At 36.9% G+C, this 62,135-nt stretch overlaps 1 protein-coding gene across 2 annotated transcripts; it reads right to left on the bottom strand.

Annotated features, from left to right (window-relative positions):
• Positions 1 to 35,121: 35,121 nt before the first annotated feature.
• Positions 35,122 to 60,784, bottom strand: LOC149840781 (zinc finger CCCH domain-containing protein 12-like). Of its 2 annotated transcripts, XR_016431403.1 has the most exons (7): positions 60,061 to 60,784; positions 59,578 to 59,631; positions 56,821 to 56,940; positions 56,417 to 56,716; positions 35,884 to 36,171; positions 35,453 to 35,757; positions 35,122 to 35,353 (listed from the first exon to the last, which is right to left on the bottom strand). XR_016431403.1 is itself a non-coding variant. In XM_090003328.1 (6 exons), the coding sequence occupies exons 1-6, from the start codon at positions 60,562 to 60,564 to the stop codon at positions 35,521 to 35,523; spliced, it is 1,503 nt and encodes a 500-aa protein (XP_089859454.1). In that variant the 5' UTR covers positions 60,565 to 60,784; the 3' UTR covers positions 35,122 to 35,520. The 2 variants fall into 2 exon arrangements, 1 of the variants encoding a protein (XP_089859454.1); XM_090003328.1 differs by having other exon boundaries at positions 35,122 to 35,757.
• Between the last annotated feature and the right edge of the window lie 1,351 nt (positions 60,785 to 62,135).

Below are 62,135 nucleotides of genomic sequence, written 5' to 3'. Positions count from 1 at the left end.
GGCATGTTTTTCGAAATGTAAAAAATGACAGCTCATAATGCATTCAAAACTTTACAATACAAAGCATTATGGGTTGTTGATTTTTAGTACTTTCAAAAATGCATCTAAACATTGAAAAATCATAATCTAAAACATGTTTCTTACTAAATGAATGATAAAAATCTAATATATAAATAAAGTGTGATCGATGAAAAACTCAAACGTTAGAGAAGGAACGTCATCGATTATCATCAGTGTTAGATTTTAGACCTTTCTTTGGTTGAACAGTCCCTCTTTTGTGTGTGTGTGTGTGTGTGTGTGTATGGGGGATGATCCATCCTTTGTCCTCTCTTTCAAAATCTACATGTTACAAATCTGACCATATGGATGTGATCTTCATGGTTGAAAACATATGAATAGATTTTTAGATCAAAGTTTTTTTATGTTTATATAAGATTTTATAATATAAAAAATTTCATAAATTTTAAAACCATTAATTTTTGGATCTATATAAAAATTTTCCTACATATCAAAAAAATTGATACAAGAGCCTATTTATGTGTTTTCAATCATAAAGATCACATCCATATAATCAGATTTGCCAAAAAACATGCCTAACACACTGATTTTGAAGGAGATGACAAGGGGTGGACCATCCCTCTTCTCATATATATATATATATATATATATATATATATATATATATATATATATATATATATATATTAGGGCGTAACGTCGAACATGTGCATTGTTGATCACATGTGTTGTCACATGCCTTTACGCAAAAAAGGACTTTTATCGATGGTCAAAACATGGAGGATGTGGGTAACCATAAGTTTCTGATTAGCAAATACATAGATTTTAAGTTTTTTCATGACAAACCACTTCTACCCCAAGTTGATGAACTAGAATTACTTGCTCACCAACTTAAGGTAGAGGGCATGAACCTTGTTAAGTTCTTCCAAGTGGTTGTGATAATTGAGAAATTATCAAATTCATGAAAGAACTATTGTAATATGTTAAAATATAAGAATGGAGATTTCACCTTTGAGCAACTTCTTTCTTATCTTCACATTGAAGAAGAAGCTTGTTATAAAGATAAAAAAGATGAACTTAAAGAAGTTGACACTTAAGGTGAATATGATAGATCATAAGCCAAGGTTCAAGCATTGTTTGAAGTCCAAAAATAAGAAACCTAAATATTTTAAGAAATCCAAACATGAGATTATTATTTTTTGTGTGTGGCAAATTGGAACATTATATAAGAGAGTGTCTAACGTTATGCCCTTTTATATTATATATATGGTTAGATTTGCTAAAAAACATGTCTAACACACTGATTTTGAAGGGACAAGGGGTGGACCATCCCCCTTCTCATACATAAATAAATAAAATGGTGCCATTACGTACAAACAAGTTTGGATCTCCTATGAGCAAGTTGTTTTGATCTAAATAGACCTCATGGATCTATTCAACATGTTCAAAATAGTGGTAATTGGCTTTTGGATCATGTTTATTCGATGAAAAAAAGATGAATTTATAACTTGAGAAAGTATCACATTGTAGGCCATTGATTTTTGAAACCTTATAAAATCTTACCTATGTATCATAATCGGACGATTCAAAAGCAGGTCCCCATTAAATGAAACATGAAAATCATATATGTATAGTTGGTTTTATGAAAAAATAATAAAAATAAATAAAAGAATAAAAAAATGAGACATTTGTTGGTCATGGTGCACAAAGAGAAGGATGCATGTTTGGGACCAAACTTTGGCAAGAAGAAAGAAGAAGCAAAATTCATTCCCAAGGTTAAAGAAGGGATGAAGTTCCACTATTTAGACAAATCACCATTAATATGAGACCAACAATTGAAGGAGGTTGCTTCCCATGGAACGAAAGTGCAAGCTAATAAACTTCTACAACAAGGCAACAACCTCTTGTGGACATAAGTGGTAATGAGAGATCAAAGAAACTTAGTCGGGGTGAGCCAACTTAAATCTCTATCATCCTCGACCCAAGGTAGTCATCCCAGTGAAGAAATATGAGAAACTCTTAGCCCCCATGCACTGGACGATTCTAGTTGGATTCCTAGCAACAATCATGATAAAAAAATTATAGTATGATTTCATGTTCAAAGCCTTGAAATAGTTATGGCCTCCTATGCAAGGGTTCTCCTCCATTTTTAATGATGGATTGCTCTTGGTCACTAGCTTAATTGAGGAGCACGTGAGAACTATGATGTATAGGGGCGCATGGCATGTCACAAGATGAATTTTGGTCACAAACCACTATCACCTTGGTATGCCATTGCACCTAGAGGTTTGTTCTACAACCCTCATTTGGATTCACCTACCCTCCCTATCTCAGAAACTATGGTCTATGGAGGTTTTCAAGAGCTCTTCTGAGTTTGACTTTCTCCAAGATCCCTTCCATTCTCTTGACAATGATTTTGGTAACACATTATAAATAAAGTTGAAAAGATTGATCGAGCGATAATGGTTTAGACGAATATCCCCCTCATTCTTTGGAATGAGAATGATATTAGTAAAGTTGATTCTTTGCAAGTTTTTGATTGACTCGAAGAATTATTTTGACTGCTTTATAAATGTCTTTCATAATCTCCCAAAATGATTGGAAAAAAGCTCCCATGAACTCATCGAGGCCTTGCACACTCTTTGTATCAAGCTCAAAAATGGTACCATTGATTTTTTCTTTTGTCCCTCCCTTCGAAGCGCTTAATTATCTTTAGTTTAGACTTTAGAGAGAGAGAGAGAGATGCCTCTTCAAAGTCTCCCTGTTATGATGCCCACTGGTGAAGAGCTTTGTGAAATATTCAATAACCTTAACTTTGGTATCTTCCATTCTGTGAATCAATGAGTCATCATCATATATGTAATGACCAGAACTGGGACCTCTCAAGTTTGGGTTCGTGGACATCACTTCTCAGAGTTAAATCACCAAAACAACCTAAAAAATGAGCTATTTTTTTTAACAAGTAATAAGGTATCATCATTGCTTAAATGAAAACTTCACCAAAACAACCTTAAAACTGAGTTCTTTTTTTTAACAAGCAATAAGGTCACATCATTGCTTAAATAAAAGCTCAATGAATAGGTTTATTCTAACAAGAATATCAAACCATCCATGTTTATCAACTGAAAAGTTCAAATACATGTTTATAATAGAAACTGCATATATTAAATGAATTAATCCACAATATTTCAGGTCACCAGCAATCAAGTTTGAGTCCACGAGTCATGTCCGCTTCACCGCAGTGCTTCTCGATACTATAGTTAGAACCAAGCGAAGGTGAGTCTAAAACTCAATAAGATTCAATTTACAAATATAAGACACGACTGTTACAACTGTAATGAACTCTATGCTCCTAGTATGAGTTTAGTTTTCTAACTAGCACACATGTTATTTACATATTTTATCTCTCTTCTTACTTTTTTCATATCTTTCCTGAAACCATCCCTTATTTCTCGAATAGGCATTTCTCAATGTCATCCTCCAAGCTAATCAGTTATTTTAAAAATAACATCTTGGAGTGTAGCAACCCAAGTAGACAACTCCAGAGCTACAGTGTTTGCCAAACATATGAACCACTCCACAAACAACATAGTCCAAATCGATTCAGAGTATAGACTTTCAATTGTTGCAGCTTTACTTATCGGTTGCAAGCCAAAAAGCCTAATATACTCATCGATGGCTAGTCAAAGAACCCAAAGGGCTATACCTGACTTAAGGTGTCTAAGGAGTTATGCTTTCCCCCAAGGTTTATGGTTCATGCTACTTTCTACAGGTGTCTAAATAGGCAATGTTTCCACCCATAAGGGTGACGTAAGAATTCCTCAAGTTCTCAGACACAAGCAAGGTACCCACACCTCTAACAAAGCCCTAGACTATGTCCTCCCTAGTAGAGTTCTTTTATCTCTCTTTGTGTTGTTACCCTAAGTACATTATTCATTTTTTCAGTATTAGTGTATTATATAATTTTAAATGTATGTTGACTAACTAATGTTCAACATATGATCATATAGACATACTAAAATTTTAGGGATAACAATCCATCACAAAGGTACATTATCAATTAATTATGCCATGACACTTATAATACCCCTCCTCAGGTATAAGCATGACATTCTCAAAATAAATCATATTCTGAGAAACCTGAAACTCTACCTCATTTTCTCAAAGTCTAGCATTTCTTTCTATTTTTTGCAACATATTACATGTATCCAACCACTATCCTCATTTTCACAACAAGCACATTTGTGATACAAGTCATATCATGTGATAACATTAAGACGTGATTAAGTATTAAGATAAACAATATAATATGTACCACAATCCACATACATCTTATTCAAAGTATCAGAAATATAGATTCTAAAGCATGCAATTTAGTCGATCTATTCATATACATGAAATAATCAGCATACTTCTAAATCACATAGAATCTCTCATTTATCTAGGAAGTTATTTGCAAATATTTTCTTACCTAGAATGCAAGACTCGATAGATCACTCTACAGTCGAATCCCAGTAGTCATTCTTGACCAACTGAACCATGTTTATCTAACGATTGGGGGATAGTTCCCTGTGAGTGAGAGGTTGGGAGATTAAACCCTAACCCTACCCTCTCACACTCTTTTTTCTTCTTTTTGATAAGCTGGATTCAGTGAACCTAACCCAGACCCAGCTTGGTATGGGTTCAGTTCAAACTAAACCTAACTGTTTTACTCCCTAATAGACTAGATCTAAATCCAATCTATTCTAGTTTGGATCCCAAACTTAACAGATGTTCAATCTCTATTTCATATACTGGATCTAAATCTATTACGATCGATCCAAAATTGATTTATTCTGATTTGGTACCAAATGGATCCAAACCCGATCCAGTTTGGGTTTGGTGTGAACTAGACTAAACCTGATCCATTTTGGGTTTGGTCCAACTACACCCATACCTTATCTATTCTGGGTTTAGTCCAAACTGGATCCAAACCTGATCTATTCTAGGTTTGGTCTAACTAGATCCAAACCTGACCTAATTCATGATAGGAAACTCAAACAACCACTCTCTTAATTTTTTCTATGTATATATATATTATTTTATTTATAACCATACTCTGTCCGAGACTCACCCAGACCGAGTTGATCTGGGTGCGGACCCATTTGATCCGGTGGTCTGTGTTACACCTAGATTGAGGTCTTGGTCGAGTCGATTTGGTCAAAACCAAACTGAGTCGGTCCAAGGTTTCATAAACTTAGTCAGAGAGTGCATCTCTCTATCTTGCCCTATTTATTGACTGAACTCAGTCTAGGTTACACCCAAATCGAGTCAGTTTGTTATGCAGACCGAGACATAGAGCTTGACTCTCTATCTCGCATCTTTATTTGACCAAACTCAGTCTCAGTTTCACCCAGACTAAGTCGGTTTGTTCTGCAAGTTGAGACCATTTTACATGTGATCAGACTCGGTCTGGGTGAACCCAAACCAAGTCGTTCTAAAGTGAGTTGAGACAAGCTCTCTATCTCACTCCTCTCTTGACCTGACTCTGTCTGGGCAATCCCAAACCGAGTTTGTCTGCTTACAAGCTCTCTATCTCGCTTCCCTTTTCTGACCTGACTCAGTGTAGGTGATCCCATATCAAGTTAGTCTGTTTTAGCTCTCTGCCTCACTCCCTTTTCGATCTGACTCAGTCAGGGTGTGCCCAGACCATGTCGGCCTTGTTTGCAGTTGAGACAAAGAGCAAAAAGCTCTATGTCTTGCCTCTAATCTCGACCAAAGCCAATTTGGCAATCCCCCCCCCCCCCCCCCACCACCACCACTTTATTTTTATTATTACCTTCTACCTCATCCTCTCTCCCTCTCGTCCAATGGTTCACCCTTGCATTTGTCAACCCTTCTTTCGTGATGACCGGTGCAAACAACCACCATGGTTGTCAGTGTCGTCTCTCTCCCTCACTTAAATGAAAAACAACAGAAGGGGAGGGGTTTTATCTGTCAATGGCGGCGACCTCCCATTATTCTTTTTTTTGAGAAAGAGAGAGGCTTGAGAGCCTCTTGTATAGAGATTTCAAAGGCACCACTTTTAAAGGTGAGGCCTCTCCCACTTCCCTCACTTCAGAAAGGAAAAGTCCTCTTAATATCTCATAATTATGGGGCTTCTTCCTCTCTCCCACTTTCCACATAAATGAGGAAGGTTGGGAGAGGGAGAGCCTCCCACTACCGTGACCTAGCAAAGCCGGGTGGCTCGAACCCACCTAGCTTGGCTAGATCCAATTTTGGGCCTCCTCCCGTTTGCTCTTGGTTATTTTAATTCTTGATGGAGCTTTCCTTAAAGGTCAATCCATCAACAACAACATTCTTTTGTCCCATGAGATTATCGACTCCCTCAAACATAACAAGAAGAAAAATGTGGTGTTTAAAACTAATTTTGTGAAAGCATATGATAGGGTTGAATGGGACCCTTTGGAAGACACTATTATTTTTTAGTTTCAACAAAGTGTGGGTGGAGAAGAAAATGACTTGTTTGTGTACCCCCCATTTTTTTTAGTCATTAAGGCAGAAGCAGATCTGTTTTGGAGCAAAAAAGAGATTTGACAAGGAGACCCAATGTAGTCATTAATGCAAAAACCTTAAGATCAGTTTTGGAGCAATAGAGAGAATTGACAAGGAGAGCCAGTGTTGGTGACATAGAGGCTTTCTAGAAACCTCAATTGGGCAGAGCAACATGACAGGATCACCTCAGTGTCAACAAGGAGTTTTGCATGGATGCATTCTTTTTATGGAGATGACACTTTTCTTCTTGAAAGACAAGAAGCAATGCATCCAAAATTTCTTATTTATCTTGAGGAATTTTGAAATGGCTTTTGGACTCTCGATAAGTGCTAATAAATTTGTATTTATATCTTTCAATCTAAGCCACCAACACATTAGCCAAATTAGAAGATTCAACGGCTAGCAGCATATGGATCTCTCAATCCCCTACCTAGGTGTACCTTTATTTTATGGCAAACTGTGCAGAAACATGTGTGAGAAACTATTGTCAAAACTCAGAAATAGAATGGAGATATTGAATAGGAAAATGTTGGAGAGGTCGGCCTGAGTGACCCTTATAAGATTAATATTATCTTCTTTTCCTATATACTGGTTTTCATGCTTTCCTCTAGCAAGACTGAAAAAACCAATAACATTTTCATTTGTCTACAAATTGACCGAGGAAGATGGGGTGGGCATAAGAAGTTTATATGAGTTTGATAGAACATGTTTGTCTAAGCTGGCATGGGTCATAGAGACACATGGGTCTGGTTGGTTATAGTAAAATACATTAATAGAGAATCGATGTGGTCCCCCAAAGCCTCTTTGCCCACATCTTTCACTTAAAAAAGGGCTAGAGTGGGAGTGGTTGCCCTTGTGGAAGTAGGGATGGCAATAGACTGGGGGGAAACATGGCCTCATCCCGCCTCACCCCGTTTAGACCAGGGATAGAGGTTAAAACCAAAACCCGTGTAGGGATGGAGGCAGGGGTGAACTTATGCTTTCTCCCACCCCGTCCTATATCCATCCTCATTCCCCACCATGCCCCATCCTCGATCCTTCTTTAGAGATGGTAGTGGATCGAGCAAAAACAGAACCCTGCCCCTCCTTGCCCTGTTTGGATTGGGGATGTAGGACATGAAACAAGGATGGAGGTAGGGATGGAGGTTAAAATCAAAACCCATACGAGTATGAAGGCGAGGATGGAGGGTAGGATTTTGAGACGGGGTGGGGGTGGAGACCTTGTCCCCCGCCCCCACCCCAGTCCACTGCCATCCCTAAGTGGAAGGAGTTTAATGGAAGGTAGGTTATGGCAACATTGTGGAATTTTGGTTTGATCCTTGTTGCATCTCATAAAACACCTATCCATCAACACCCAATTAGTGATGTATGAGTCTCGCCATTTTGTTCAATTATGTGGTCATTGAGACAGACAAAATATTTCTCTAGTTAGAGAGGAATTGAGACTTCTCGAGGATATCCAGAAAGGCATACAAGAATACAGGTGATACCTAGAAGCAGTAGACTCTTTTCATTTGGAAAGAGAGAGTTCAATTATCGATTGGGGGCATATGGAACCTGATTAGAGAGAAAGGAACCCAAGATCCCATCTACAGAATTATTTGAAATTTTTTTGCCACCCTAGAGCTTCTATGATCGTCTTCTTCGCAGTGGAAGAGAAGCTACTAACTCAGAAAAGGTTAAAAAACTTTGGTTTCTCTCTCCCAGGTAGATGATGTCTCTATAAAGTAGATGAAGAAACCTCTCAACACATGTTCCTATCATGCAAATGGACACGGGCTTTGGATGGAAGTTTGCTCTATGTTCAACATTAAATGGAATCCCAAGAGAGATCTAAAACTCATCTTTTTATGGTGGGCGAACATAGGTTTGAAGCCGATTGAAATTAACAAGAGCAGGGTTGATGCCTTCTATATAGTAGTTTGGGAAACTTGGAAAACTAGAAATGAAAATTTTCTTTTATAGTGTGCCCATTTGATTGACAAAAGTTCTTTGCTACTAGCCACTCCACGAGGCCAAGGATAGGGTCGAACTGTCATTCCATGATTTGCAATCGGGAGGGTGTTGTGTGTTCTCCCCTGAAGACACACTATTTGCTACAGTGCGTGTTCGGGGGTCCGAATGAGTGCCACGTATATAAGCACGTGGGGCTCGTATTCCTGTGTGTATCGACATCACTTAGCATCGGAGTTCGGTGTGGTTGCAAAGACTTAAGTACCCTTTCCTGCTATTCTCACCATGAAACGACAGTTTAAAAAAAGGACAAAAAAGTCCTCCATTCAAAAAAAGGAAACGACGGTTCGAGAAAAGGACAAAAATGTCCTGCATCCAGAAAGTCGAGGATGATGTTAACTCTTCAAAGTCCAAACGTTTCATTTCCCCTCTAAGCAGTAAACTTTTGCACCATCTGTTGTAACAGGAGCACCCTTTGACGATGCACCCTTTATCGTCATCTGCTGCCACCAGAGCAGCCTTTGTTGTCATCTCGAGTCTAGGTTCCTGCCTTGTTTTTTAGCTTGTGTTACAACACATTGCCACCTTCTCATTCCTGCCTTGTGTTACAAAACATTCTCGGGTTCGTGATCGACTGGTTCGATCATTGGTGGGCGTCATAAAGGCATTTGTTGGCCATCTCTTTTTACAGTCTTCTCTTCTTTTTCGTTGTCGTTAGGCAGTATGGAAGAAAGCAATGACGCACAAACATTCCAACAAGTGTCATTAAGGCATTGTGAGTACCTTTCCATGTCATCATGCTATTGTTGAAGAACATATGTCGTCGTGAGTGCCATTAAAGTGTTGTTTTGTTTTTGCAAGTGGATCTTGTCCTTTTGATGGTTGGAAACTTAACGATATTTGTAAGATGCTGGGACCTGTTGACAAGAATGTTTGTTTACAAATGCGAGGAAGGGCCTCTACCCCATTCAGTATCGTCTATTCACTCAATATATGCAATGTATCGCAAATCGCGATTGTAGTAACATACTACCGATTTGTGAGATATTGTTTTGTTTGTTAATATCGATTTGAAAGCTATTATGCTGAATTTTTGTATCGATTTATAATATATTTTGTGATATGTATATCCATTTGTAAGATATTATGTGTTTTGTAGTGTCGATTTGTAAGCGATTATGCTGAATTGTCGTATCGATTTGTAATATATTATGCGATATGTATATCGATTTATAAGATAGTATGTGTTTTCTAGTATCGATTTGTAAGATATTTGTAGAAAGAATTTTAAAACGTGTTCATGCGAAAATACATTGTTGTGCCCTTGCGGTGGTGATTTTTGTATTCAAATAGCTGCTCATTTAGCGATTTCTATTGAAATCACTTCACAATGTCGTAGATATAATTAAATCGTTGTCACGTGAATCGCTATCATCAACACACATATACTACAAATCGTTTCTTTTATTGGCATGGTAAATAACAACTCGATGCATAGTATAAGCAAATGACAAATCGTTGTTGTTTTTATACTATGATCCATTCAATCATTTCTTTAACTTACTTAACCTTATCGGTATCCATTGTTATATGCATCTTGAATAAATTGTAGTAAACATATGCGTTGGCTAACGCAAATTGATATCTTTCTTATAACAGTGGTGAGCTTATCATCTGGTTGTAATGAAGATTATCTATCTCAATCATTGAAAAGTTATGGAGAAGTGAACATATGTACTAATGACGCACCTGAAGAATTGAACATGTGCACTAATGATGCACATGATAAGAAGGGTGCAGGCATTGGATTCACTCTTGACTTGAATGTTCTAGCAGAAGAAATGTAATTCGATAATGAGGTAGACGATCATGACACTACACTTGATAAAGGTGCAGGCACTAGGAATGTACATGATAGTACACCTAGCTCTGTTCTCGTAGAAGAAATGCAGTTTAATAATGAGAAAGCTGCATATAAATTTTACAATGATTATGCCTTAAAATTTGGTCAATTTGTTTAATGAATCAATCATTTCATATACCGCCAATTAAATTAAAAAATATCATTTCATATCTCCTTTTACAAAACTAGTCAACGAGATAGGATATATCAATCAAATTGTGATAGCACGTATCATGTCAATTTATTTTTTCATCCTCCTTTTCATCTTTTAGCAGTCATTGTGTAAATTGCGATACAAAAATCGTTAACTTAGACAAAGCTCGTCAAAGCAAATCGCGATAGAACAAATCATTGCAGCGAAATCGATTTACAAATGTGACTTAAATCGGTATCAAGTTGTAAATCGATTTGTATTTAAGAAGTAACCTCGATTTTTACTTTATCTATTCTAAACATCGTCTCATTTTTTTTATTTTAGTTTTCTGCCTTTTATTAATCAGTCATTGTGTAAATTACGATAGAATATATTGTTCACATAGACAAAGCTCGTCAACCTAAACCCTAAACCCCAATCCCTAAACCAAAAACCTATAAACCTAAAACACAAAGCTCGTCAATCACGATATTATATATTGATATTATTCACAAAGACAAACAAAGATATATGGTTGTCGCGATAGCTTCTTAAATATAAATCGATGTTATTTACAACCACATTCATTTACCAAAATTATTATTATAAATACAAATCGATTGTTATCTAAACCCTAAATCCTACAACTTAAACCCTAAGCCCTAAAACGTTAAGCCTAAACCCTTAACCCTAAACCTAAATCCTAAAACCTAACCCTAAACCCTTAACCCTAAACCCTAAACCCTAAACCCTAAACCCTAAACCCTAAACCCTAAACCCTAAACCCCAAACCCTACTACCTAAACCCTAAAACCTAAAACCTAAATCACGTCGATTTGTAGTTATAAAGTTACCGCAACCTCCAACGTCGTGGCCTAATAACAGTGAAATCTACTTGCAACTGTTATTAAACCAGTATCAAGTTGTAAATCGATTTGTAGTTTACTAATAAATATTGTGTCGATTCATTTTTCCTTCCTCTTTTTTATCTTTTATCAGTCATTGTGTAAATCCTGATACAAATCTTTTCCGCTTTATGTCTGTGGTTATACAAATCGTTACAGTGAAATCGATTTGCAATTGTTACTTAAATCAGTATCAAGTTGTAAATTGATTTGTAGTTTACCAATAAACATCGTGACGATTCATTTTTCCTTCCTCTTTTTCGTCTTTTATCAGTCATTGTGTAAATCGCTATATAACATATCGTCGACATAGACAAATCCTGTGAAAGCAAATCATGATAAGACAAAAGTTTTTCAACCTTTTAACAATGTTTGTACAAATCATTTTAGCCTTTTATCAATCATTGTGTAAATCGCGATGGTATAAATCGTTTCACACATAAGAAGAAGAATAAAGAAGTAGGATAAGAAAATAGAATGACATAAGAAAAAGAAGAAGAAGAGGTACATATGCCTAATATAAGAAAAAAGGTACGACATAATGTTTGTGCAAATCACGACGGGAAGACCGTAAAAGCAATCGCTTTGTTCACACCGGTAATTGCTTTTATGATTTTCATTTACAAAGAGTGAACATTACAACGATTTATTAACAATACACAATGCTAATCACTTTTATGATTTTCATTAACGAAAGGCGAACAGTACACTGATTTGTTCACCGTACACATCGTTAATCCTATTTGCTTTTAGGATTTTTATTTGCGAAGGGTGAACATTACAATGATTTGTTCATTGTACACAACGCTAATCGCTTTTAGGATTTTCATTTACGAAGCGCGAACATTACAACGCTTTGTTCATTGTACACAACGGTAATCGATTTTAGGATTTTTATTTACGAAGGGCGAACATTACAATGATTTGTTCATTGTACAAAATGCTAATCACTTTTAGGATTTTCATTTATGAAGGGCGAACATTAAAATGCTTTGTTCACTGTACATAACAATAATTGCTTTTACGATTTTCATTTACGAAGGGTGAACATTACGACGATTTGTTAACAGTAAACAACACTAATCGTTTTTACGATTTTCATCAACGAAGGGCAAACAATACACCGATTTGTTCACATAGACAAAGTTCACAAAAGCAAATCACGATAAAAGAAATACTATTTGCAAAATGATGTATACGTCAAAGACAACAATTTGCCTTTGCTACAAATAAGAGTCCAACTTATTTGCATGTTTAGTAAAATTGAAATTTTATTTCAACTCAGAGAGATTTACATAATTTGTATATAGTCTTACAAAATTTTGTATACAAAATTTGGTATACACAGTCTACAAAATCTGTTAGAAATCTTTGTACATCATATTACTCCTAGGGAGTCGCGTTGTTCGTTGCCTTATAAGTATTCTTGCCGGATGAATTTTTTTCTCTTCCGCAATTAGAAACTCTGTCAATTTTTGGCATAGTTCTGTGCGAAATCTAGGTATATCATTCTGCAACAAAAAGGTAATGTCACACCAATATATAAATTGAGTCATCAATAATAGAGGATAATAAAACATGTTTAAGTGTAGAGCATACATCATCAAAATTAGGTTCTTATCCATTGTATATTGCTTTAATATACTTCATTACAAATACACCACAATCGACGCCATTATTTTATAAAGGAGCATGTTGTGCATAGCATAAGCTTCAATCGCCAATGTCGACACCCAAAATGTCTTTGACGAATCCCTCATGTAGTTAATGCAGAATCAAGTAAATTCTAGGCTACCGTACAAGATATGATACACATAAATTTAACCACATCATTATATGTTACAACCGCCTCTCCAAGTATATAATAATACAAATTATTCCATTCATTAAACAATCACCAACATTACAAATTGGCGCAATATTTGGCTTCATAAGTAAACATCGTTGTAAGATTTAGCAAACTTAAGTACAAATTGAGGTAACTTCATAAATACACATCGCTAGTGCTTTAAATGTATAAATCATTGTTGCTTCAAACTTATAAATTGTTGTATAAATTGCAACCTTCATAAGTACATATCGTTGTAACGTTTGGCTTCATACATAAACATTGTTGTACGATTTATCAAACTTAAGTACAAATCGTGATAGTTTCATTAAATCGTTATTGTTTCAAACATATAAATCGTTGTTGCATCGAACATACAAAATGCTACTGATTTAAATGTATAAATCATTCATGCTTCAATCATACAAATCGTTGTAAAAATTTAGCATTCATAAGTACATATCGTTGAAATGTTTGGCCTTCATAAGAATAAATTATGCTAACTGTTTTTTGACGCCCATAAGGTGGATATGTACAAATCGATTTGTTTCAGTATGAAGACGGCCACCCAGTTGTAAGATTTAGCATTCAGATTTACAAATCGATTTGTTTGCATAATGAAACCTTGGTAATCCGACAGTGGAGAAGAAACACCCAGAAGGTAGATGCAGCTGATGGTGGCAACGATGTTGCCACTGCGCAGACGACGACAAAGGATGCTCCGACGGCAGCAGACGACGACAAAGGGTGCTCCGGCAGCAGTAGACAATGATAAAGGGTGCTCCGGCGGCAGTAGACGATGGCAAAGGGTGCTCTGGCGCAGACGACGACAATGGAGGGTTCGATGGCAGCATATGACGACAATGGAGGGTTCGATGGCAGCATACGACGACAAAGGGTGCGTCGTCAAAGGGAGCTCATGTTACAACAGATGGTGCAAAAGTTTACTGCTTAGGGCAAAAATGAAACGTTTGGACTTTGAAGAGTTAACATCATTCTCGAATTGGCGTTTCACTTTTTTATATGGAGGATCTCGAACCATCGTTTTCTTTTTTTTGAATGGAGGACATTTTTGTCTTTTTCTCAAACCGTAGTTTCATGACAAGAATGGCTCGGATCGACGTTTCACTTTTCAAGATATAGAGGATCTCACACCGTCGTTTCACTTTTCTAGATGGAGGATATTTTTGTCCTTTTCTCAAACCATCGTTTCATGGCAAAAATGGCTGGAAAGGGTACTTAAGTCTTTGCAACTGCACCAGATTCTGATGCTAAGTGATGCCGACACACATGGGGATACGAGCCTCATGAGCTTTTATACGTGGCGCTCATTGGGACCGGTGTGTCTTTGGGGGGGAACATATAACCTGCTTTGTTTGCAATTAGATACATTTTCATTATCTTGCAGGTCTAGCGGTACTTTCTCGGGTAAATCTTCTATCCAAAGCATTATTTTATTGAAAAAACAAAAATGTAGGTTGTGAGCCCTCTTTTTATTGTATAAAAAAACTATTTTTTATTAGAACGAAAGGTTGCTAAAAAGGGACTGGAAGAAGCCACAAGATGCATGCCTCTAGCTAAAACATACTCTGAAATGACCTACCATAATAACAATGAACTGTTTACAAATCTATCTTATATATTCTTCTTCCTTAACCTTTTTTTATAATCTTTTTATTTGAATTATTTCAAACCTTAATTTATACAATCGAAACAAAATAATAGTGAATTGGATGATTCTTACTTGATGATCCAAGGAGTTCTATTTTGTTTTTGTTTTTTAAAGGGGGTTAGGCAGACCCTTACTAAATATCTCTTAAGCCTCATGTGGGAACCTGGGTCTTCAGCTTGGCACAGGACCCCACTTACCCCATGGAATTCTTACTAGATGATCTAAGTTATATGGTAAGTTATTTGTATATAGAAAAGAGGCAGTAGACCCCATCGATTTTTTCGTGCTTCAACCCTGATGGTGAGGCTATAAAGCATAAATAAATAAAATTAGGATTTGTTCAAGAAAAGTTAAACGTGTGGTGGTGGTGGAGGGTGCTAAGCTCATCGGTTAACAAAGCATCGAAATCGATCCAGTGAAAATACGTGCAATAAAAACCAAAATGCCTCCTCCCAGCAGCATTAAGGAGTAATGAAACTTACAGGCACGTTTTGTCCTCAATTTATACTTTTTCATGTACCTTATCCCTAAAGGATGAGACAGGCAACCAAAGAATCACTGCTCACAGTCTGTGATCATATCATGGGTCTTCTACAAAACTCAGTTCACCCTATCACCATAAAATTAATGGAGGTCTTTCTCCTTGTGGGAACCCCCAACAAAGAGTGGCTAAAGAACATTCAAGAAATATTTCAGGGAGCATGGCATATAGGCTATTCTATTCAAGATCATGAAGGCCGTTTTGTCAAGGTCGACTGCTTCTCAACAAGATCCTCGATAGAGGAGGGAGAGTGGTCGGCATGGGGATTAATTCTGCAGGATATTGGTAGGATATCCAAAATTATTATAGAGAATGGAAGACCTAGAAAGAAAAAGTCATGAAGCCCGGGAAGGTAGGGGAAACATGTCAAAGTGCCCAGCTCACATTATTGAGATTTTGTATAGTTTTGATTGGTGCAAATTCAAACTGCACATAAAAAACACTAATTTTTTTGTCAAAACTTTAGCCAAAATGCCCAGATCAAGGATGATGAAGTCATGGAAAGACCATCCCCCTGATTGGCACCCTTTTGTAGGCAAATCTGATTTTTTTGTAAAGATGTTATTGTCACGTGCTTATTTCTTTCTTAGGTCAGTGTGGCCTGACGGTCCTTCTTTATTGTCGCAAGCCTTCCGATCGTTCACTCGCAACTAATTTATCACGGGCATAAAATACTTCACAAACCTACAACGCACCAAGTTGCGAGTGAGCGACCGGAAGGCGTACGATGGTAAGGAAGGAGCATCGCACCATACTGGTCTATTGAAGAAATAGGCCCGTGACAGTTATAGTGTGAAGAATAAACCGATAAGAGTCTGCCAATTCCCAGCTTGCATATCGAAAAGAAAAAGAAAAAAAAAAGGATTAAGAAAAGAAGAAAAATATAAATGTTTAACGGGACATCACAAGTTCGAAACTCATGGGTGAGTGTCGATTCTTCTCCCAATATTACCACACAATCAAGCACAATTTTGTAAATAGATATTGAAACTTGTTCAACATTATTTAATTGAATAGTTGCCTCAGTTCCAAGTTTATGGAAATCCTCCACTTCAATTGATCTTTTTTACATGAAAGACAAACATAAAATAACTAATTAAGTATTTTATTAATAGTGGTCCCAAGTTTAAGTGGATCATGTTTTACGAAAAACATGATCAAACAATTTCCAACATGGTCCTTGTGGGTTAGATCTGTTAAGGAAAGAGAATCAGTTTGTGGTCCAGATCCGGATAATGATCCAGGTAATGAAGATAAATGTAGCAAGAGTCCTACACTTGAGAGGAAATTATATTCAGCTAAAGATAGGAAGGATTGACTTAGCAAATATGATGGTGATAAGGATATGTGTAATAGCTGGAGATTCCTCTAGAGAGTCCCATCGTCTACACCTCTTGTATATATGTTTTCATTGTTTTCATGATGAATGAGAGAGAGAGAGAGAGAGAGAGAGAGAGTTACATGCCGTGGACGTAAGTTTCATCCCGGAACTGAACCACGTTATATTGTTTTGTGTGGTCTGTGCATGAGTGTTTGTTCCTATCATGGTATGAGAGTTATAATAAAATTAACATCTTTGTGCTTTATTCTGGTTCATGATCTCCATTGATCCTTCAGTGTTCAGTCAGATTTGTGAGTGTTCTTCTTCATGGCAACTCAATCAAGTGTGTTTGAATCTGCTTTAGGTTCTCTAATGAGCCAAAGCCCTGTTATACAATGGAACACCTTTTCAAGCTTAATTTTCATTCAGCTTGATAGGAATAATTATCTCCTTTGGCGTTCACAGACTGAATCTGTTATGAACAATCAGGATCTGGTTGATCGATTGTATCCGGTCCCAAAAATGTATCGTGATGATGGAAAGGGTGGATCAACTACAATCAAGACAGAATATCAATCATGGCGACGTGTGGACCAACTCACCTTGAGTTGGATCAAAGTTACAATATCTGAATCAGTGTTAAGTCAGATAATCAGAATCCTATTTGTTCGGGAAGCTTGGAGTCAAACCTGCAATTGTCCAGGGCGAGGTAGTACTTGTGAGAGTTCGGCTTGCGACTTTCTTTAGCAGTTTGATGGATGTTAAATACCATTTGGATGGGTCACCTTCTATTCTCAAAAGTTCGTATGCCTCACAGCCATATTTACCTATCCTTCAGCTTAAAAGATCAACTCAGGAAGGGAGAATTGGGGACAAGTCAGATTAATTAAATAAGGTCAAGCTTTTTTGCGACTCACTGTGGGGACATTGGAGAGGAGGTGAGTGATTGAGACCTTGTTCAATGAACAGTCAATGGTCTGCCCATTGAGTATGAAAGTTTCATCACCACCGTGACTGCTGCCCAAGACCTACCATCATTCGTTAATTTCTTCAATATGCTACTGAATCAAGAATGGAGATTAGCACTGTTAAGACCCAAACAAACTCAACCCGTTGAATCGAATGCCAACGCGTTCTTTGGTGAGCGGGCATGGCTGAAATCAATTTCGAGGACACGGCAAAAACAATCGGGGGCGTAATATATGTCTGCTGATGATTAGAGTATGACAGGAAAATCAGATAATAGCTCATGAGTTGGATCTATCATGGTTGGAAACGGGTTGCATGTTGGGGCGACTAGTTTGGGTAATATTCAGCTTCACACTCCAGATCGTAAATTCATTCTTAAAAATGGTTTGCATGTCCCTGAAATAAATAAAAAATACTATCTATAGAACAATTTACTAAGGATAATGACATTCATTTTTCTCTAATTCAGATTTTATGGTTAAGGATCGTATGACAGAGAAAATCCTCCTAAGCAGACCGATTGAAGATGGTCTTTGTCCCATGATCCCATCAAGTGTGCTGGTAGGAATAATGAGGTGGCTCTCGGTATGCTCGGTGAAGCTCTTAATGGTGTTGGTGTTTGGACATCTTTAGTACAGTGGCATAAGAGATTGGGTCATCCCAACTCCTGCAAGTTTTTAAATTCTAAGAATCAGCTTGATTATTCTGACGTGTTAGCTAGACAAAGTTTGTGAACATTGTTTGATTTCCAAGGCTCAGATATTACCTTTTCAATATAGTACCCTTCAAGTTGTGCATGCTGACCTTTGAGGACCTTCTCCTGTTACATCTCGACAAGGATATAAGTATTATTTTTGTTGATTGATGAATTTAGTCACTTTTCGCAAAAATTTGAAACTTTAGCAACAACAACAACAACAACTACGCCTTCATCCCAAAACAATTGGGGTCAGCGATATGAACCAAAAAGAAATTCATTATGGGTCTTCCACATGAATCCTTTTCCTCCAATCATTTCTATCCAACGCCATGTCCTCGGTGAGGTTCAAAGCATTCATATCCTTTCCTATCATCTCCATCCAAGTCTTCCTAGGCCTACCCCGACCTCTTTTAACTAATATATTTTCCCATTTCTCCAACCTTCTAACTGGAGCATCATTAGGCCTTCGCCGAATATGTCCAAACCACCGTAAACGATTCTCTCGCATCTTAGCATGTTTCAAAAATTTTAAATTGATTATTGAGAAACAACTGGGGTCATCTATAAAGCAATTTCAATGTTACAGTGGTGGTAAATTTACAAAGAATATCTATATTTCTCCTCCCCCTCCACCACACACACACACAACAGCAAAACGATCTTGCAGAACGCACTTTGTTGAGACTGGGTTGAGTTTACTTTCTTGCTGGTTACTTCTAATGCAATACTAGATTCAGTGGGGGATCCAGGATTTTGCTTAAATGGGGCAAACAAATTTTATAATAAAATAAAATATAAAACTAAAATATAAAGGAGGGCAATATAAATTTTTATATTTTGCTTAAAGGGGGCAAAAAAAACTATAATAAAATAAAATATAAAACTAAAATATAAAAGGAGGCAATATAAATTTTTATATTTTGCTTAAAAGGAAGCAAAAAAAAATTATAATAAAATAAAATATAAAACTAAAATTTCAAAATGTGTGAATGACTAAGATACTTGTGCTTAAAAGGGGGCAAAAAATTTTTAAACTATAGGAGGGGCTCGAGCCCCTCCTCGCCCCGACCCTGGGTTGATGCTTTCCATACCTCTGTTTACTTCACCAATCATGTCTCTTCTTTCAACCTCCAAAAGAAATCTCCTTTTGAAATCTTTTTTAAACACCAACCAAATTACTCATTACTTTATCCCCACTTAGTCCCATATAACTTGAACAAATTTGAACCCAAACCAAGGCTTGTATTTTTCTTGGTTACTGTGCTTATCTAAGGGCTACTTGTGCTATTACCCCATCAACTGTCGCACATATATTTCTCGTAATGTTATTTTCAATGAAACAAACTTTATTTACTCTAGATCTATCACACCCCTCATAACCTCTAAGATCACCAAATGGATGCGTGATCATCACTCCACTACCTCTCCCCCTACGTAGCTCCCTCCTCTATCAGCTCTAACTGTGCTGCCTGCGCCGATACCTTATCATGAACCGTCCTCTTCACAAGCCTCAAGTGAAGCTATGAGTCCCATTATGGCTTCCCCCTTTGAATCTGCCTCTTCAATTATGAGTAGTTCAAGTGATTCCTCTTGACCCACAACCTCACATTCCTCCTCCGGTTCAAACCCGAACCCCTCACATGATTACCTGCTTTCAAAATAAAACCCTTAAACCCAAGACTTTCCTTCCAATACCCATTGCCCTATACATTTTGATTTTTCTCAAGGTCAAGAACCTACCTCTTTCACCAAAGCCAATAAGCACCCCGCAATGGCTGTTGGCTATGGCCGATGAATTCAATGCTTTGATTCATAATCTCATGTGGTTGTTGGTTCTTCCTGAATCCTCACCCGTCTCAACACATGATTGATTGTAAATGGATTTTCAAGGTTAAAAGACGTTCAAATGAGATTCTTGAGTAATATAAATCTCTTCTGATTGCCAAAGGGTACAATAAATAGGAAGGGTTAGACTATTTTGACACAATCAAGCGTACCACCATTCAGGTTACTCTTACTCTTGCAGTGAGCCAAGGATGGCCAATTCACTAGTTGGATGTACATAATGTTGTCTTACATGTTAATTTATCATAAGAAGTTTACATTAAGCAACCACTTGGTTTTCGTGACCCAAGGTATCCTTACCATGTTTGTCGATTAAAGAAGGCTTTCTACGGTCTTAACCAAGCACCTTGAGCTTGGTTTCAACGCTTGAATGAGTTTTTGTGCTCTCTTGGTTTTACTGCCTCGAAGATGAATACATCTTTAATTGTGCTCTGTTCTTCAAAATTTATAGTGTTTGTGTTAATTTATGTTAATGATATCATTGTCATCGAAAACTCCACATCTTATATTAGTCATTTGCTTGAATTTTTTGCTCATGAATTTGCTATCAAAAATCTTGGTTTGCTCCATTACTTCTTGAGTCTACAAGTCCTTAATAACCGTAATGTGCTTATACTATCTCAACAGAAGTATATAATTGATCTCCTCCATCGTACTGGCTTGGAAGTTTGCAAAACTGTTTCAACCCCTATGGTAGTTGATACAAATTTGACTGCCACTATTGGCCAGTTATTTTCTGATCCTACCATGTATTAGAGTGTTGTAGGTGCCCTCTAATACATTACCATGACTCAACCTAACATTGCTTTTGTTGTGAACAAGGTCTGCCAATATATGCATGCACCCACCGAGGAGCGTTAGGTTGTGGTCAAGTGTACTTAATTTTTACTATTTAAAGGCCACTATTGAATATGGCCTTAAATTTCAAAAATCAAATCCTTTTGTTCTTTTTGGTTTCACTGACTTGGCCGGCTGATCAGATGATCTTAAGTCAATCAATCGGTTGCTATGCCATTTACCTTGGTAACAACCTGGTTTCATAGGGCTCTCACATGCAACAAGTTGTAGCTAGATCCAATACCGAGATCAGATACAGGTCTTATGCCAATGGGGCAGCTGAACTATTATGCATCTGCTTTTTTCTCACTAAAATGGGTGTCACTTTTGTTGAGGTGCCTACTTTATGGTGTGATAATATTGGAGCCACCTGCTTAGCTGCACACCCTCTTTTTTTACAATTGAGCAAACACATTGAAGTCGATATCCATTTTATCATAGATAAAATTGCCCAGCATGAACTTCTTGTTTGATATGTGCCATCTCCCAAGCAAACTGCCGATATCTTGACTAAACCACTCACCTCTGCTAGATTCTCCTTGCTTCGTGTCTAGCTCAACATGCACTTTGCCCCTTCTGAGCTTGAGAGAGCCGGTTAAGGAAAGAGAATTGGTCTGTGGTCCAGATCCAGCTAATTCGAAAAAAAATTATATCCAGTAAGCTAATGATAGGAAGAATTTCCTTAGCAAATATGATGGTAATAAGGATACGTGTAACAACTAGAGACACTTCTAACACTACAAGAAAAATGCATATTAGCAACAAACGCTATCTGTCGCTAAGCTGCCGCTAATCCATCGCTAAACACATTAGCGACGGATAGCGTCTGTCACATAACTCTGATCGCTAAACTGCGATAGAATTTATCTGTTGTCAATCCCTCGCTAAGTAGCGACGGATTAGTGGTGGATCATGTCCGTCAGTAATCTGTAGCTAAATAGAGACTGATTTGGTTATGCAACATAATTTAATCTGTCGCTAATCTTTAACGAGGGATATGTATCTGTCACTAATGTTCGTCACCAATTTGGCTACGACCATTAGCAATAGCTTAAATTCCGTCGCAAACCAATGACTGCTTTAAATTGGCGACGGAGTAGCAACATATAATATATGCCGCTAAATTTAAAAAAAAATAAATTTTTTTTTAATTCTGAAACTCGAGAAAAAATTCTCGTTATACAATTCATATAACCTGCTTATAAAAAATAAAGTACACATAAAAAATACATATACAGGTGAAATACATTTAACACAAGTTCTAAGTTAAACAAACTTTAACAACCAAATATAGTCCTTGCCAAATTATAATTAGTTACAAGTACGTCAAACAAATAAAACAAATGAATCTAATCCTCGCCAAGATTCTTGACATCATTCTCTTCATTTTGTCGATCTGCCCCTCCCTCCATGCTTCCATCAACTATTCTACGCTGATCATCTTCAGCATCCTACAAGAGAACCAAAATGTTAGTATTTATAAACAAAATATAATGAAACAAATTATATGCAATGCATCTAATCTAATGCAACAAAGTAAATGGTTGAATGACACATAGACTAGCAATAAACTAAAGGACATTAATAGAATTCAAATATGTGTTCAAAGACTGAAAAAAAAATTATGAATAATCATGCAGATATGTGTTCTAAGGTTGTCAAAGAATGTCACAGTGATTCACGCATGCATATATGGTTTATAAGGTTGTCAAATAAATGTGTTATGTATCACAATCATGCATATATGTAAAAAAATTCCATAGTGATGAAATCATGCTTATATGTGTTCTAATGTTGTCAAAAAACTTTCATAGTGATTCAATCATGCTCATATGTGTTCTAAAGCAGTCAAAAAACTTTCATATTGATTCAATCATGCATAAATGTGTTCTAAGGAAAATTTTATAGTAATTCAATCATGCATATGTGTGTTCTAAGGCAGTGAAACAATTTCATAGTGATGAAAACATGTTTGCATGTGTTCTAAGGTTGTCAAAAAACTTTTATAGTGATTAAATCATGCATACATGTGTTCTAAGGTTGTCAAAAAACTTTCATATTGATTCAATCATGCATATATGTGTTCTAAGGTTGTCAAACAACTTTCATATTGATTCAATCATGCATATATGTGTTATGTATCATGCATATATGTGTTACAAGGCAGTAAAAAAACTTTCATAGTGATGAAATCATGCTTATATGTGTTCTAATGTTGTCAAAAAACTTTCATAGTGATTCAATCATGCTCATATGTGTTCTAAAGTAGTCAAAAAACTTTCATACTGATTCAATCATGCATAAATGTGTTCTAAGGAAAATTTTATAGTAATTCAATCATGCATATGTGTGTTCTAAGGCAGTAAAACGATTTCATAGTGATGAAAGCATGCTTGTATGTGTTCTAAGGTTTTCAAAAAACTTTCATAGTTATTCAATCATGCATATATATGTTTTAAGGTTGTCAAAAAACTTTCATATTGATTCAATCATGCATATATGTGTTCTAAGGTTGTCAAACAACTTTCATATTGATTCAATCATGCATATATGTGTTCTAAGGTTGTCAAACAACTTTTATATTGATTCAATCATACATATATGTGTTATAAGGCAGTAAAAAGGCTTTCATATATGTTAATATCATGCACATATGTGTTATAAGGCAGCCAAAAAACTTTCATAGTGATTCAATCATGCTCATATGTGTTCTAAGGCAGTCGAAAAACTTTATATGTGATTCAATCATGTGTATCATGTTCTAAGGCAGTCAATTTTTTTATAGTGATTCAATCATGCATATATATGTTATAAGGCTTTAAAAAACTTTCATATATGCTAATATCAGGCTCATATGTGTTCTAAAGTTGTCATAGTGATGAAAGCATGCTTGTATGTGTTCTAAGGTTGTCAAAAAACTTTAATAGTGATTAAATCATGCATATATGTGTTATAAGACACTAAGAAAATTTTGTAGTGATGAAATCATGCATATATGTGTTGTAAGGTTGTAAAAAAAAATTCATAGTGATCCAATCATGCGTATATGTGTTATAAGGGTGTCATAAAAAATGTATAGTGAATCAGTCATGCATATATGTGTTATAAGGTGTCAAAAAAAATCATAGTGAGGCAATCATGCATATATGTATTTAATCATGCATATACTAGCTTGAAATCTAACGACATGAAACAAATGACATGAATCTTTATACCTGACAGGCATCAGAGCTCATGTTGAATGCAGACGAAGTTTTCCTGTTCTGAAAAAAGTTGCATAACTCATTACGGACAATGTTGGGAATGACTTCATTTAAAAAGTACTGCATTTTATCCTCAAGACGCTGACAGATACCATCCCAAGACATAGCAGGGTCAATCGGACGTTGGGAGTTTATGCTGACGGGAGAACTCTGAGAGCCATGACTGCAGAAGGCAACGACTGTTGTGGTATTCATATTACTCTCAAACTCGAACACACGACCGTTTTTGGGTTCATCGGTTGCAGTCACCCATACTGCAGGATCAAAAGGCAGATGCTGAGTGGAGTCATCGTTATATCGTTATATCATTTGTTGCTCGTATGACTCCTACAAAGTAATTATTACAATATGAATTAATAATTAAGAATTACAATGTTTATAATAACATAATTCATAGTAACTTGTATATTATAATGTTTATTAATACAATAAATACATACTAATGCCGCTCTCGCCTTCTCTGATACAAAATCTTCTGTGCTCTTATGTTTATGTGTTTCAACAAATACATCCTTATAAGGCACAATGTCTCTTTTTCTGCTTTCTGTAATGTTAAATGATAAAAAAAATTGATTAATAAGTATGTAGAAATACTTACAAATTTGACTATATATATATATATATATATATATATATATTGATGAGTTACCATTTTCTTCTGGTGGCTCCCAAAAGTCCTATATTTACCTGTGTGTAGATGAGCATCGGGCATCTTCGCTCGGTTTTGTGTAGTCATTGCTAAGCGGTTTCGAAATTCATTGCCCGCCCACTTATCGCACATGCCCTTCCAATAATCTCTCTTGATAGTAGAAGGCCCATGGTCGTTCCACTGCAGCACCAGCTATTTTTTTCGTTGCAGTCTTCATATTATGTAGCATGTCGGCAAATCGATTGGCAGCCACCTTCTGCCACACTACCCTCACGTATTTCTTCTTGTTCGCAGTCGCAAAACGATGGAAAGCCTACAAATACTTTTAGAAAGTTAGCACATATTAGTATAACAAAAAATTAAATATGAAACACATTAGTTATGATAAATGATTGCATACCATGAATGAGGACATTAATCTGTCCAACACCACCGTCGGGTACTCTTTTCATTGTGCGACCGGTTCTGAAAGATGCTGCAGTAGTGACTTTCTATTTTCTCGTATTACTTCTTGTTGCTCGAACCTCACACTGCACATGAATTGATATACATTAACAATGGATTATCGATATACACTATTTATAAGATAAATATTAGACAAGTAACAATGAAATACTTACGGTCGACTATCGATATACATTATTTGAATGAGTCATTGCGTGTCACACTGAGAAGACCCTGCATTTGGTGTTGTCTCGTGATGTGTATGAGTAGCTGGTGTAGGTGGGTCATGTGTAGGTGAAACATCACCTACAGAACAATGAGTTAAAAATTCATAACTAATCAAGTATATAATTATTTAAATAATATACCTATCTAAGCATTGCATGAAAATGAAGGCTGAGTCTAATTATCACTAAGTTGGGATCCTATAAAGACGATTAACAAATAACAATGTTTATATTAATATATAAGCAAAAACATAATGAATGCCTATATTTAAATATAACACAAAGACATTTACCTAATAATGTCACACGGCCTCCACTTGGTCCTCAACCAGTGTGACCTCCACGAACCATATTCTAACAAATAAAAATGTTATTTAGATCAGTTACATGATATGCAATTTCATGAATACATATTCAAATCGAAAATAAATTTATGCAAGCATGGATACAGTCACATCAAATGTGACAATACATTCAAATCATTCATAGCATATCAATGTCAAACATCTACCTACAGCAAACACACTCCAATATTTCACTAACTACTACCACATCAAACATAGCAATACATTCAAATCCTTCATAGCACTCAAACATGTATTTCACTAGATCGAGTATGCTTCCTCATCACTTGTTTCACTTTCATATCATTCTTCTTCCTCCTCTTCTTCGTCTTTTTCGTCTTCTTCTACATTGAGTGCTCATCCACTTGATATATCATTTAGATCACATTCTTGTATACATGTGTCATCGGATAATGGAGATGTGACATGCAGACCATGTGTGACCATAAGAGAAGTCATACATATCATCTGATTGATAGTAAGCACTCTCTTCAGTAAACTTGTCTTCTTGTAATTGGTCATACTCGAGGTATAGTTTAGACTTCACCTTACAAACTGCCCACCATTCATTTCTATCTGAACTCTTATATATATGTCTTCCTGTAATTAATCCTACTTGGGGTATAATTTAGTCTCATCATCTACACCTCTTGTATATATGTTTTCCTTGTTTCCTTCCTGAATAAGACATACGAGAGAGAGAGAGAGTTACAAGTCGTGGACATAGGTTCCATCCATAGTGACAAAAGTTTTTATTGGCAATTTCTTATTTTTTAAAAACTTGTGAGAAATTGAAATTTTTTCATAAATCTCACAATTTTTTTGGCAAAATCTTGGCAATAAAAAATTAATTAAAAATTTATTTTTTATAAGAAAATATTAATAAAAATTATTAAAAAAATAAAAATATAGGATTTTTTCATGATAAATGGTTGTTTAAAACATAAATATTGTGTTTAAATCATGATATTTATGGTTTTTCATAAATCTCATGATATTTTGAAAATCTGGCGAGAAATTGTCATTTTAAACTTTCAGGCAATTTCTCGTGATATTATCGCGAGATTTTAATAAATCTCACAATATTTGTCACACTGGTTCCATCCCTAAACTCATAGCCACAAATATTGCTAAAATTATGAAAATCTCGAGATTGCCTAAAAGTTTAAAAGGGCAATTTCTCGAGAGATTTTCAAAATATCGTGAGATTTATGAAAAAAACATAAATAATGTAATTTAAACATGATATTTACGTTTTAAACGGCTATTTATCATGAACAAACTGTTTATTTTTATTTTTAAATAATTTATATTAATATTTTTATAAAAAATATTTGTTAATTGATTTTTTTGTTGTTGAGATTTTGCCAAAAAATGCAAGAATTGTGAAAAAAAAAATCAATTTCTCGTGAGTTTTTTAAAAACAAGATTGTCAAAAATATGCGAGATTTATGACATTTTTTCAATTTCTCGTGAGTTTTTGAAAAATGATATTTTGCCGAAAGAAAAAAAATGGTTTTCACTGTGCCCTAAACTGAACCACATTATATTGTTTTGTGTGGTATGTGCATGAGTGCTTCTTCCTATTAAGATCATCATATAGGATACAAAAGAAGCTATAGATATTTAATATCTTTCTCTTTGAATGAGATCTCAATTTTAGTTATTTTTTCATTAGATATATATATCTTACAATTAGAATCCCTCTTTTTATGAAATGTTTATAAACAAAATAACGGAATCCAGTCAAGAAGAATGATAGAGGTTTTAGATGAATACATGTTTAAAAAGATGCTTCTATAAAATAATAATAATAATAATGATAATGATGATGATGCTAATGGATAATGAAATAGAGATCTTCTATGAGAGTTAACTGAGGAAGGGAAAGGGATGTTGAAAGAGAAATTTCTTCATCTTAGAAGTTCATTTTGAGGGGAAAGGATATCTTGATGTAATGGTGTTAAAATGCCCTATAAGCAATGGCTGAATTTTGACATGGAATGTCTTGGTATCTCCATTTGAATATATTATTTAAATAGCCTAACATGTTGTTCCATGCTTCTTTGTTTAATTATTAATGCTCATACAAAAAAAACTTATTTTTTTTTTTAATGAAATATATTTTTTTAGTAAAGAGATGATAAGAACATAGTGAGCCCACTAATTGTGAAATTCTGCCTGGAGACTTTACTGATCTTATAAAAGTCCCAATCTCACTTCTCAAATATCATCACTTGTAGGGGTGTCAATGGGTCGGGTTTGGTTTGGATCCATGTGGATCTAGACTTGGCCCCAATTTTTGGTTATGATATCTGGTCCGGACCCGGGTCTAATCGGACCCACCATAAGAGAAACCATACTCAGACCCAATAAAAACTACATGAACCTGACCCAGTCCATACCCTATAAAATAATATTTTTTTAATTATTTTTACATTGAGCGTCAATCGCGCCCCGCGATGAATGCTCAAACATTATTCTGTTCCTCTTGTGTTGCTACCTCTATATATATATATATATATATATATATATATATATATATATATATATATATATATATATATATATATATATATATATATATATATATATATATATATATATATATAAACATGAGAAAAATGATATTGAGTTGAGAGACCTGCTATGCTAAAACACTGATCAGTTTCTATAAAACCTCAAGGTTGTCCCTTTGCCCACCAGGGAGCTTTGTTACTTGGGCCATGTAGCAAAGAAAGCACAATGTGGGCATCAAACACGTATCTTTCAACTTGTACATCTCAAGCTAACCCACCCGGCCAAGTATAGAGAGCTCTTGTTAGCTATATAAAATATACATTTTTATTAAAATTACTATTAACAGTAAAAAGATCTATTAAATTTTATAAACTAATATTATTGAGTATGACATAATGCCACATGGCATGTCCCTAGACAAGTCCCTCTGACGTATGTGGACAGTATGCAATTCTACAGGATTATAAAGGATAGAAAAAGGAAATTTTTGGTTAGGGGCCAAAACTTTTCTCCTACTTTCAAAAATAGGCCTCACATTTTCGTCTGGCTAATTTGATGTATTTTCTTAAAAACTTTATAATTTTTTATATTCTTTCTATGTTCAAAATCGTTTATATTTAGATTTAAAAAAACCTTTTTACTCTTCTCACATGCAGCCTTCGCAGCCTTCCTCTTATATATACGCAACCTTTCTTAAAAATCTTTTTTGCATAATGTTCTCATATTTGTATCTCTTTGATCTGACATCAAAAACTTATGATTTTATAGTCGTTGAAAAAATAAGATACAACCCTATGACTTTTATGTTTTGAGTTAAGACCAAAAACCCTTTTAGTGTTTTCGTTTTTGAGTTTCAAAACTGAAATATAAACATGCTCTACAAATTGAAACAATCGAATAATGAATAGTTTCAGCTGACGTTTCGACCCAAAAAATGAAGGATTAAAAAAAAATACAAAAAAAACAAAGAAAAAAAATTTATTTTCAATGACATGATTTGCTCTAAAATGACGAAGCGGTGTTGTGATACAGCTCCGACAACGTTCCTAAAACTTGAGAAAGTTTACATAAAATATATGCGAACTTAAGGAAGTCTGCATATATTTTATTCAGATTTGAGGAAGTCTGCACATATTTTATGCGAACTTTCTCAAGTTCACATATATTTTATGTGAACTTTCTCAAGTTTTAGGAACGTTATTGAGGTTGTATCTCAGCGCCCCTTCATTGTTTTTCAGCAAATAAGATATTTTTGGAAAGATATTTTTGTCTATTTTCTTTATTTTTTTATTTTTTCCGTATTTATTTTGGAATCCTTCATTTTTTGAGTTGAAACTTCATCTGAAATTGTTTTTTATTTCGGTTTTGAAACTAAAAAATAAGAACCCTAGATGAGTTTTTGGTACTAACTTAAAAGATAAAAGTTATAGGGTTGTGTCTCAACTCTTCAACGATTATAAAAACATAAGTTTTTGAGATCGAAGAAGAAATACAGATTCTGAGAATAGAGATTATTCTGCAAAAAAAGTCACATATTTGAGAGAAAATTTGTAAAGTTCACATGTGAAAAGGGTAAAAAAGTCTTTTTAAATCTAGATATTTATGATTTTGGATAAGGAGGGAATATCGAAAATTATAGAGTTTTTAAAAAAATACATCAAATTAGTTGTACAATATAATTATTTTATGTTTGTTTTCATGAAAGCTGCCAAAGAAAGGCTTATCTTTTTCAATATGGTTAAATCTTAAGCCAAATTATAATAATAACCTTCACAATCAAATGTTCAAAATATTTACCCTTTTTTTATGAGGATTTTTGAGTTTCAAAGGACAATAAAATAATTACCCTTTTGAGACGATGGATGTTAGCCTGCATTCGGTATTTGCAGTTTTCAGAATGCTATGGCCCATATCAGGAATTTCAGAAAAAAGTGAAGCCCACTTTTGGGATTAGCTAAATGGAATTTTTCAAAAAAAATAAAAAGGGCTTAAAAGTAAAGCATAGCTATTTACAATGAGAAACTGGACTTTAGGTTACTGCATTTTTTTTTTTTATACTTAGAGAAACAACACCAGGATGATAGATCTAGTTGTGTTGGCTCTGCCTGCCATACTTGTGGTTGCTGCCATGAAAGCTTAAAACTCCGAGGGTTTACCCTTTGCCCTCAGAGAGACCACCTTTCGGCTTGCACAGGAGTGACGCTCATTTGAACCTAAACCACTTGCCTAGCCTAGCGGTTACTGCATTTAACTTCCCATATTGTTCATTTTTGTATGAAGGGCTGGATCAGTCTTAAAATCACTTTGTTGACCATTGTTTAGTCAAACAAAATGACATATGCATTTTTATATATATGAAAAAATCTATAGTGGTTCTGGATTATGATATCATTCAATGGTATGCACTCTTGTTTACATAGTTCTAATCATCAATGTTGAATCTAACCGCACTGATGCATGATTTATTTATTATATTAAAAGGTTTATCGTGTTTAATACACCGTAAGATTTCATTTTTAAGAGGATAAAAGTCAACAGGCCACAATTCATATAAAATATCATATTTGAGTCAACTTTAATATATAAAATACCCACCAGTATCATTGGGTTTTGAACCTGCGACGTCCCACTATAAAGAGGCGTGCACTGACAGCTCTAACCAACATGCGGAGCACCCGTTGGTATTTAAATTTTGCTTTACGATAACCTACGATGGTAGAGTTAGGGGTGGCAATTTCTGATATGACCCGCCAACCCGCCTCTTAGGCTGGTTCGGGTTGGGCTTAAGCCAACCCGTTTAATAAACGGGTCGAACCGTGTAACCCGTTTATTAAACAGGTCGGGTTCGGGTTGGAGGTATGCCAACCCGCCAACCCGTCTGCCCGACCCGCCAACCTGCCAACCCATCTGCCCGACCCGTCAACCCGCCAACCTGACTCGTCAACCCGACCCGCCAACCCGACCCGCCAACCCGACCCGATTGCCACCCCTAGGTAGAGTATCACTAGGGGTGGCAAAATCTGACCCGACCCGCCAACCAGCTTCTTAGCCGGGTTAGGGTTTGACTTAAACGGGTTTGTATCGTAAACGGGTCGACCCGTCTAACCCATTTATTAAATAGGTCATGTTCGTGTTAGAGGTATGCCAACCCACCAACCTGTTTGACCCGTTTAATAAATGGGTTAGGTGGGCTGGTCAACCCGTTTACACTAACCCGTCAACCCGCCGACCCATTTATATATATATATATATATATATATATATATTAACTTATCTAACCCTAACTCCAACCTGTCAACTCATTTGACCCGTTTAGTAAACGGGTTAGGCGGGCGGGTCAACCCCTTTACACGAACCCGTCAAACCACCGACCCGTTTATATATATATTAACTTATCTAACCTTAACTCCGACCCTCCAACCCGTTTAATAAATGGGTCACCGTGTCGTGTCGACCCAACCTTTTTATTAAACTGGTTAATCATGTCGTGTCGGGTTACCCATTTAATAAATGGATCATGTTCGTGTTTGCCACATCCGACCCGTTTAATAAACGGGTCGTGTTCGTGTTGAGGTATTCTGACCCACCAACCCGACCCGTCGACCCGACCCCATTGCCACCTCTAAGTATCACGCTAAAAGCATGCATATATATATATATATATATATATATATATATATATATATATATATATATATATATATATATATATATATATATATATATATAAACCCTTATGTTCGAACGAGTTTTTTCTTTGAACCATTAGGATACTAGGTGTAATGCCATGCGTCTGTTTTTTTGAAAAAAAAAGGACTTTTAGCTATGGTTTTGGACCACCACTAAATGCCATTTTTTCCACTGTGACTTTTAGAGGCAGTCAAGACCGCTGCTCCTCTAAAAGTCTTGAGCGCACAAAAAAAATGTATATGCAGCATTGCCGTTTGATCACGCACGATCAACGGTGATGCTCTGTCTAAAGTATCTTCAGACACTTTATGTGTTTCAAAATAGGGGTTACTCTCTCTCTCTCTCTTTCTCTCTCTCTCTCTTTATATATATATATATATATATATATATATATATATATATATATATATATATATATATATATATATATATATATGAGCCCCCTATTAATAGTAGGAGTTTGGGGGATCTGCCTCCAAATTTTTTTTAAAGAATCAAAATAACAATAAAATTTGCATTCACATTAAACAAATATAAAAAAATTTTGGGCCCAGGGGCCTGAGGCCCAAGCCTCATTGGCCTCTTTAGAGGTCCCGCTCTATATATATATGACAAAAAAACCCTCACCAAAGCTAGGAAAAGCTCCAGGTGAGACCCCATGACTACCTTGCCTTATGTGGCCCACCAGAGGCGGAGCTGGGGGGCTCCCGAAAACAGTTAATTTTTTTTTTTAAAAGCAGAGTCCTAGCCCAGCCCTGATTCCATATTAAATAGATTTTTATCCATTTTTTTAGCCCAGTCCAGTCCTAGCCCAGCCCTGACTGCAGCAAATAGTTTGATTTGTCCATGTGAAATAGATTTTTATTAATAATTGTAGCCATTTTTTATTTTATCTCAAAAAAAATTAGGGTGCACCCACGACTATCACACCAATTTTTTTTTTTTTTGCTAGACCCTTGTTTCCCCCCCCCCCCCCCCCCCCACGTTAATCCTAGCTACACCACTGTGACCCACCTCTAAAAGCTAAAGACACAGCCTTGTGTCATCGAGGTTTGATCCGGGGTTTTTATCAATTAATAAATGAAAAAATATGTGCTCTTGTATCCTACTTTTCAAAAAAAATGGTGTATTCGTGTCATCCCCCCCACCCCGGTCCGTGTACTTGCGACATGACGTCCACTCTACCATCTCTTGTGCAGTTGATGCTGACTTATGTAATAGTGATAACAGTAGGGCTTTTATTTGGTTAAACCCCATCTTTCATATTTTCTTGATCTTCGTAGACTAGCTAACTGCTGATGCAGGGGGCAGTTAGCTGATTGAGATAATAATATGTACCTTATCAATGTCACAGTTATCCAAAGTTCCGCGAATGGGATGTAAAAAAGGGTTAAAGTTTGCTACAATCGTTTTTATGTGTAAACCACTTAGCAAACTTCTTTTTTTTTTGTCCAAATGATCTTATAGATGTTGTCGAAATGTTGTTGGTTTTTGAATGGCCGGAATCCGACCTGTGTAGAGGTTTTTTCAACAATGCAAAAATTTGAGAGTTGTAAATGCACTGACTCAAAAAATACAGAAATAGGCTGTGTAAGAAGCCTCCCCCAACAAAGTAACTGCCATTCAATCTGCCTTCTCACAAATAACATAATATTTGGTGCAGAAAATGTGGTTTTGCTGTGTTTATTCTATAATGGAGTTTGTAAGAGGCTGCTTGAGCATTCGTGAGAGCCACCGGTTTTGAACTTATGACTAAAGCAGTGGGAAAAAAAAGGGCAGTATATTTGATATTTTTCTCTCAATGAAATTTCAATTTCAGTAATTATTTCATTGGATATCGTATAAACTTTTATTTTCCAAACCTTTTTCTCATACCAATGTCACTAAATATTCTGTGTTTATACTCCACAGTGGAAGATGACGGAAAAGAGCAGTAGCTTAGCTTGTGATGCCCATAAAGATCAATTATCTAGCTTCATACATCTTAATGCTTGGATCAGCAATAATTCAACTTAGGTACAAACAAGATTGGTTCTTTCTTGGGTAATTTACAAAGAGGCACATAATGTACGGTAAATTTAATTTTAGCTAGGATTTTATACGTATTTTAAGATAAACAACTACCATTTTAAGAAATTACCCAAACGAACCCGATTAATTCTACTCATTCAGTTCATTTATTTGCCCTTAACTGTAGCTACAAATATGGTGAGCTAGAAAAAGTGACATCAACCCTCTAAGAAAAGGAAAAGATTTAAAAAAGTATCATTTTGAAGAGTTGACTAGAGTTGGGTTGTAAAAATTAACTGGCATGGACATCTGGGCAATTTCTTGTGAAGGGTATGCATTAATCTTATATTTGAAAACCCGGGCATCTAAATATAATTTTGCCATTAGCTTGACATCTACTTTTAAATTAGTAAATTACCCTTTTTGTTCTGTTCTTTCCTTTGGTATACAAGCTTTTGTTGGTAAGAACGCATGATCACTCAAAAAATGTAGGTTTGAAACACAGGAGTGCCCTTTCATGATGCTGCAATCTACTCTTATAACAACACGGCAGGCACTCATGGATTTCATGAAAACAAGGCGCTTGAAAGTCACTAGTCTCAACACTCACTCAAACATAAACATGAAGCTGCTTTCATATTCATTTCCTTAACATGCTGCCTATCTACATAGTCGTCTTTTTTTTTTTGGCCAGGCATAAACCTGCAATATTTGATTTCAAAGCCGAGACCCTCGGTTATGATGGTGCAGAAACTTACCTATCCAGCTATCTCATTCAATCTTCAATGAAGGCAAGAAAATGCAAATTTACTGCATTGCTGTAATGAATTCCATTAGTACTCATCACTGATTTTCAGTGTCAAATACAATGAAATTGGCTGATCCCCCCAACAAAGTTATATGGCCGCAGCTACATGGAATTCAAGCTAACTAAATCCATGTTTATTAGCAACAACAGGCCTTTCCATCGAGGATCATTAGTTTGTCCAGCGCAACGAGCAAAAGGATATAAATACACAGGAAAGTTAAGGTTCACTCTGCATGTCCCTGTTGTGCAAATGCCGAGGAATCAAAACAGAGAAAGAAAGATGGAAGAAAAACAAGCTAGAGAAAACCAAAATCACATCTCTTGATCAATTTGCTCACATGAGCCAGCAACATGACTGATAATTCCTTGCCGGTTTCCATGCTCACATCAACAGCAGAAATCTGAATCAATCAGTGGATCCAACAGCTTCCTTGACAGATGATGTATTTGAACTCAACTCCCCATTATCATGTGAAATGTTTTGATCTTCTAAAGAAGTTGATGGATCACTTGGTTGGGATGGGCCATTAAGGGCAGTTTCCGGTGGACTTTGATAACCATATGTTAGTGGATGATCAAATTTACAGGCTGGCCCAAATTTGCAAATCCCAAAGCGGCTGTAATGTAAACATACTGTTTGGTCCTGGATGCATGACAAGCATACAGATATGTACACATTACAACTAGCATTCATGAAGTCTTTAAAGTCAATTCAATGGCTTAATCAAAACACTCTTTTCCTTCCAATTGCATGATCAGAAACACTTACAGGTCTTAATGGAAGGCCCATGGGACTCAGAGGGTACACAGGTGGCTTTGAAGGCCTACTCTTTGGATGATGAAACCTGCATGCTGATCTAAATTTACAGTTGCCTGTTTTCAAGTAATATTGGCACTCGGGTTGGCCAGGTCTTTCAGGAAAATCCTGAAGTGGTTCCTGCTGCTGATAGTGCTGATTTGTCGGAAAATCTACCTTCCTTGCAGCTTGCTCATTCACAGTTGCAACTAGTGGTAGCTGTTGGTGCCAATCGGGAGATAGCATTGGATTAACAGGAGCCTAACAATGTGATAGAATAAAAAATGTTAAAATAGGTTTTTCTTTTTGGAAAATCTTAAAATAGTTCTAAGACGTGATCATCATACTACTATAGAGAGTTTAATATTAATCTCTAATGTCTATAATTACACTACTTGTTAGTCTTATGCCTCACAAATGCCATACACTTGAAAGAGCATATATTCAAGAGTAATAATAGAGCAGTATGTTGTCTCTGTCTAAAATTCTAAATCCAACTTCCAAATGAAAAGTTCAAAATGTGATTCAGTTTTAATCAATATCAACACTCAAATTGATCAAATAGTACTTCCAGAGAGCAAGGCTGATTATGGAGCATTAAATAGGATACTTCCATCAACAACATCACAAGACAGCATGAGGAACATTTCTCTCAAGTCAATAACCGCACTATCAAGATGAAAGCACAACAGAGCATATGCCAAAGGTGACCATTCATTTCTGAGATGGTGTAGAGGAAAATAACTCTTTGTTCTCATTGTCATTTCTAGTCTCTATGTTTGGGAAGCAAGAACTAACATTAAAAGTAGCAGAGAAACATCCGAAAACTTGCCAGCAACAGATCTTGTAGAATAGCATCCTCATGTATTTTTCTTGTCAATTTGAAGGCAGATACATGAAAGATGGGCTTCCATGAATTCATGGATGTCCATGCATCCAATCAATGTGCCATGCTTTGTTGGTTTTTGCTTCTCAACACATGGATGGTTGCAGGTTAAGGAAAGATGAGACTTAAGTTGTAAGTTCTTGGCACATCAAGAAATCAAAACTGAGCATCTACAAGGATATAGACATAATGCTATTGAATCAATTGCTTCCATGGAGTCACAGTTAGCCAGTGAGAAATGTTTTGTCACCAGAATAGATGGATATATGCCAATCCAGACATTAATGTCAGGAAACAAACTGCAGAAACGACTACTAGCTAAGATGATTTGAAAATATTAATGAAAGGGGCAACAGAGGATTAGGTCTCAGACTCTCAATGAAGTTGCTGGTTCCAATTCACAAACGCAAACTTGGCCAAACTGCAGCATCCAAAATCAAGGACATCATAGTAATAGCAACTTTAAGATTGCAATAATAAAGCAAGACATGTTAAAATCCAAAGTAGACAAGATATGTCCAAAAGGATTTCCCAACTGTATTATTGTTCTTGGTTTAATTGTATGAAAATTCTATAATTCCCATAAAAATGCAAAAAGTAAGATAAAAAAAGGCTGCAAGAATAGGAAAAAGTTTCAGATCTGCTCGCAAAACATCACTATCGTTAGGTTGTTTTCGTCTTTCAGCTTTAAAGTTGTCAATCTTTCCTTTTTCTTCTATTTTTTTTTCACAGCATGCTCTTGCCTCGTCCTCACAATTAATCATTTTCAATAGCTCCTTTCTGAATAAAATACTCCAAAAAGAAATCATAAGGAAAGGAAATTGCAAATGCATGGCATGACAAGGTTTGCTTTAACGTGTCCAAGATGGATATAATAAAAATACATGGTTTTCTCCTAAAAACAGAGAGAATTACAAAAATACCATGACAATAAGTGAAAGATACAAACTAAAGTTCAAACGAGAAGATTTTCAATAGACTGGAAAGGAGGTTATTGTGATTGCAAACATTGTCAAAGTATTAAAGTAGGAAGATGAACAAAGAGCCACTGCCTGGTCTTTCCAGTGAAGAAAAGCAAGTAATCGTATGAGTTCATAGCAATAATTTAAGTGTCAACCATATTGAGTAATCATTTCTTTTAATAGAACAAAAGGCCATTTAACCTTTTGCACGAGACAACCATTTATCTAAATGCCATATATTCCAAGATAGGAAGTGAAGATGAATAAGTAATTCCAAAAGACTTTATACACACACTTTGCTACAGTCGTTGGGACATACAATCTAGTAGAAAACGCCATTTTTTCAACTTTTTCCCAATTTTTTTGTGGATCTAAACTTACAGAAGTAATCTACATAGTTTGTTTAGTAAAAATTTGGTTTTAGACCATGTGTTTGCAACATGTAGGCAGGTGTGCCAAAACTTCATCAGTCAAAAACTCTTATTTTTACATTGAAAAAATATGATCCAAAGTATGTTTCCTAGCAAACAAAACATGTTGAACACATCTATGACATCAGTTTGAGTGGATACAACTTGCAGCTATGATTTTCCAACTAGATTGTACACACTGTAGATAGTATATATATATATATATAGAGAGAGAGAGAGAGAGAGAAAATTGGTAGCTGCTCACACGTTAGGTCCAAAATGATATGTGATAAATGGGTTTTTCTGCCCTTCCAGTGTTTTTTTCGCAGTTCCGACCCCATAAATGTGTCGGGCATGGTTGATTTACGAGGAATCCACACCTGGATCATGTGTTTCGATGAAAAAATGATATTTGGAGCCTCAAAATTTTACAAAGATTTTGGATCGGTCCGACCCCATAAACTCCGCCTGTGTAGTTATACACTGCCGGTCCCAAGCCCGGATAAAGGAGGAGGGTTGCGGTAGGCCTGTGACAGCCAGCATAAAAACTTTGTCATATCCTATGAAAATGAACCAATACGAGAATTTCGTTGGGGCGTTCCCTACTGAGCGACGCGTTGTACTCTCTAGGCCCGGAGGCAGTGATAAATGTGCAAGGGTTGCTAGGTCGTCGCCCAGAAGCGACGCGTCACACCGGCGCCCGGGTGTGGTGTCAAATAGGCAAGGGTTCCCTCACTTTGTTGGACGGGTGGGGGTAAAGAAGTTAGTCCAAGACCATAAAATTAGGTTAGCCACTTGGAACATAGGGTCTTTAACTGGTAAGTTGGTAGAGTTAGTAGATGTTATGTGTAGGAGAAAGATTGATATTTTATGTCTTCAAGAGACCAAATGGGTAGGTGAGAAAGCTAAAGTGATAGAACCTTGGGGATATAAGATTTGGTATACAGGAATAAATAGGAATAGGAATGGAGTAGGGATTGTTATGAGTCGTAAGTTTATAGATAATGTAGTTGAGGTCCGTAGGAAGGGTGATAGAATTTTACTTATTAAATTAGTATTAGGTACGGATATTATTAATATTATTAGTGTTTATGCACCTCAAGTAGGTTTAGATGATTCCATTAAGCATCAATTTTGGGAAGATTTAGATGGAGTAGTACAAGAGACATCTTATGGAGAAAAGCTTTTCATCGGCGGTGACCTTAATGGACATGTAGGCATTAGTAGGGATGGATTTGAGAATATCCATGGAGGCTATGGTATAGGAGAAAGAAATGAAAGTGGAGAAAGGATTTTAGATTTTTGTTTGTCCTATGATATGATCTTAGCAAACACTTGGTTTAGGAAGAGGGAGTCTCACCTAGTAACATTTAAAAGTGGGGTTAATACGAGTCAAATAGATTTTTTCCTACTTAGAAAGAGAGATAGGGGTTGTTGCATCGATTGTAAGGTTATACCAGGAGAAAGTGTAGCTACACAACATAGAGTCTTAATTTTAGATCTTAGAATTAGACAATGCCGCAAAAGGGATAGACATAGGATAGATCCTAGAATTAAGTGGTGGGCACTGAAAGGAGCTAAACAAGGAATGTTTGTAGAGCAGGTAGTTAAGGAAGTTGATTGGTGTCTCGAGGAAGATTCAGAATCAATGTGGAATAAGATAGCGGGTGGTATGACAAAAGTAGCTAAGGAGGTATTGGGTGAGTCTAAAGGCGGTGCACCACTAGGTAAGGATACATCATGGTGGAACGAGGATGTCAAATTAGCTATTAAGGTTAAAAGAGAGTGTTATAGAAATCTAAGTAAGAGTCGTGATAATGAGAATTTGGAGAAGTATATGATAGCAAAGAAGGAAGCTAAAAAAGTTGTTCGAAACGCGAGGGCTAAGGTATATAAGGAGGTTTATGACAAGTTGGATACCAAAGAAGGCGAGAAGGATATTTATAGGCTTGCAAAGATGAGAGATAGGAAATCGAAGGATTTGGGTATGGTTAGATGTATCAAAGATGAAACACAAAGGGTTTTAGTCAAAGATGAGGAGATTAAGGAGAGATGGAAAGATTATTTTGATAAGCTATTTAATGATAGTCATGCTCAAGATCTTGGAGACTTCTCCATTCCTTTTCATGAGATAAATCGTGACTTCATGCGCAAGATTCAAAAGAAAGAAATTGCAGAGGCTTTGAAGAAAATGAAATCAAGAAGGGCAGTTGGCCCAGATGGTATACCTATCGAGGCTTGGAAATGCTTGGGAGAGAAAGGTTTAGAATGGTTGACAAATCTTTTTAACTTGATTTGGCGAACAAATAAGATGCCTAATGAGTGGAGGAAGAGTACTTTGGTGCCTTTATATAAGAATAAGGGTGATATACAAGATTGCACAAACTATCGTGGTATAAAACTCATGAGTCATACTATGAAACTTTGGGAGAGGGTGATTGAGTCTAGGTTGAGGAAGGTTGTCATGATATCGGAGAATCAATTTGGTTTTATGCCTGGAAGATCAACTATGGAAGCTATACATCTTCTTAGACAACTTATTGAAAGATATAGAGAGATGAACAAAGATTTGCATATGGTTTTTATTGATTTAGAGAAGGCATACGATAGAGTACCTAGGGACGTTCTCTGGTGGACAATGATGAAGAAAGGTGTTTCTCTCAAGTACATTAGTATAATTAAAGATATGTATGAAGGAGTAGTAACCAATGTCCGCACTTGTGGAGGGGTGACAACCAATTTTCCGATAACGGTTGGGTTACATCAAGGATCTGCTTTAAGCCCTTTCCTATTTGCGATAGTGATGGATGAGCTTACGAGATCAATTCAAGAAAATGTACCGTGGTGTATGTTGTTTGCTGATGATATTGTTTTGATTGATGAGTCTAGAGCTGGGGTTAATGCTAAGTTAGAATTATGGAGACAGACATTGGAAGCTAGAGGTTTTAAGTTGAGTAAGAGTAAGACTGAATATATGGAATGTCGGTTTAGTAAGCAACGAAGTAGTGATGGGAGTGTAGTGAAGCTTGGTGAGCAAGATATACCGGTGAATGATTATTTCAAATATTTGGGATCCATCATTCAAAAGTATGGAGAAATTGATGGAGATGTAAATCATAGGATAAAGGTTGGGTGGATGAAATGGAAAAGTGCTACTGGAGTGCTGTGCGATCGTAGAATGCCATTGCGGTTGAAGGGAAAGTTTTATAGGACGACTATTAGACCCGCTTTACTATATGGTACGGAATGTTGGGCTGCCAAGAGACATCATATTCAAAAAATGAGTGTAGCTGAGATGCGGATGCTTAGATGGATGTGTGGAAATACAATAAAAGATAAGATTCGGAACGAAGAGATACGTAAGAAGGTAGGTGTTGCACCCATTGAAAATAAGATGCGAGAGAATCGTTTACGGTGGTTTGGACATATTCGGCGAAGGCCTAATGATGCTCCAGTTAGAAGGTTGGAGAAATGGGAAAATATATTAGTTAAAAGAGGTCGGGGTAGGCCTAGGAAGACTTGGATGGAGATGATAGGAAAGGATATGAATGCTTTGAACCTCACCGAGGACATGGCGTTGGATAGAAATGATTGGAGGAAAAGGATTCATGTGGAAGACCCAAAATGAATTTCTTTTTGGTTCATATCGCTGACCCCAATTGTTTTGGGATGAAGGCGTAGTTGTTGTTGTTGTTTTGTTGTTTGGATCGTTGATTTTTTGAACCTTATAAAAATCCACCCATGTGTCGGAACAGAACGCTTCAAGAGCTGATCCCTATAAAATCAAGTACATAGATCACATCTGTACGGTCAGAATTTAAAAATGAAATGAAAAAAGGCTGAAAAACCCATTTAGCACATTCATTCCGCACCTAACGTGTGAGCAGCTACCATATTATCTATGTATGTGATATGTCTGTGTATTATATATGTATAGATATGCATACATATCTACATATACATACACGTGTACATAATGCCACCTAAAATGAAGAAAATAAAATAGTGAAAAGAAATGCATATGAAAGTATAAGACAAATAATGACATATATAAAAGTATATGATATGGATAAATGCTGTAATTTATATATGTATATAAGCACCTAGTGCATATAACCATCAACTGATCATAAACAATTGAGTTCCTCATTTTTAATGAATTTAAAAGAGTTGATACTTGTGGACGTATATACACAGTTATTCAGGTGGTGTGTGTGTGTGTGTGTGTATAGAAAAATATTGGCTACACTAGTGGGTTCCAAACCCCCTTGGAGCAAAAATTTTTTATGTAAAAATACAATTTTTTAAGGCTATTGATTTTTCAACCCTCAGAAAAATCTGACATACACGTCAAGGAAACATGATCCAAAGGCCAGTTTCTACTTAACCAATCATGTAGATCACATCAGCAGGGTCAGATGTTCAAAATAATATTGTTTTGACCAAATCTGACCTCATGGATGCGTTCAACATGGTCAAAATAGTAGGAATCGACCCTTGGATCATAGGTTTTCAACTTAAAATGTTCATAAAATCTGACATGCATCAGAAAAACATGCCCCAAAGGTCAGTTTCTACTAAACTTAATACGCAGAACATATCTGAAGGGCCAGGTGTGAAAAAAACTGAAAAAAATAAAAATATTACATTTTTTCACTAGGTGATTTCTTATCCACGAGTGTGTGTGTGTGTATATATATATATATACGAAAACCCGTATCTTTGAACGGGTTTTTGTCGAACTTGGGTCGGATGCACGGCAGCGTGCCGTGCGCATCCAAAAAAATTTGAATTTTGGACCTTTAGCAACAGTTTTTAACTGCCGCTAAGGCCCTGTTTTCCACCCAGGGCTTTAGCGGCGGTCCGCTAAAGGTCCAAAAAAGTGAAAAAACTGTGCCGCTGATGATGTGAGCGTTCAACGGCGCACAAGTGTCCGAAAATGTTCGGACACTACCGTTTGATGATACAGGTCACTATATATATATATATATATATATATATATATATATATATATATATATATATATATATATATATATATATATATATATATATATATATATATATATATATATATATATCATTGTTATTAAAAGCGCACCTCAAGGCGCAAAAAGTGTGCCTCACCTCAAGGCGAGGGGCTTTGTGCCTTGAGGTGCAGGCATAAGGTGCAAAAGCCCTGAGGCACACGCCTCAGGGCGAGGCACGCCTCAAGGTGAGGCGTACACGCCTCACCTTGTTTTGGTCAATCGACCAAAAAATAGGGTTATTTTGTCGGGGCCCCTCATTATCTTGTCTCTCTCCCAACACGCCTCACCTTGTTTTGGTCAATTGACCAAAAAATAGGGTTATTTTGTCGGGGCCCCTCATTATCTCGTCTCTCTCCCACCTCCCTGCTTGTCTCCCACCTCTCGTCTCCCCCTTATCTCACTCTCTGCTCTCTCCCACCTCTTGCTCATCTATCAACCTAAGAAGAAGAAGAAATAGAAGACGAAGATTGCTCCTCTGTCAGCCTCGGTTATGAACCTCTCTCCTCTGTCAACCTCTTCTCTCCTATGTTATTGCATGCATACCTATGTGACAGTTTATAGATTCAACGAGATTTCAATAGAAAAAAGTTACAGTTTATAGATTTCAACGAGATTTCAATAGATAAAGGTTGATTCAAGCTCTTTGCAGTATGGTTAGCAAACTCGGTGAGTCAGCGCGTGACTTGCCTGAGTTGGATCGGATCGATCCCTAACTGAGTTAAAAAACAATATCTTAGTTAGGGACTAAACTCGTCGAGTTTGCTAACCCCAAGGTGTTTTGCAGCTGATATATTACGATGACAGAAGTTGGAGAAATAGAGCATGTGTATTGTGTTGAGTCTGTAGACATAAGTTAGATTCTTTAGCAAATTCAACCGATGCAATACAAATGACATGATATACTTTTAATATTGATTTTCACTTATTAGATATACATATAAATATATCAAAACCACAGGCTTTAGATGCTTCATAGATGTATACATGTTATTTTCATCTAAATAATTGATGCAATTGTGATTGTTGCATATTTGGTAGAGTGTTTTAAGTTGTTGATACACATTTGAGTATTTGGGTCTTTTTCCTTTGTTGTTGAATGATTTGTTACGGCAATGAAGCCGTACACGATCCTTCAAGTACAAGGTTTTGATGATGAACAAGTGAATCAACTGTATTTCAGCTAAGGCAATGAAGAAAGATGACAAAAATTGAAGAATTCGATGAAGAATCTTTGAAGACTAGTGTGCAAATGTAAATTTCATTAAATGTCTTAGATTCTTGTAAGAGCCTTACTTAGAGTCATATTTCAATTGCATTTCACCTAAAAAGTCTTTAGAAAAACTTTTCTAAAACAACATTTCATTAAAATCGTTTTAGAAAACTCTTTACTTAATTTTTCATGTTTATTAGTCGACCAACAGACTCACCAGTCGACCAACTTTTTCGCGCCAAATTTTCAAAGCAAAAACGTCAATTTTCTGAATTAGTCGACTGAAGGTTTTATCAGTCGACCAGACAGAATGTTTGTTTTCATAAAATTTAGCAGCGGTCGACCGAAAGGTTTTTCAGTCTATTAATGATTTTATCAGTCGACTAACTTTTTCTTTAGTCGACTAAGTTTCAAACTTCAGATTTTCAAACGGCTCTGTTAAACACATTAGTCGACCGACGATAATTGTCAGTCTGCTAATATTTGATTTCAGTCGACTAATTTTGTCGTTTTTCTTGAAACTTTTAAAAGGCGTATCTTTCATTTTTCAAACGAATTGACCGTTCAAAAGTGACTGTTTTGACACCCCTTCGTACCCTCAACGTATGAAATCTTTCAACTATAAATATGAGTGCATTCCACACTCAAAAACATTGAATCATATCGAATTACATTGCATTACAAAGATCGAATTCTTTGTTTTTCACTCATGTTCATTCAAGTATTCATTTTCTCACTCACTTGATATTTTCACTCCAGTTTTTCACTCAAATTCTTTTGAGAGACAGTGAATTCGTGAGTTGAGTATTTCAACAACCTCAAAAGCCAATTGCATTCCATTTGCATTCATAAGAAGGGCTCGTAGGCTGATTGTAAGTTTGGTTACTTATATTTTTTCTGTAAAAGGAAAGGACTCCTTAGTTTAAAGGAATTGTTTGCTTTCAGTAGGTTTGTTACTAAAAGTGAGACCGGATTTGGTCTGTATATTCTTGTGGTGACACAAGGTTGATAGTGAAAATCTCAAGCGGGTTTTGCTTGGGGACTGGATGTAGGTCTGGAAGACCGAACCAGGATAAATTCCTGTGTTCTTTGTGTGATTGCTTTGCGTATTTCAAAATCCTTCAAAATTTTAAAAATGATATTTAAAAGCACTATTCACGCCTCCTCTAGTGCTCGTTGCCTCGATCCTATTGCACTTTCATGATTCAGCTCCATCAGAATGATTCATAGAACAGTAAATGTTCTTTTATTTAGATTTTGATAACACTTATGCTTCAGTTTTGCGTTAGTTAAATTCATTGCTTGCTAAAATTGGATTGAACACAGAAGAGGCCCATGCTTTCGCTACTATATATGGCTATTCTCTGGATGTTTTTTTAGCTCTGTTTTTTTTTCTGCAAATGCGGCAAGAGATCAATTTAATTGAAGAGAATTTTGGTTTCCAATGTTTCAAAAACAACATAAATAAGATCTCATGATGTGAGAGAATTTTGGTTTCTTAGATACTTCTGTAGATCAAGTTGTTACATTAATGTTACTTTTACTGTTTTACATGTTAATCTTATATTTTTTCAGTATTTATTTGAGATTTTTTAGTTCTTGTTGGTTGTTGCTTCATCAATAAAGCACTTTTTATTTATTTATAATTTTAGATAATTTTTATATTTTTTTTTAAGTTTAAAAAAAAAATTAAGGCTTACGCTTTACACCTCGCCTCAGATTTTGGTGGAGCGCCTCGCTACGCCTCAACGCTGATATATATATATATATATATATATATATATATATATATATATATATATATATATATATATATATATATATATATATATATACCAAACCTTTTGTGAGGACCTAACGTTAAAAAATCTGAAACCATTTCTGCACCAATAAAGAACATGTTTTTCCTCATCTCTCATGTTTTTCTGCATTGCCACTAAGGGTGGTCATTGGGTCGGGCTTCACGTACTTGGCCCGAATCGGGTCAGGTTCTGGCCTCAAAATGAGGAATTTGCCCCAAAAAAATAGGCCGAACCCGACCCGATAAGTTATTGGGTCGGGCTTGGGCTTCGAGCCCGGCCTGAGTCAGGCCCTTATTAAGGGTAAAAAAAAATTAAAAAGTTAAAACACTTTTTCAAAAAAAGTTAAAAACTAAAACTTTTAAAATTTAAAAAGTGCCTCCTGCTCCTGCCCTTTGCTATAAAAAATGTAAGAAAAGTACTGTCCAGCTTTGACAGTTGGCCAGTTTGATGTGACAATTGAGAAAAAAGAGACATTTCTCTCTTTTTTTCTCCTTTCTTGGGAGGTGAATAGCCACCCTATTTCTTTTCTAAATTCCAACAAAAGACTCTCTCTCTTTCTCTATTTAGGAATAAGCCGAATAAGCTATCTCTGAGAAGGTAAGGGAAGAAGCCGAAGAAGCAGGAATGGTGACTGACAAAGGCACTACCGGCAACACATGCACCTTTTCTGTTGGACCGTCTCTCTCTCTCTCTCTCTCTCTCTCTCTCTCTCTCTCTCTCTCTCGTTGTGTAGCAGTGCCGAGTAGTGAGCAGTAGCTACAAGGAGCGGTAGTGGGGGTGGTAGCCGGAATGAGCATCTCTCTCTCTCTCAAAGCCGAATAGGGCTTGGACATCGGGCTGGGTCGGGATCGCCCGATAACGGGCATGGTTAATATCGAGTTGTCAGCAAGTCACGGACACTCTCGAAGGAGCCCTACCCAATAATAATCTGATAGGGCTATCGACGGATCCTCAGAGCGTTTGGGCCTATCAGGCTCGACCCAGCCTAGCCCGATGTCCACCCCTAATCGGCACAAGGCTCTAGACTAATGCATGCATTCATGTCTATCGTATGGGAAAGTGGAAGCACTGAAGCAAATTCTCAGATATTTAAAAGGTACCCTAGAGAATTGTTTGTTCTATAAGAAAAGAGATCATAGGGAAGATCTTCTCATAGTGACGGCATATTTGAATGCTAATCAGGCAGGGGATCTGGATGAGAGAAGATCAATTTCAGGTTATTGTATATTTGTTGGAGGTAATCTAGTTTTTTTGGTTCAGTCATAAACAACAAACTATAGCACGATCAAACACAAAAGTTGAATATCGGGCCATGGCAGCAACAACCTCAGAGTTGATGTGGATAAGAATTTTGTTACATGAACTAGATGAGACAGTCCCTAGATCGGTTTTATTTTATAACAATCATAGTACCATCAAAATCTCATTGAATCTTGTTTATCATGGAAAGACCAAGCATAGTTGATTCACGAGAAAACATATTTAATTCAGTAGACATTCTATATTTGAATCCTTGAGGATTCATTACAGAACAAACCCCTAGGAAGGTAGCAATATAAGCCTAGGTCACAAGCTGAGAGTTGATTCACGAGAAAACATATTTAATTCAGCCAAACCTTCTACCAGGATCCAATGCAAAACTCGGGGATTTGGACTAAATGCTAGATTCAGTAACAAGGTTGGAATTGGAATGCTATCTAATTGTTGAGTTGGATCAAGATCATATTTGACACATTTACAATTGTTTATTTAAATGACGATGTTTTTCAACTTTTTTCTTGATTTGATATTATAATGTCATGATCGTCCACACAATTGATGTGCTATGGTCGCTTTTGACGCCACGTAAACAAAGAAATGTGTGTGTGTGTGCACGAGAGCACACATGAGAGAGATGTCCATGATGTATTGAGTTATATGGGGTTCATTGGATAAGATGTGGACATATATGATTTTGAGCTACATGTTGCATTTGAAAGAAGATGAAGTCCACAACCGAAACTTCAAATGAATATCACAAATGATCTTTCTCAATGAACAAAACACACTCAACAACCAAAATGCTCAAAGGAGTGCACACAAAAAGAGGCAAAAATAATATTTCATTCAAGTTTGATGAAACCCACACAAAAAAGTGATTTTACAAGGGGGTTTTACCCCATATACATAATGCTCACAAGAGGGAGCCAGGAGGGAGTTGTTGGACTCCCAACGGCTCTATTAAGAGTCGTTGGGGGTCAACAACTCTCAAGTACAAGTGATTTTTTACTTTGGTCAAAAAGCCAAAAAGCACATGTTACTAAAGAGGTCTAAAAAAGTCTAAAAAACAAAAATAAAACCTAACCTAACCCAATTACAATCTAACTAGAATATAACTAACCGTATTACATTACATTTTAACACTCCCCGTCAAACTTACGGTTGAATAACCAAAAGTTTATCCAAGAGAAAGTGAAATCGAGGAGCAGCGAGAGGTTTGGTAAAGAAATCTGTCAGTTGATATTCTGAGGAAACATATGGTAGATCAATGGTGCTATGTAGAAACTCCTCTCGTACATAGTGACAATCCATTTCAATATGCTTGGTGCGTTCATAGTTAGTCTGGTTGCTGGCAATGTAAATAGAACTTTTGTTGTCCTAGTATAGTCTTGATGCTCTTGTACTTTTAACACCCATGTCATGAAGCAAACGCCTTAGCCAAACTACTTCCATAGTGGTTGTAGCCATCGCTCTGTATTCAATTTCAGTTAACGAGAGAGAAACTTTTTGTTGCTTCTTACACCTCCACGAAATTAATGATTCACCTAAAAACACACATAAACCAGTAGTTGAGTATCGATCATTGGGATCACCTCTCCAATCTGCATCAGTATAAACAGTTAAATCAAAGGAGGAAGAAGCAGACAAAAAAAGTCCTCAAAAAATTAAAGTTTTGATATATCGAATAATGCGTAAAACAACTCCTATATGAACAGTGGTGGGAGCATGTTGAAATTGACTCGTTGTATGAACGACATGTGCAATATCAGGTCTGGTAATAGAGAGGTAAAACAGTGCTTCAACAAGTTGTCTCTAGGGAGTTGGATTTTCAAGTAATTCTCCATCATCAATCTTCATTTTGATGTTGACAACTTCAAGAGTGTCAACCTGTTTTTCGTCCGTGACACCAAACCCGTCAACAATATCAAAGACAAATTTAGACTGAGTTAGTAAATAGCCTCTAGAAGAATAAGCAACTTCTATCCTAAGAAAAAATTTTAAGAAACCCAAATCACTCATTTCGAAATGTGTTTTGAGAAATTTTTTAATGTTATCAACTCCCTGTTTGTCACTTCCAGTGATGATCATGTCGTCTACATAGAGAAGAACAATGATGATACCTGCATTAGATTTCTTAACAAACAATGTTGTGTCAGTAAGACAAAATTGAAAACCAAAATCAATCATAATTTGGCTAAATTTATCATACCAAGCCTTTGAGGCTTGCCAGTGTTGTTAAAAACGCGCCTCAAGGCGCAAAAAGCGCGCCTCACCTCGAGGCGAGGGCGTTTGTGAATTTAGGTGCAGTTATAAAGCGTAAAAGCATAAAGGTGTACGCCTCATGTGCCTTGAGGTCAGGTGCGCCTCACCGTGAGGCGCGCACGCTTTATTTTGTTGGTCAAATGAGAGTCAAAACCCTCATTTGACCAACATTAACCCGGACCCGAGTCCGACCCGAACCCGTATTCTCGAAGGTTCGAGAGAACCTGTCTTTAAAAAAGACACAGGCGCCTCGAGCGAGGGGCAAAAGCCCTCGCCCCTTCTCTCTCCACTCTGTCCCCTCTCGTCCGCTGCAACCGCTGTCGTCGACGACCACCCGCTGTCGGTCATCGCCTCTTCCACCTTCCTTCCTCTACTGAGAAGGCACCGGCAACCTATCGGCCACCACCATCTTCTTTTCTCTGTTGCGAGGGCGCCTGCGACTCACTGCCACCTCCGTCCATTCCGGCGACCTCGGCCGACATCCCCGACGTGGCCTTTCCTCTGCATTTTTCGGTGACGTCGGAGTCGCCGCCGCCATGTAAACCCCTCTTCTTTACTTCTTTTCCGTGAGGGGTCGACCGATAGGGGGGCAGAGCCCCCTGTCGTCGGCAGAGGGTTACCCCCTGCCTTTCTTTTGGGATCGACCGACAAGGGGGCGGAGCCCCCTGTCATCGCCTCTCGTCGACAGGGGTCCCCCCCCCCTCTGCTTTTCTCTCTTTGTCGATCGACAGGGGGGCGGAGCCCCTGTCGTCGCCTTTCGTCAGGGGGGCGGAGCCCCTGTCGTCGCCTTTCATCGGGCGGGGGGGGTCTCCCCCCCCTGCCTCTTTCTTTGTGTCAACCGGTAAGGGGGCGGAGCCCCCTGTCGTCGCCTCTCGTCGGCAAGGGGCTCCGCCCCCTGTCGCTTTCTTTTTTGGTAGGGGGCTTTGCCACTTGTCACCTTCTGTTTGGCAGGGAAGGGGGCTCCCCCCCCTTTCTCGACATGGGGCTCCGCTCCCCTGTCCCTCTTGTTTTGCCAGCAGGGGGGCTCCGCCCCTCCCTGTCGTTTGTCTTGTCGTGATGTCAAATTTGTTAACATGCATTTTCTAATTATGAAGTGATATTGCTAGTGCTAATGTGCATTTTGTTGTTAATGTTAGTTTTTTATTGAATGAATGCTCATATTTTATTTCTTAGATACTTACATAGATCAAGTTGTTGCATTAATGTTACTTTTACATGTTAATCTCATAGTTTTTTAAAGTTTAAAAAAAATTTTGAGGCTTACGCTTTGCGCCTCGAGGCATACGCCTCGCCTCAGATTTTGGTGGAGTGCCTCGCTACGCCTCAACGCTTTTCACAACACTGTGGCTTGCTTAAGTCCATATAAAACTTTGTTTAATCGAAGAGTCTTTCCTTTGGGAACATTAATACCAGGTGGTGGTTCCATATATACTTCTTCAACTAGGTTTTCATTAAGAAATGCGTTTTTAACATCCATTTGGTATATATGGCATTTCTTTGAAGATGTTAGCGCTATCAAGATCTTAACTGTGATCGTTCTTGCAACCGGAGCAAACGTTTCTTCATAGTCTATTTCGTATTCTTGGGAATATCCTTTGGCAACTAAACGAGCCTTAAACCTTTCAAGAGTGTCATTACTCTTGGTTTTCACTTTGTACACCCACCTACATCCGATAGGCTTTTTTCCCGATGGAAGATCTTGGATAGTCCAAGTATTTGCTTTTTCTCGGGCTCTTAACTCTACTGGCATTGCTTCGACTCATTCAGATTGTTCTTTTGTTGTATCATAGGTAGAGGGTTCTACGTAGGAGTGTATCAAAGCAATATAAGCTTGATACTTTGGTGAAAAAGACTCGTATGACAGAAATTTTCTGAGAACTTTAGAGACTCTCGATGACTTCCTAGTGGATACTTGTTCATGTTCTTTAGTGTATTTTTCGAGAGCACATGGTTTCTCTAAATTACCTCGCCTAGAGTACCGAATGCAATCAGAAGGGTCACTAAAAACTTCTGAATTTGTTATATCAAGATGTTCTTATGGACTTTTTGTTAGATCATCTTCAACAATTTTTGGAACTAGATCCAATAGAAAAGAATATTCATCTATTTCTTTAGAATTCATATTTTCAAAAAAACTTTCATTTTTCAGGAAGGATACATTCCTTGAAACATATAATTTTCTTGTTTTGAGATCAAAGCATCTATAGCCTTTTTGATTACTTGCATACCCTAAAAAGGCACATGAAATAACACGAGGAGAGAATTTATCATTTTTGTTTGAAAAAACAAAACATTTGCACCCAAAAACTCTTAACCTGAAGTAATCTGGGATTTGTTTAAAAAGTTTTTCAACAAGAGATATATGGTTTAAAGAAGATGATGGCATCATGTTGATAAGGTAAACTGCGGTTAACGTGGCTTCGGCCCAAAAAATCTTTGGTACTTGATGTGTAATAAGTAAGGTTCTTGTTGTTTCTATGATGTGCCTATGCTTTCTTTCTGCTAACCCATTTTGTTGAGGGGTATAGGGGCATGATTTTTTATGTATAATGCCATGCAAGTTTAAGTAATCCTTAAATTCTCTAGACAAAGATTCTTCCCCTGAATCAGTGCGAAAAATTGAAATATCCTCTTTGAATTGATTTTTAACTAACTGATGAACTATTTGAAAGTGTGAAAAAACTTCATATTTGTGTTTAAGAAAATAAATCCAAGTGTGTCTTGTGAAATCATCTACAAAAATTACATAATAAATAAAATCACCTTCTGAGCTAATATGCGTGGGGCCCCATACATCTGAATGTATTAACTCTAGTGGTCGAGAAGAGACAAAGGTTCTTGCTTGAAACGGTAGTCTTTTCATCTTTCACATAATACATTTTTCACATTTAAAATTCTCAAAATTACAAAATGTTTCTATCTTTGGAAATAACTAGAGTTTGGATACACTAGGATGTCCAAGTCACTTGTACCATAAGTCCAAGTCAACCTTTTGAACATTACAACACAATGTATTATTAGGTATGTCCAAAAAATCCATGTAGTACAAGCCTCCTTCTCTATGGCCTTCCCCAATCAACTTCCCTTACTGGTGATCCTACACTCGACATTCATGAGAGGAGAAGGAAACATTACATCCATGGTCAGTTAATTGTGAAACAGATAGAAGATTTAAATTGAGTTTTGGAATATATCTAACTTGTGGAATGTAAAACCTTTTTGAGTTTTCAAAATCTCCTACTCCTTTAATTTCAAGAGATGTTTCATCAGCAATAAGCACGTTTGACCCATTTGAGTTATGACATTTAAATAAGACATTAATATTTGGAGTCATATGAAAAGAAGCACCCTAGTCAAGAAGCCAAAGAAATTTACCTGGATCTGAGGTGCTAATGGAAGCTATTGTGGTTCCAGTAGAGGAAGACGCCCCCTTGAGCAATGGTTGAAGTGCCTCAACCAGTTGTGCTAGAGACATGCTTCCAATGGAAGATTCATTGGATTCTTGCAGAGGTCCGACAGAGGCAACCTTCTTTTCATATGGTTTCTTCAGCTTTGCACAGTAAGTTTAGTAACAAATTACTTTTCTCTTCTCAAAATCATTTTCGTCATTCGTTCTTCCATAATCTGGAGGTTTGTAAGTGCGAACATGATTCTCTGGTCTAGATACGGCTAGAATCGAGTCATCATCATTTTTTGCAATTCTACTTTTGAGTCGATTTTCCTCCATGCTCAATTCTTCTATAGTATCTTCAATTGAAGGAACATTTCCTCGATGAAGAAGAATGGACTTGGTAGCTTCAAAATCCGATCTTAGTCCATTAATAAATTGAAAAAAGTGCTCCGCATTCATTTTGATTTTGGCGGAGTTCGATGTCTTGTGGGCAATGCCACTTTGGTTCGAGAAGAGCCAACTCTTCCTATAATTCGGACAAGCTATTGTAGTATTCTCTAATGCTTTTGTCCCCTTGAACCATATTCCGAACTTGATGTTGTAGATTGCACACATGTGCAATGTCTTTAAGAGAATACATTCTCTTAAGATAGTCCCAAGCGTCATTTGCATGTTCAAACTTTGCAAGACTTGAACATTTTTTTATATTCACGCTACTTATAAGCCAAGACATAATCTTGGCGTAACCCATTATTCATTCCTTCCACTTTTTCTCATAAGCGGTAATGACTTCAGTTTTTTCTACCTCCGTAAGAGGTATTTCTTTTTCTCCTTCGATCTTTGTGAGGATTAGTTTAGGTTCCAAGTTGATTTCATCCACTAATCCCCACAACCCCTTTCCCCATATAAGGTGCTTCATAATCGAAACCCATGTGACGTAGTTAAAATCATTGAGCTTGATGGGTTTAATGGTGACGTTATCATTGTCATCCATTTTACAAGGCTTAATAGGGAGAGAAAAAAAAAAGAACAATAAGAGTAGAGAAAAGGGATATACTCTACTACAAATGATAGATATGAGTACACCCTTATATATATTTGAAGAAGAACATCTCTTCTTCTCCAAAACTTGAGTGGCACACTTCCCAATGTAACAAGACAAAAAACTTGATCACAACCTTTGCTTTGATACCATGAAAGAAGATGAAGTCCACAACCGAAACTTCAAATGAATATCACAAAGGATCTTTCTCAATGAACAAAACACACTCAACCGAAATGCTCAAAGGAGTGCACACAAAAAGAGGCAAAAATAATATTTCATTCAAGTGGGATGAAACCCACATAAAAAAGTGATTTTACAAGGGGGTTTTACCCCCATATATATAATGCTCACAAGAGGGAGCCAGGAGGGAGTTGTTGGACTCCCAACGGCTCCGTTGGGGGTCCAACAGCTCTCAAGTACTGGCACATGTTACTAAAGAGGTCTAAAAAAGTCTAAAAAACAGAAATAAAATCTAACTTAACCTAATTACAATCTAACTAGAATATAACTAACTGTATTACATTACATTTTAACAGCATTGACATGCTGTGACATGCCAAACATGTTCAACATGTGTTCTGGCAGTTAACTTTTCATCTTTATGACTTTCTTTTGTGTTTTTTCTTAATGACCATGACTCTTGACTTCAAAATGAATGCCTGGGCGTAAGAGTTCGGAGTCTTACCATGTACATGTGTGTTATATCCACTGAATCTTGCGAGATTCTAAGTTTATCATACTTTTAAAGGTTTATTTATTCAAATTGATAAAAATTTGACAATATCATGATAAATTAAAAAAATGAAGATAAAAATATCGTGATATTACACTGATTCATTTTTTCCAATCCTAGTCCATGATTATTGCAAATATGCACTTCCTTATTGGCTACCAATGAATCAATAGATCTTAGGATGGCTGATTGTCAAAACCCAAATACACTTTTCCCACTAAAATCCTAGAATACCCATCTTACATGCACGTGCCTTTACAAATTTCTTTAGAAATTAGAAATTTTTGCAAATCGGATTAGACATGGTCAATTATGTCGTCTTGTGAATAGCCTATGGAAGTCTCGGCTTTTCCAAGTGAAGATCGAACTAGGTAAAAGAAGTATCATACAAGAGAGGAGGTTTTGCATCTACTTCCCTTGTACAGACCAATCTGGCCAAAAAGTTGGAATCAAATATCAATTATATATATATGATGATTTCCATTTTTCATGCAGTTTTTATGTATGCATAAATAAACAGTCCTTTTTATACTTTTGAGAGTAATTTCTTATACAGTGAAAAATTATAAAATCATTAATGTTTCTCTACTTTGAAAATACCAAAGTTTCTTTTGTATATGTGCAGCTGCCTCAAGTTCCAATAGATCAGCCAAATTAATTAAAAAACTTCAGCAATCAAAACATACAAATTTTTGTACACTTATAATTGCAACTTGGCATACATATACAACCATACATTATGTCTAAATTAGGTTGAACTTCAGCTTAAAATAAAATTAAAATTTTGAAAACATTTACCTATCATAAACCTTAAGGTTTAGACACACACATACACACATTCATGTCCTCATATCCTAATTTTTGAAAAAACTATGAATATGTGTCATGGATCAGTGTCGTGTCTGTATGCATATCTGTATCCTTGTGACATAGCTGACAAACTTCTATGTTAAGCATCAAAGTTTCATTTATGCACACATACATGCATACATAGATACATGTGTCAAGAAGACTAATATACTGATAAAAAATGCCTACTGTTTCACACTATAAATAATTTATTTATATTTCAGAATCAGTATCACTACAGTTAAGAGCAAAATGAAATATTAAACTCATAATATTTGCCAGAAAGCATGAATTGAAATTTCACACTGAGAAAATGAATCCCAGCTGAAATCAAGTCATCATAAGTGCCAAGAAAACACACAATAATTAAAATACTAAATACAACATTGTCATCAAGGCTTTGCTTGCAATACAATATTAGAACTGCAAAGGAAGGAAGGGAAATTGCTTTCCAGATAAAAGAAATTAAACAAACAACCATTGATACAACATGCTGACTGATGTGACCAATAAAATAGACTTGGCAGCCACTGCTTGATATTCAGCAGAAACAAAAGAAGATAGCTTTAGACTGGTGGATTAAAAGAAAAAAATGTATGCATGTAACCTTATGATGCACACTTCTGCAATTAGAGAGATCATAGGAAAACCACTGAGATGACTTACCGGATAACTGTTCCAGCTTGAAATTGGCAAGACTGCTGGATGGGGTGGTAGCATAACAGGCATGTATGATGGGGATGCTTCCATAGAAGTGCCTGAATCATTTGAGCTCCTCTGCAATAACCATGATGTCGCAGGTGGTTGCGATGCACCTGAAGGATGCACCGGAAAAGATCCACCACCTTGATATCGTGAAACAGGAACACAAGATCCAATTGCAGCTGGATCAGGATGATGGAACTTGCAATTTGTTGCATACTTGCAGGAACCAGTCCGCATGTAAAAAGGGCATTCTTTCTCTCCCTGTGAGATAAGGATGCCATTCAGATGGATTAACACAAATAACTGTTGCAAGAAGAGGGGAGCACATGACCATTATCTTGCCCCAAAAGATACAAGAGAACTACCAGTCTTATGGGAAGTCCCAAGAAGTTGAGCTCCAGCTTTCCTCCAGTTCCATCTTTTTCTCGAGGGTGATGATATCTGCAAGCTCCTCCAAATTTACAAGTTCCAGTCTTCAAGTAATACTGCAGAATGTTTTCGTAACTGCGTCAGAGAAATAGGAATACAAGCCATCACAGTTGCTAATTGCATTTATTGAGGGAATACACTCCACAGTACAAGCTCCAATTTGGCCAGTAAATGTCTTCTTGATTGTGGAAGAGAATTATATAGAAACATAATTATATAAGATGGCATGCAAAGCTCAGAAGCTAATATCAAGTTTGGTAACATTTTATGGCACTTTGTACAAGACTCAGCCACTTTCAGTGACCTCTTTCTACAATATATATGTGAATATTTTATGTAATCAATCTTCACATAACTTACTTTTGCATTCCTATGACACCATTTGTAATAATGCACCACCATCTCATTTTGCATCAATATATTTGTTTAGGGATTCAGACCAAAACGGTTTTACCTTTTTTCCATTATTAGTGGTATTAACAGAGGTTCATGGTAACCCGACAAACATACTTAGAAAATGGAGAGCTTCGAGTATCTGGTGCTATGATGATGGGAGAGGTAGGCAGGTGCAAGTCTGGAACTTGAGGGGGGAAAAGGCAGAGCTTGAACAAGGCATTCTCAAAATATAATAGAGACATTTGAAAAGGCTGAATTCATCCTTCATTAAACAACTGACAAAGTTTAAGGGATGCCTTTTCGAGAGATCCAAGGGGAGCCATGGCCTTATGCCTTCCATCCAGACTGTTCTTTGGGAACCCTTCCCCTATGCTTATTACATGCATGGGACCTATTGTGGGAAAAAGTCCAACTGGATCTAGAAAGACTGCATTTTGACACCAATAAATTCTTGCACAACATAATTCCCAAACAATACTGTCCACCTAGAGAAGAAGTGAACAGGCTCGTTCATCTAAACCAATTGGCGAATAATTTGAAATCAAGAGGGTAGCAGATCGTGTCAGGTTTGTGGGACCTTGAACGTCCTAGCAAATAAGAGTTGCCTCAGATGTTATTTTGAACAGAAGAAATGTGGCCCTATCATGGTGATGGCCTGATGGTAGAGGGGTGTGGAGCCAATGCGAGAAGGTTCCGAATGGGGAAAAAGTATCCTCATGTGTGATTCACGAAAAGAGGGATGGGTGTAAGTAAAGTCTAGACTCTAGACATCGGGCAAATGGAAGATAAACTACTTAGCCTATGGAATACTAAGACATGGAGGGGAATCAGATGTGTATTAGGTGCGATGACATCAATTTCATACAGGTCTCAATGCAAAATATTTTCATTTAAGGGTATGTGGAATGTGAATTTTGTGCTGCGCTCTTCTAAATATCTGGCATCAGTGACAAGAATGGGGGTTAGCCTTTGGAGAGTGTGAGGTCAATGAGCCCCACTGTATAGATCCTGATATAGGAAAATTGATAAGGTGAACTTTTGATGTTTGACAGCATGGCAATCCCTGCTCTCTCAAAAGAAAGCTAAGAAAACTGGGTCCTTCCATTTGTTTTTAATCCCCTCTCTTTTCTTTGGTGAGATGGATATCATAATTCATGGGTGAAGGAAAATCCAAGCAAGCAGCTATGGGTGGGAGATGACTCTTCTGCTCCGAGCAATAAAGTTGATGCAAGTATAAGAAAAGAAGACAATTGGGGAATTTTCATAAGGTTCCCTCAAACAAGCATTGACACCTAGGACTATGGATCCACTGAAAAGAAAACCTCCCATTCCCAATCTTAGCTCCTTCATTCATATCCTTTTAGCAGATGACATACTTATTTTTTAGAGGCTTCCGTAAGGAATTTGTTGGAGATATTAGCTCATTTTAGGATGTTTTTGGCTATGTCATGCTTACACAAAATGAGAACAAACATGATGTTATAGTTCTCAATGAGAGAAGAATTTGCAGAGTCCGAAATCTTCAATTGTGAACTAGAGATTATTCCTTTAAAAGTATTTTTTATCTTTCTCTTTGTAGAAGAGTGTCTGGGAAGACTGATTCGGCCATATGATACCATTAGCATAAAGGAGGAGATGGGTCAATGGGGGAATCCATGAAGGTTCAATCACGCCTAAAAGCCCCCCTATGGCTTTCTTAATCGGAAGGGAAGTGCTTCACTGACCAAACAGGGGAAGACAAAGGGGATCCCATTGCCCAAGACCAAGCCCACCTAAAGAAGCATCCCAACTTTCCATTTTGGCAATCAAAAGAATACGAAAAAGGAAAATGAACAAAGAAAAAAAGGTAACATCCTGCAATAGATGGAATAACAAGAGAAATAAACCTATTTTGACAATGAACACACAAGTAGTAGACCTAGCATACATTACCAAACACAACATAGTTAAACCTCCAGCCTAGCTATCAGAAGCAGAAAAGGAAAATAACACAACAACCTACAATAAATATTTTGAATATGACATCTACTAAAGAAAAACCATTGCATGATCCAAAACTCCAGGAATGAAACATGATTTCTGCCCAAGGGGAGATTATCAAAATATAAGTGAATGCAGATGAAATCATGATAAGCAAGACCACAATGCATTCATCTATTCCTTACAAGAGCCACCAGAAATTGACATACTTGCCTAAACTCCAAGATCATACTTCTCTTTTCCTCAATCATCAATCATGAAACTAACTCATCGTTTCTACCATATTTAGTGTGGTGTACTTGAAGAACATGATTTACCTTGCATTCTGGCAGACCAACTCTTTCCGGAAGCCCTTCTTTTCCCTTGGCAGTCTATGAAAGGTAAAACACCAATACAAGAATAACCCGTTAAAAATATTATTGTCAACTAAAAGACTAAAAAAGGAAGAAAAAAAAAGAAATCAACTAGACCACGCCTTTGTAGCATCAGAGCTTTTTCCCCTCTTACCTAGCATAAACTACATAATCATCCATCACCATGTAAAGAGAGAGAGAGGGGGAGCAGACCATGGGAGGCAAAATGAAACGCAGAAGGGACGATTGATCGAAGATTGAGAAAAGAAAAAATCGATCAACTTATTCAGGTGGATCGATCTGATAAGTAACCAGAGCAGCATATTGACAATGATTCCCCAATTCAAAACTTATTACTGACAGAAAATATAAACATCACATTCTTCACCCTGAGAAAATAACAACAGTAATAACAGGAAGATGGGTACTATTTGTACGAAGCATCACCTGCTGATGCTGCCCTATGGCCGGAGGGTGATTGAATCGACAGTTCATGCCATATTTACAAGACCCCTTTTTCATGTAGTACGCGCAATCGGGTTCATCAGGTCTCTGTGGATACGAAGAGACCGGCCCGTCACCGCTGCGTCCCTCATCACCCCCTTTCTGCTTCTCCTTCTTCTTTTTCTTCCTGTTACCGTCCTCATCCTCATCCTCCTCATCCTCATCCTCCTCATCCTTCTGCTTCTTCTCCCCACCATCATCCTCCCCAGTATCATCCTCACGTTCCTCTTCCCCCTCATCATCCTCGCCGTCTTCATTGTCGTCGTCGCCGTCCTCTTCATCACCATCTTCATCGTCGGCATCGTGGGCACCGTCGGCAACAGGAACAGCAACCGCAGGTGGGGAGTCGACCAACCTCAATTTCTCCAATTCGCTCGCCACCGCATTGACGGCAGCATCGTCGGATGGTCGTAACTGGAAACCCTTTTCTTCAACAGTCCCCATCATCAAACCCAATCACTTTAAATCATCCAACCTACCATCAAACTCTCTCCCCCAGATTACAACTGCACCCTTTTCCCCCTTCAATCTATTTCCCTTCAAAAATAACCTTCTTTTACACTACAACCTCTCATAACTTATTCTCCTTTCCTATTCTTTCACAACAGATTGTGTCGTTCTGTGTCTGTCTGTGTGTCTGTGTTTATCAGGAATTCAGGAGAGAGAGAGAGAGAGAGAGAGAGAGAGAGAGAGAGAGGGAGGGGGTATTAATGAACGAACCAGTCAGTGACACCTCGCTCTCATTTACGCAGCAGCGCGCATACACGACCGTACATATATACGTTTTCTTATACGCACGAACGAAGTTGTATTTTTATCCGTAGGTACGCTGGTGGTGGATTTGCCAGTATGGTCTACGATACACGCGTTGTGTTGCTGCATCTCGAATCCCGCGTAGGAGTGGAAGTGCTCTCTCTCTCTCTCTCTCTCTCTCTGCCGACGGCTCACCACAAACACCCCAAGTCGCCCGCCTCGGCTCACATGGGGGGGACGATTTGTGAATGTCACAAGTTTGTTGGGTGTACTCCTGAGTGGGCGAGATCTCAAGGGTTTTACCAACCACACGTCAACCCATATGAGAGGTTTTTATTTTCTTGCATTATCTAAAAAAAAGAAAAACCCAAATAGCATGTGGTCCCCACTTGTGTTGGGTAGTTGGGTATGTAAAAAGCTCGTTCCAACTTGTAAAATAGATTCAGCAAGCTGAACATGAATCAGTGTTTGGCAGAGCTCGGCTTGTATAAAGCTCGTTAAATAGTGATAAATATCTAAAAGATATCTTTCACATCGTATGATATAGTGTAACATACATAAATTATTAAAATATTCGGTTTGCAGCAACGAGTTAGAAATTATATTCTATTGTTTTTAATTTTGAAGTAATTTAATCTTATTATTCTGATTTTTTACTATATATATATATTCAATTAATATTGAACCTTTGAAATCACGTATCAAATAGCTTCGCACGTGCATGTTGGTACATCCTGACACTTGTACGGTTTAGTACGTACCTCGACTGGTACACCTTAGTCTCGTGCTCGAGACATCGGAAAGTGCACCAAGTGCACATTACACAGTTGATATAATGAATGATTGAGACTTTAACATTATAAGGGTATTAGCACGAAACACTTGTTGAGGTTATGCGATTCTATTGGAGTCTTTGGGCGGAGGTCCCATGTTCGTGAGTGAGCTCACGTATTTCAATACCCTAGAAATAAAAAGAAAATGGTGTTATGATCGCTTTCACCGACGATATGCTCTTTCTGTGGCCGTGTGACGTTGAGCACGTGAATGGGCAGGCCAAGTTCTCGTTTGCGTATCCCGTGAAGACCACGAGGCATATGTACCTCGGAGGGAGGTATGCTTTATCAAACCAGCTTAAGAAAGATAAACCTTTGTGCCACATTCACAAAATGTTTACCTTAGAGAGGGTGGATGGTACAGTCATGAGTGACTAATCGTTACTACGACACGTGTTTTTATAGGAGTTGTAGCGTCCATTGACCTTCAGT

The sequence above is a fragment of the Nuphar pumila genome, chromosome 4 (genome assembly GCF_984573655.1).
Source record: "Nuphar pumila chromosome 4, dmNupPumi1.hap1.1, whole genome shotgun sequence".
Taxonomy (NCBI): Eukaryota; Viridiplantae; Streptophyta; class Magnoliopsida; order Nymphaeales; family Nymphaeaceae; genus Nuphar; species Nuphar pumila.
This window is presented reverse-complemented; position numbering and strand designations above follow the sequence as displayed.

Coding starts and splice junctions, on each gene's coding strand:
- LOC149840781 (XM_090003328.1), bottom strand. CDS start 60,564: ATGATGGGGACTGTTGAAGAAAAGGGTTTCCAGTTACGACCATCCGAC. Junction 56,717..56,820: donor TGGGACTTCCCATAAGACTG/GTAGTTCTCTTG, acceptor CTTATCTCACAG/GGAGAGAAAGAATGCCCTTT. Junction 36,172..56,416: donor CAAGCTGGAACAGTTATCCG/GTAAGTCATCTC, acceptor TCACATTGTTAG/GCTCCTGTTAATCCAATGCT.